The following is a 72089-nucleotide window of genomic DNA, read 5'->3' on the forward strand; positions in this document are numbered from 1 at the left end:
CATGTTGAGGTCCATGATCTCTTGTTTGCTCCATATTTTTCTTAGTGATGGGCTTATCCTCTTCAATGAGGATGTCTCCCTCTATGTCAATTCCAGCCGAATTGCAGAGGTGGCAAATGAGGTGAGGAAAGGCTAACCTTACCAAAGTGGAGGACTTGTCAGCCACCTTGTAGAGTTCTTGAGGTATAATCTCATGAACTTCCACCTCTTCTCCAATCATGATACTATGGATCATGATGGCCCGGTCTATAGTAACTTCAGACCGGTTGCTAGTAGGAATGATTGAGCGTTGAATGAACTCTAACCATCCTCTAGCCATTGGTTTGAGGTCAAGCCTTCTTAGTTGAACCGGCTTGCCTCTTGAGTCAATTCTCCATTGAGCTCTTTCCACACATATGTCCATAAGGACTTGGTCTAAGCTTTGATCAAAGTTGACCCTTCTAGTGTAGGGGCGTGCATTTTCTTCCATCATTGGCAGGTTGAACGCCAGCCTTACATTTTTCGGACTGAAATCTAAGTATTTCCCCCGAGCCATGGTAACACAATGCTTTGGATTCGGGTTCACACTTTGATCATGGTTCCTAGTGATCTATGTGTTTGCATAGAACTCTTGAACCATTAGGATCCCGACTTGTTGAATGGGGTTGGTGAGAACTTCCCAACCTCTTCTTTGAATCCCAAGTCGGATCTCCAGATACTCATTCTTCTTGAGCTTGAAAGGAACCTCAGGGATCACTTTCTTCTTGGCCACAACTTCATAGAAGTGGTCTTGATGGACCTTTGAGATGAATCTCTCTATCTCCCATGACTCAGAGGTAGAAGCAATTGCCTTCCCTTTCCTCTTTCTTGAGGTTTCTCTGGCTTAGGTGCCATTAATGGTTATGGAAAAACAAAAAGCTATGCTTTTACCACACCAAACTTAAAATGTTTGCTCGTCCCCGAGCAAAAGAAGAAAGAAAGAAAGAGAAGAGGAAGAGAAATGGAGGAAAGGGAGAGAGAGGTGTTTTCGGCCAAGGGGTGAAGATAGGGTTGTGTTATGTGAAAATGAAGAAGGAATGAGGGGTTTATATAGGAGTGGGGGGAGGGTTAAGTTTCGGCTATTAGGGTTGGGTTTGGGAGGGAAAATATTTTGAATTTGAAGGTAGGTGGGGTTTTTGGAGAAGAGAGGATGGATGTGAGTGGTGAAGAGGTGATGGGGAAGAGTGATTGAGTTGATTGGTGAGGGGTATTTGGGGAAGAGTGTTATGAAAAGGTAGGAAGAGAAGAAAGGTAGGTGGGGATCCTATGGGGTCCACAGATCCTGAAGGAATCCTGTGTGGTCCACAGATCATGTGGTGATCCTGTGGGATCCACAGATCCTGAGGTGTCAAGGATTTTTCATCCCTGCACCTTTTAGACGTGTAAAACACCCTATACATGCAATCTTGGCGTTTAAGTCCAGATTGTTGCATGTTTCTGGCGTTAAATGCCTAAATGTAGCTTGTTTCTGGCGTTTAACGCCAGGTAGATGCTTGTTTCTGGCGTTAAATGCCAGCTTGGTACCTGTTTCTGGCGTTAAACGCCAGACAGATGCTTGTTTCTGGCGTTTAAATGTCAGGCTGCTTTCCTCCAGGGTGTGCTATTTTTCATTCTATTTTTTATTCTGTTTTTGATTTTTCAGTAGTTTTTGTGACTTCACATGATAATCAACCTAAAAAAAATAATAGAAAATAAATAAATATAATTAGATAACATTGGGTTGCCTCCCAACAAGCGCTTCTTCAATGTCAATAGCTTGATAGTGAGCTCTCATGGAGCCTCACAGATGTTCAGAGCATTGTTGGAACCTCCCAACACCAAACTTAGAGTTTGACTGTGGGGGTTCAACACCAAACTTAGAGTTTGGTTGTGGCCTCCCAACATCAAACTTAGAGTTTGACTGTGGGGGCCTTGGTTGACTCTGCAGTGAGAGAAGCTTTTCATGCTTCCTCTCCATGATTACAGAAGGAGATCCTTGAGTTTTAAAACACAAGGTTGTCCTCATTCAGTTGAAGGATCAATTCTCCTCTGTCCACATCAATCACAACTCTTGCTGTGGCTAGGAAGGGTCTTCCAAGGATGATGGATTCATCCTCATCCTTCCCAGTGTCTAGGATTATGAAATCAGTAGGGATGTAAAGGCCTTCAACCCTTACTAGCACGTCCTCTACTAGTCCATAAGCCTGTTTTCTTGAGTTGTCTTCCATCTCTAATGAGATTCTAGCAGCTTGCACCCAAAGATCCCAAGTTTCTCCATTACAGAGAGTGGTATTAAGTTTATTCCTGACCCCATGTCACACAGAGCTTTCTCAAAGGTCATGGTGCCTATGTTACAGGGAATTAGGAATTTACCAGGATCCTGTTTCTTTTGAGGTAATTTCTGCCTATCCAATGCATTCAGTTTATTGGTGAGCAATGGAGGTTCATCTTTCCAAGTCTCATTACCAAATAATTTGGCATTCAGCTTCATGATTGCACCAAGGTACTTAGCAACTTGCTCTTCAGTAACATCTTTATTCTCTTCAGAAGAAGAATACTCATCAGAGCTCATGAAGGGTAGAAGAAGGTTTAATGGAATCTCTATGGTCTCTAGGTGAGCCTCAGATTCCTTCAGCTCCTCATTGAGGAACTCCTTATTGATCACTGAACGTCCCAGGAGGTCTTCCTCACTGGGATTCACGTCCTCTCCCTCCCTTGTAGGTTCGGCCATGATGGTTAAATCAATGGCCTTGCACTCTCTTTTTGGATTCTCTTCTGTATTACTTGGGAGAGTACTAGGAGGGATTTCAGTGACTCTTTTACTCAGCTGGCCCACTTGTGCCTCCAGATTTCTAATGGAGGACCTTGTTTCATTCATGAAACTTAAAGTGGCCTTAGATAGATCAGAGACTATATTTGCTAAGCTAGATGGATTCTGCTCAGAATTCTCTGTCTGTTGCTGAGTGGATGATGGAAAAGGCTAGCTATTGCTAAACCTGTTTCTTCCACCATTATTAAAGCCTTGTTGAGGCTTTTGTTGATCCTTCCATGAGAAATTTGGATGATTTCTCCATGAGGGATTATAGGTGTTTCCATAGGGTTCACCCATGTAATTCACCTCTGCTATTGCAGGGTTCACAGGATCATAAGCTTCTTCTTCAGAAGATGCCTCTTTAATACTGTTGGATAATTCCTTCAATCCATTCAGACTCTGAGAGATCATATTGACTTGCTGAGTCAATATTTTATTCTGAGCCAATATGGCATTCAGAGTATCAATTTCAAGAACTCCCTTCCGCATAGGCGTCCCATTACTCACAGGATTCCTTTTAGAAGTGTACATGAACTGGTTATTTGCAACCATGTCAATGAGTTCTTGAGCTTCTGTAGGCGTTTTCTTAAGTTGAATAGATCCACCTGCAGAATGGTCCAGTGACATCATAGAATATATCCAGGATGGTCCATTCTGAAAGCATGTCAGAAGGATACTTTTTGTTCAGCTCCTTGTATCTCTTCCAAGCTTAATAGAGGGATTCACCTTCTTTTTGTTTGAAGGTTTGAACATCCACTCTAAGCTTACTAAGCTTTTGAGGAGGAAAGAACTTGCCTAAGAAAGCCGTGACCAGCTTATCCCAAGAGTTTAGGCTATCTTTAGATTGAGAGTCTAACCATACTCTAGCTCTGTCTCTTACAGCAAATGGGAAAAGTATAAGCCTGTAGACCTCGAGATCAACCCCATTGGTCTTAACAGTATCATAGATCTGCAAGAATTCAGTCAAGAACTGAAAAGGATCTTCAGATGGAAGTCCATGAAACTTGCAGTTCTGTTGCATCAGAGAAACTAATTAAGGTTTAAGCTCAAAGTTGTTTGCTCCAATGGCAGGAATTGAGATGCTTCTTCCATGTAAATTGGAATTTGGTGCAGTAAAGTCACCAAGCATCTTCCTTGCATTGTTATTATTTTCAGCCTTATCTCCTTCTGTTTCAAAAATTTCTGTCAGATTTCCTCCAGAGTGTTGTGCTTTAGCTTCCCTTAGCTTCCTTTTCAAAGTCCTTTTAGGTTCAGGATCAGCTTCAACAAGAATATTTTTATCCTTGTTCCTGCTCATATGAAAAAGAAGAGAATACAAAAAAAATATAGAATCCTCTATGTCACAGTATAGAGATTCCTTATGCAAGTATAAGAAGAGAAGAGTGTAAGAAGGAGAAGAGGAAAAATTCGAACACAGAGAGGAAGATGGGGTTCGAATTTTAGGTGGAAGAGAAGTGTTAGTAGATAAATAAATAAATAGAAGGAGATGAAGAAGAGAAGAATTCGAAAATTAAACAAAATAGAATAAAAATATTTAAAATTAAATTTAAAATTCGAAAATTAAAATTGAAATTAAATTAAATTAAATTTTTTTAAAACAATTAATTAATTAAAAAGGAATTTTTGAAAAAGAGGGAAGGGATTTTCGAAAATTAGAGAGAGAATTAGTTAGGTAGTTTTGAAAAAGATAAGAATCAATTAAAAAGTCAAGTGGTTAATTGAAAAAGATTTGAAAATCAAATTTGAAAAGATAAGAAGTTAGAAAAGATTTTGAAATTGATTTTGAAAAGATGTGATTGAAATTTATTTTGAAAAAGATTTGAAAAAGAAATTTAAAAGATTTGATTTTGAAAATTAAAGTTGATTACTTGACTAACAAGAAACTAAAAAGATATGATTCTAGAGTTTAAAGATTGAACCTTTCTTGCCAGGCAAGTAACAAACTTAAAATTTTGAATCAATCACATTAATTGTTAGCATTAATTTTGAAAATATGAAATAGAAATAAGAAAAAGATTTTTGAAAATCATTTTGAAATTTTCGAAAATTATGAAAGGAAAAATGAAAAAGATTTGGTTTTTTTTTTTTAAAAAAGATTTGAAAAAGATAGAATTTTTTTAATTGAAAATTTGTTTGACTCATAAGAAACAACTAGATTTTTAAAATTTTTGAAAAAGTCAACTCAAATTTTCGAATTTTATGAGTGAAAAAAGGAAAGATATTTTTTTGATTTTTGAATTTTTAATGATGAAAGAGAAAAACATCAAAAAGACTCAATGCATGAAAATTTTGGATCAAAACATGTGATGCATGCAAGAACACTATGAATGTCAAGATGAACACCAAGAACACTTTGAATGTCAAGATGAACACCAAGAACTTATTTTTGAAAAATTTTCAAGAAAAGAAAATATGCAAGACACCAAACTTAAAAATTTTTATTCTTTAGACATTAATAATTCAAAAATGCATATGAAAAACAAGGAAAGACACAAAACAAGAAAATATGAAGATCAAACAAGAAGACTGGCCAAGAACGACTTGATGATCATGAAGAATGCAATGCATGAAATTTTCGAAAATAATTTTTTTAGAAAATTAAAAAGATGCAATTGACACCAAACTTAAAACTTGACTCTAGACTCAAACAAGAAATACAAAAATATTTTTGATTTTATGATTTTATAATTTTTTTTGGATTTTCGAAAATTTATTTTTAGAAAAACGGAAACAAGGAAAAAATTTTTGAAAAATTTTTGAAAACTTTTTGAAAACAAAATAAAAGTTGGAACAAGAAGAAAATTACCTAATCTGAGCAACAAGATGAACCGTCAGTTGTCCAAACTCGAACAATCCTCGGCAACGGCGCTAAAAACTTGGTATGCGAAATTGTGATCTTCAACAATAGCGCCAACAGCTTGGCGCTCTCAAACGTGAATCACACTTTGTCACAACTCCGAACAACTAACCAGCAAGTGCACTAGGTCGTCCAAGTAATATCTTACGTGAGTAAGGGTCGATCCCACGGAGATTGTCGGCTTGAAGCAAGCTATGGTCACCTTGTAAATCTCAGTCAGGCGGATTCAAATGGTTGTAGAGTTTTAATAATTAAAAGATAAATAGAACATGAACTAGGATAGAGATACTTATGTAATTCATTGGTGAGAATTTTAGATAAGCGTATAGAGATGCTTTCGTTCCTCTGAACCTCTACTTTCCTACTGTCTTCATCCAATCATTCCTACTCCTTTCCATGGCAAGCTTTATGTAGGGCATCACCGTTGTCAATGGCTACATCCCATCCTCTCTGTGAAAATGGTCCAATGCGCTGTCACTGCATGGCTAATCATATGTCGGTTCTCGATCATTTTGGAATAGGATTTACAATCCTTTTGCGTCTGTCACTATGCCCAGCACTCGCGAGTTTGAAGCTCGTCACATCAATCCCTTTCCAGATCCTACTCGGAATACCACAGACAAGGTTTAGACTTTCCGGATCTCAAGAATGGCCATCCATGGGTTCTAACTTATACCACAAAGATTCTAATATCTCGGACTCGGTCCTCTGTATTAGATATCTAAGAGATACTTATTCTAGCTTTTTTGCATGTAGAACGGAAGTGTTTGTTAGGCACGCGTTCATAAGTGAGAATGATGATGAGCGTCACATAATCATCACATTCATCATGTTCTTGGGTGCGAATGAACATCTTAGAATAGGAATAAGCTTGAATTGAATAGAAAAACAATAGTACTTTGCATTAATTCATGAGGAACAGCAAAGCTCCATACCTTAATCTATGGTGTGTAGAAACTCTACTGTTGAAAATACATAAGTGAAAATAGGGTAGACATGGCCAAGTGGCCAGCCTCCCTTGGAGGTCTAGAGATCTAAAATGATCAAAAGATTATCCAAAGATTCTCTGATATACAATAGTAAAAAGTCCTATTTATGCTAAACTAGTTACTAGGGTTTAGAGAAATGAATAAATGATGCAGAAATCCACTTCTAGGGCCCACTTGATGTGTGCTTGGGCTGAGCATTGAGCTTTACACGTGTAGAGGCTTCTCTTGGAGTTGAACGCCAGTTTGTAACCTGTTTTTGGCGTTTAACTCCACTTTGCAACCTGTTTCTGGCGTTTGACTCTAGAATGCAGCATGGAACTGGCGTTCAACGCCAGTTTGCGTCATCTAAACTTGAGAAACGTATGGACTATTATATATTGGTGGAAATCCCTGGATGTCCACTTTCCAACGCAATTAAGAGCGTGCCATTTGGAGTTCTATAGCTCCAGAAAATCCTCTTTGAGTGCAGGGAGGTCAGAATCCAACAGCATCTGCAGTCCTTCTTCAACCTCTGAATATGATTTTTGCTCAGGTCCCTCAATTTCAGCTAGAAAATACCTGAAATCAAAGAAAAACACACAAACTCATAGTAAAGTCCAGAAATGTGAATTTTAATTAAAAACTACTAAAAATATACTAAAAACTAACTAAATCATACTGAAAACTATGTAAAAACAATGCCAAAAAGCGTATAAATTATCCGCTCATCACAACACCAAACTTAAATTGTTGCTTGTCCCCAAGCAACTGAAAATCAAATAGGATAAAAAGAAGATAATATACTATAAATTCCAAAATATCAATGAAACTTAGCTCCAATCAGATGAGCGGGACTTGTAGCTTTTTGCCTCTTGAATAGTTTTGGCATCTCACTTTATCCATTGAAGTTCAGAATGATTAGCATCTATAGGAACTTAGAATTCAGATAGTGTTATTGATTCTCCTAGTTCAGTATGTTGATTCTTGAACACAGCTACTTTATGAGTCTTGGCCGTGGCCCTAAGCACTTTGTTTTCCAGTATTACCACCGGATACATAAATGCCACAGACACATAACTGGGTGAACCTTTTCAGATTGTGACTCAGCTTTGCTAAAGTCCCCAATTAGAGGTGTCCAGGGTTCTTAAGCACACTCTTCTTTTTGCTTTGGACCTTGACTTTAACCGCTCAGTCTCAAGTTTTCACTTGACACCTTCACGCCACAAGCACATGGTTAGGGATAGCTTGGTTTAGCCGGTTAGGCCAGGATTTGATTCCTTTAGGCCCTCCTATCCACTGATGCTCAAAGCCTTGGATCCTTTTTTATTACCCTTGCCTTTTGGTTTTAAGGGCTATTGGCTTTTTCTGCTTGCTTTCTCTTTTTCTTTCTCTCTCTTTTTTTTTGCCATTTTTCTTCTCCTTTTTTTTATCTGCAAGCTTTTGTATTCACTGCTTTTTCTTGCTTCAAGAATCATTTTTATGATTTTTCAGATTATCAAATAACATTTCTCCTTTTTCATCATTCTTTCAAGAGCCACATATTTAACATTCATAAACAACAACTTCAAAAGACATATGCACTGTTCAAGCATTCATTCAGAAAACAAAAAGTATTGTCACCACATCAAAATAATTAAACTAGTTTCAAGGATGAATTCAAAACTATGTACTTCTTGTTCTTTTGTAATTAAAACATTTTTTCATTCAAGAGAGGTGATGGATTCATATTTATAACTTTAAGGCATAGAATCTTAGACACTAATGATCTTGTAGTAAAGGCACAAACATAAATAACACATAAGGCTCAAAAACCGAAAAACAGAAAATAAATAGACAAGGAGATTAAGGAATGAGTCCACCTTAGTGAGGGTGGCGTCTTCCTCTTCTTGAAGAACCAATGATGCTCTTGAGCTCCTCTATGTATCTTCCTTGTCTTTCTTGCTCCTCCCTCATAGCTCTTTGATCTTCTCTAATTTCATGGAGGATGATGGAGTGCTCTTGGTACTCCATCCTTAGTTGTTCCATGTTGGAACTTAATTCTCCTAGGGAGGTGTTGATTTGCTCCCAATAATTCTGTGGAGGAAAGTGCATCCCTTGAGGCATCTCAGGGATTTCATGGTGAGGAATTTCCTCATGCTCATGTTGAGGTCCATGATCTTTTGTTTGCTCCATCCTTTTCTTAGTGATGGGCTTATCTTCTTCAATGAGGATGTCTCCCTCTATGTCAATTCCAGCCGAATTGTAAAGGTGGCAAATGAGGTGAGGAAAGACTAAGCTTGCCAAAGTGGAGGACTTGTCAGCCACCTTGTAGAGTTCTTGAGGTATAATCTCATGAACTTCCACCTCTTCTCCAATCATGATACTATGGATCATGATGGCTTGGTCTATAGTAACTTCAGACCGGTTGCTAGTAAGAATGATTGAGCGTTGAATGAACTCTAACCATCCTATAGCTACTGGTTTGAGGTCAAGCCTTCTTAGTTGAACCGGCTTGCCTCTTGAGTCAATTCTCCATTGAGCTCCTTCCACACATATGTCCATAAGGACTTGGTCCAACCTTTGATCAAAGTTGACCCTTCTAGTGTAGGGGCGTGCATTTTTTTCCATCATTGGCAGGTTGAACGCCAGCCTTACATTTTCTGGACTGAAATCTAAGTATTTCCCCCGAACCATGGTAAGCCAATGCTTTGGATTCGGGTTCACACTTTGATCATGGTTCCTAGTGATCCATGCGTTTGTATAGAACTCTTGAACCATTAGGATCCCGACTTGTTGAATGGGGTTGGTGAGAACTTCCCAACCTCTTCTTTGGATCTCAAGTCGGATCTCTAGATACTCATTCTTCTTGAGCTTGAAAGAAACCTCAGGGATCACTTTCTTCTTGGCCACAACTTCATAGAAGTGGTCTTGATGGACCTTTGAGATGAATCTTTCCATCTCCCATGACTCAGAGGTGGAAGCAATTGCCTTCCCTTTCCTCTTTCTTGAGGTTTCTCTGGCCTTAGGTGCCATTAATGGTTATGGAAAAACAAAAAGCTATGCTTTTACCACACCAAACTTAAAATGTTTGCTCATCCCCGAGCAAAAGAAGAAAGAAAGAAAGAAAAGAAGAAGAGAAATAGAGGAGAGGGAGAGAGAGGTGTTTTCGGCCAAGGGGTGAAGATAGGGTTGTGTTGTGTGAAAATGAAGAAGGAATGAGGGGTTTATATAGGAGAGGGGGGATGGTTAAGTTTCGGCCATTAGGGCTAGGTTTGGGAGGGAAAATATTTTGAATTTGAAGGTAGGTGGTGTTTTTGGGGAAGAGAGGATGGATGTGAGTGATGAAGAGGTGTTGGGGAAGAGTGATTGAATTGATTGGTGAGGGGTATTTGGGGAAGAGTGTTATGAAAAGGTGGGAAGAGAAGAAAGGTAGGTGGGGATCCTATGGGGTCCACAGATCCTGAAGGAATCCTGTGGGGTCCACAGATCCTGTGGTGATCCTGTGGGATCCACAGATCCTGAGGTGTCAAGGATTTTTCATCCTTGCACCTTTTAGACGTGTAAAACGCCCTATACATGAAATCCTGGCGTTTAACGCCAGATTATTGCATGTTTCTGGCGTTAAACGCCCAAATGTAGCTTGTTTCTGGCGTTTAACGCCATGTAGATGCTTGTTTCTGGCGTTAAACGCCAGCTTGGTGCCTGTTTCTGGCGTTAAACGCCAGACAGATGCTTGTTTCTGGCGTTTAAACGCCAGGCTGCTTTCCTCCAGGGTGTGCTGTTTTTCATTCTATTTTTTATTCTGTTTTTTATTTTTTAGTATTTTTGGTGACTTCACATGATCATCAACCTAAAAAAAATAATAGAAAATAAATAAATATAATTAGATAACATTGGGTTGCCTCCCAACAAGCGCTTCTTTAATGTCAATAGCTTGACAGTGAGCTCTCATGGAGCCTCACAGATGTTCAGAGCATTGTTGGAACCTCCCAACACCAAACTTAGAGTTTGACTGTGGGGGTTCAACACCAAACTTAGAGTTTGGTTGTGGCCTCCCAACATCAAACTTAGAGTTTGACTGTGGGGGCCTTGGTTGACTCTGCAGTGAGAGAAGCTTTTCATGCTTCCTCTCCATGGTTACAGAAGGAGATCCTTGAGTTTTAAAACACAAGGTTGTCCTCATTCAGTTGAAGGATCAATTCTCCTCTGTCCACATCAATCACAGCTCTTGCTGTGGCAAGGAAGGGTCTTCCAAGGATGATGGATTCATCCTCATCCTTCCCAGTGTCTAGGATTATGAAATCAGTAGGGATGTAAAGGCCTTCAACCCTTACTAGCACGTCCTCTACTAGTCTATAAGCCTGTTTTCTTGAGTTGTCTGCCATCTCTAATGAGATTCTAGCAGCTTGCACCTCAAAGATCCCAAGTTTCTCCATTACAGAGAGTGGCATTAAGTTTATTCCTGACCCTAGGTCATACAGAGCTTTCTCAACGGTCATGGTGCCTATGTTACAGGGAATTAGGAATTTACCAGGATCCTATTTCTTTTGAGGAAATTTCTGCCTATCCAATGCATTCAGTTCATTGGTGAGTAAGGGAGGTTCATTGGTGCATGAAATTGTGATCATCAACAATGGCGCCAAAGACTTGGAGCTCTTAAACGTGAATCATACTTTGTCACAATTCCGCACAACTAACCAGCAAGTGCACTGGGTCATCCAAGTAATACCTTACGTGAGTAAGGGTCGATCCCACGGAGACTGTCGGCTTGAAGCAAGCTATGGTCACCTTATAAATCTCAGTCAGGTGGATTCAAATGGTGATGGAGAATTGATAATTAAAAGATAAATAAAACATAAAATAAAGATAGAGATACTTAAGTAATTCTTCGGTTGGAATTTCAGATAAGCGTATGAAGATGCTTTGTTCCCCCTAAACCTCTGCTTTCTTATTGCCTTCTTCCAATCATTCATACTCCTTTCTATGGCAAGCTTTATGTTGGGCATCACCGTTGTCAATGGCTACTTTCCGTCCTCTAAGTGAAAACGTTCCAAATGCGCTGTCACCGCACGGCTAATCATCTGTCGTTTCTCGATCATGTCGGAATAGGATCCATTGATCCTTTTGCATCTGTCACACGCCCCACAATCACGAGTTTGAAGCTCGTCACAGTCATCCCTTCCCAAATCCTACTCAGAATACCACAGACAAGGTTTAGATGTTCCGGATCTCAGGAATGGCCGCCAATAATTCTAGCCTATACCACGAAGGTTCCAATCTTAGATTAGAAACCCAAGGGATACGCATTCAAGCCGTTGCTAGTAGAACAGAGGTGGTGATGAAGAACGAATGAATATCTTAGAGAAGAAGTAGGCGTGAATTGAGTAGAAAAATAGTAGTACTTTGTATTAATTCATGAAGAACAGCAGAGCTCCACACCTTAATCTATGGTGTGTAGAAACTCCACCGTTGAAAATACAAAAGTGATAATGGTGTAAGCATGGCCGAATGGCCAGCCTCCAAGGTCTAGGGACTAAACGTCCAAAGATAGCATAAGACTTCTCTAAGATTAAAAGTATAAGGTCCTATTTATAGAGAACTAATAGCCTAGGGTTTACAGAAATCAGTAATTAATGCAGAAATCTTCTTTTGGGCCCACTTGGTGTGTGCTTGGGCTGAGCATTGAAGCTTCCATGTGTAGAGACTTTTCTTGGAGTTAAACGCCAGCTTTTGTGCCAGTTTGGGCGTTTAACTCCAGCTTTTGTGCCAATTTTGGAGTTAAACGCTAGAATTCTTGAGCTGACTTGGAACGCCGGTTTGGGCCATCAAATCTTGGGCAAAGTATAAACTATTATATATTGCTGGAAAGCCCAGGATGTCTACTTTCCAACGCAATTAAAAGCGCACCAATTGGGCTTCTGTAGCTCTAGAAAATCCCCTTTGAGTGCAGGGAGGTCAGAATCCAACAGCATCTGCAGTCCTTTTTCAACCTCTGAATCAGATTTTTGCTCTGGTCCCTCAATTTCAGCCAGAAAATACCTGAAATCACAGAAAAACACACAAACTCATAGTAAAGTCCAAAAGAGTGATTTTTATTTAAAAACTAATAAAAATATAATAAAAACTAATTAAAATATACTAAAAACATATTAAAAACAATGCCAAAAAGCGTATAAATTATCCGCTCATCACAACACCAAACTTAAATTGTTGCTTGTCCCCAAGCAACTAAAAATAAAATAGGATCAAAAGAAGAGAATATACAATGAATTCCCAAAACATCTATGAAGATCAGTATTAATTAGATGAGCGGGGCTTTTGGCTTTTTGCTTCTGAACAGTTTTGGCATCTCACTTTATTCCTTGAAGTTCAGAATGATTGGCATCTATAGGAACTCAGAATCCAGATAGTGTTATTGATTCTCCTAGTTAAGTATGTTAATTCTTGGCCGTGGCCTTAAGCACTTTGTTTTCCAGTATTACGACCGGATACATAAATGCCACAGACACATAACTGGGTGAACCTTTTCAGATTGTGACTCGGCTTTGCTAGAGTCCCCAATTAGAGGTGTCCAGAGCTCTTAAGCACACTCTTTTTGATTTTGGACCACGACTTTAACCGCTCAGTCTCAGGTTTTCACTTGACACCTTCACGCCACAAGCACATGGTTAGGGATAGCTTGGTTTAGCCGCTTAGGCCAGGATTTTATTCCTGTGGGTCCTCCTATCCACTGATGCTCAAAGCCTTGGATCCTTTTTATCACCCTTGCCTTTTGGTTTAAAGGGGTATTGGCTTTTTCTGCTTGCTTTTCTTTTTCTTTCTTTTTCTTTTCCCTTTTTTTTTTCGCCTCTCTTTTTTTCGTATATATCCTTTTTTCTGCAAGCTTTTCACTGCTTTTTCTTGCTTCAAGAATCAATTTTATGATTTTTCAGATCATCAGATAACATTTCTCCTTTTTCCATCATTCTTTCAAGAGCCAACAATTTTAACATTCATAAATAATCAAATTCAAAAATATGCACTGTTCAAGCATTCATTCAGAAAAACAATAGTATTGCCACCACATCAAAATAATTAAACTGTTTTAAAATTTGAAATTCATGCACTTCTTTTTCTTTTTCAATTAAAAACATTTTTCATTTAAGAAAGGTGATGGATTCATTTTTCATAGCTTTAAGGCATAGACACTTAGACACTAATGATCATGTAATAAACAAACATAGATAAACATAAGCATAAAAATTCGAAAAATAGGAAATAAAGAACAAGGAAATTAAAGAACGGGTCTACCTTAGTGATGGCGGCTTGTTCTTCCTTTTGAAGATCTTGTGGAGTGCTTGAGCTCCTCAATGTCTCTTCCTTGCCTTTGTTGCTCCTCTCTCATGGTTCTTTGGTCTTCTCTAATTTCATGGAGGAGGATGGAATGCTCTTGGTGCTCCACCCTTAGTTGTCCCATATTGGAACTTAATTCTCCTATGGAGGTGTTGATTTGCTCCCAATAGTTTTGTGGAGGAAAATGCATCCCTTGAGGCATCTCAGGGATTTCATGATGAGGAGTTTCCTCATGCTCTTGGTGAGGTTCTCTCGCTTGCTCCATCCTTTTCTTAGTGACGGGCTTGTCCTCATCAATGAGGATGTCTTCTTCTATGTCAATTCCAGGCGAATTGCAGAGGTGACAAATGAGATGAGGGAAGGCTAACCTTGCCACAGTGGAGGACTTGTCCGCCACCTTGTAGAGTTCTTGGGATATAACCTCATGAACTTCTACTTTCTCTCTAATCATGATGCTATGAATCATGATAGCCCGGTCTATAGTAACTTCAGATCGGTTGCTATTAGGAATGATTGAGCGTTGGATGAACTCCAACCATCCCCTAGCCACGGGTTTGAGGTCATGCCTTCTTAGTTGAACCGGCTTTCCTCTTGAATCACTCTTCCATTGAGCGCCCTCTTCACAGATGTCCATGAGGACTTGGTCCAACCTTTGATCAAAGTTGACCCTTCTAGTGTATGGGTGTGCATCTCCTTGCATCTTGGGCAAGTTGAACGCCAACCTTACATTTTCCGGACTGAAATCTAAGTATTTCCCTCGGACCATTGTAAGCCAATTCTTAGGGTCTGGGTTCACACTTTGATCATGGTTCTTGGTGATCCATGCATTGGCATAGAACTCTTGAACCATTAAGATTCTGACTTGTTGAATGGGGTTGGTGAGAACTTCCCAACCTCTTCTTTGAATCTCATGTCGGATCTCCGGATATTCGCCCTTTTTGAGCTTAAAAGGGACCTCGGGGATTACCTTCTTCTTGGCCACAACTTTATAGAAGTGGTCTTGATGCACCCTTGAGAGGAATCTCTCCATCTCCCATGACTCGGAGGTGGAAGCTTTTGCCTTTCCTTTCCTCTTTCTAGAGGTTTCTCCGGCCTTTGGTGCCATTAATGGTTATGGAAAAATAAAAAGCTTTAGCTTTTACCACACCAAACTTAGAAGGTTGCTCGTCCTCGGGCAAAAGAAGAAAGAAGAGAGTAGAAGAAGAAGAAATAGAGGAGATGGATGGGGCTTTGTGTTTCGGCCAAGGGGGAGAAGTAGTGGTTAGGTTGTGTGAAAATGAAGGAGTGAAGATGGGTTTATATAGAAGTGGAGAGGGGGGTATGTTTCGACCATTATGGGTGGGTTTGGGTGGGAAAGTGGTTTGAATTTGAATGATGAGGTAGGTGGAGTGATATGAAGGATGGATGTGAATGGTGAAGAGAATGGTGGGATTTGATAGGTGAGGGGTTTTTGGGGAAGAGGTATTGAGGTGATTGGTGAATGGGTGAAGAAGAGAGAGAGAGGTGGGGTAGGTGGGGATCTTGTGGGGTCCACAGATCCTGAGGTGTCAAGGATTTCTCATCCCTGCACCATGTGGCGTGCAAAACGCCCCTTGCTACCAATCCTGGCGTTAAATGCCAGGCTGCTGCCCATTTCTAGCGTTTAATGCCAGCTTCTTGCCCATTCCTGGCGTTAAACGCCAGTCTGGTGCCCATTTCTGGCATTAAACGCCCAGAATGGTGCCAGACTGGGCGTTTAACGCCCATTCTGCTACCCTTACTGGTGTTTAAATGCCAGTAAGTTTCTCCTCCAGGGTGTTCTATTTTTCATTCTGTTTTTCCTTCTGTTTTTGCTTTTTCAATTGTTTTTGTGACTTCACATGATCATCAACTTACAGAAAACATAAAATAACAAAAGAAAAGAGAAATTTAACGTAGATAAGTAAAAATTGGGTTGCCTCCCAACAAGCGCTTCTTTAATGTCAATAGCTTGACAGTGGCTCTCATGGAGCCTCACAGATGTTCAGAGCAATGTTTGGAACCTCCCAACACCAAACTTAGAGTTTGAATGTGGGGGTTCAACACCAAACTTAAAGTTTGGTTGTGGCCTCCCAACACTAAACTTAGAGTTTGACTGTGGGGGCTCTGTTTGACTCTGTGTTGAGAGAAGCTCTTCATGCTTCCTCTCTATGGTGATAGAGAGATATCCTTGAGCTTTAAATACAAGGGAGTCTTCATCCACTTGAATGATCAATTCTCCTCTGTCAACATCAATCACAGCTTTTGCTGTGGCTAGGAAGGGTCTGCCAAGGATGCTGGATTCATCCATACACTTCCCAGTCTCTAGGATTATAAAGTCAGCAGGGATGTAGTGGCCTTCAACCTTTACCAAGACATCCTCTACAAGTCCATAAGCCTGTTTCTTTGAATTGTCTGCCATCTCCAGTGAGATTCTTGCAGCTTATACCTCAATGATCCCTAGCTTCTCCATTACAGAGAGAGGTATGAGGTTTATGCTTGATCCTAGGTCACACAGAGCCTTCTCAAAGGTCATGGTGCCTATGGTGCAAGGTATTGAGAACTTTCCAGGATCTTGTCTCTTCAGATGTAATCTCTGCCTAGTCAAGTCATCCAGTTCTTTGATGAGCAAGGGGGGTTCTTCCTCCCAAGTCTCATTACCAAACAACTTGGCATTTAGCTTCATGATTGCTCCAAGGTACATAGCAACTTGCTCTTCAGTAACATCTTCATCCTCTTCAGAGGAAGAATACTCATCAGAGCTCATGAATGGCAAAAGTAAATTGACTGGAATCTCTATGGTCTCAGTGTGAGCCTCAGATTCCCATGGTTCCTCTTTAGGGAACTCCATGGAGGTCAGTGGACGTCCATTGAGGTCTTTCTCAGTAGAGATCACTGCCTCTTCCTCCTCTCCAGGTTCGGCCGTGTGGGTTGTGGTTATGGCCTTGCACTCTCTTTTTGGATTTTCTTTTGTATTGCTTGGGAGAGTACTAGGAGGGAGTTTAGTAATTTTCTTACTCAGCTGACCCACTTGTGCCTCCAAATTTCTAATGGAGGACCTTGTTTCAGTCATGAAACTTTGAGTGGTTTTGATTAGATCAGAGACAATGGTTGCTAAGTCAGAGTGGCTTTGCTTAGAATTCTCTATCTGTTGCTGAGAAGATGATGGAAAAGGCTTGCTATTGCTAAACCTATTTCTTCCACCATTATTGTTGTTGAAATCTTGTTGAGGTCTCTGTTGATCCTTCCATGAGAGATTTGGATGATTTCTCCATGAAGGATTATAGGTGTTTCCATAGGGTTCTCCCATGTAATTCACCTCTTCCATTGTTGGGTTCTCAGGATCATAAGCTTCTTCTTCAGAGGAAGCTTCCTTAGTACTGCCTGTTGCTGCTTGCATTTCAGACAGACTCTGAGAAATCATATTGACTTGTTAGGTCAATATTTTATTCTGAGCCAATATGGCATTCAGAGTATCAATCTCAAGAACTCCTTTCTTCTAAGCTATCCCATTATTCACAGGATTCCTTTCAGAAGTGTACATGAATTGGTTATTTGCAACCATTTCAATGAGTTCCTGAGCTTCTGCAGGCGTCTTCTTCAGATGAAGAGATCCTCCAGCAGAGCTATCCAATGACATCTTGGATAGTTCAGACAGACCATCATAGAAAATACCTATGATGCTCCATTCTGAAAGCATGTCAGAAGGGCACCTTCTGATCAATTGCTTGTATCTTTCCCAAGCTTCATAGAGGGGTTCACCTTCCTTCTGTCTGAAGGTTTGGACTTCCACTCTAAGCTTGCTCAATTTTTGAGGTGGAAAGAACTTTGCCAAGAAGGCATTGACTAGCTTTTCCCAAGAGTTCAGGCTTTCTTTAGGTTGTGAATCCAACCATGTCCTAGCTCTGTCTCTTACAGCAAAAGGAAAAAGCATAAGCCTGTAGACTTCAGGGTCAACCCCATTGGTCTTGACAGTGTCACAGATTTACAAGAATTCAGCTAAGAACTGATGAGGATCTTCTAATGGAAGTCCATGAAACTTGCAATTCTGTTGCATTAGAGAAACAAATTGAGGCTTAAGCTCAAAGTCGGGAGTGGGTGCAGTAAAGTCACCAAGCACCTTCCTTGCATTGTTGGCATTGTTGTTTTCGGCTGCCATGGCTTCTTCTTCTTTGAAAAGCTCTGTTAGGCCTTCTAAAGAGAATTTTGCTTTAGCTTCTCTTAGCTTTCTCTTCAAAGTCCTTTCAGGTTCAGGATCAGCTTGAACAAGTATGCCTTTATCTTTGCTTCTGCTCATATGAAAGAGAAGAGAACAAGAAAGTAGGGAATCCTCTATGTCACAGTATAGAGATTCCTTGAGGTGTCAGAGGAAAAGAAGAATAGAAGGAGGAGGTAGATAGAAGAGAATTCAAACATATAAAGAAGGATAGAGTTCGAATTGCACCTTGAGGATGAGTGTTAGTCCCTTAAATAGAAAGATGTGAGAAGAGGCGAAAAATTTTCGAAAATTAAAGTAAAAGATTTTGAAATAATTAAAAGAAAATTTGAAAATTTGATTGAGATTTTCGAAAACTAAGATTGGAAAAGAAATAAAGTGATTTTTGAAAAATATTTTGAAATTAGAAATTAAAAAGATAAGATTGAAAAATTAATTTTGAAAAAGATGTGATTGAAAAGATATGATTGAAAAGATATGACTGAAAATCAAATAAAAAAGAAAAATTTTTAAAATTAAAGTTGATTACTTGACTAACTAGAAATTAAAAGATATGATTCTTAAAATTTAAAATTTGATCCCTTCTTAATAGGCAAGTAACAACTTGAAAATTTTGAAGTAAATCATTAATTTTAGCAAGGATTTTCAAAAATAGTAATAAATAAAAAATGGAAAGAAATTGATTTTGAAGAGATATGATTGAAAAGATATGATTTGAAAAAGATTTGATTTTGAAAAATTATGAAAATTTGAAAAAAATTTGAATTGAAAACAAAATCTTCCCTCTAGTGTCATCCTGGCGTTAAACGCCCAGAATGGCATTCATTCTGGCGTTTAACGCCCAAAACTCTACCTTTTTGGGCGTTAAACGCCCAGCCAGGTACCCTAGCTGGCGTTTAAATTCCAGTTTGCCTTCTTCACTGGGCGTTTTGAACGCCCAGCTTTTTCTGTTTCATTCCCCTGCTGAATGTTCTGGATCTTCAATTATCTGTATTATTGACTTCAAAAGACATAGTTTTAAAAATATTTTTTTGAATTTTTGATGATGAGAAACAACAAAAAAAAATGCAACTAAGATCAAATAAACAATGCATGCAGGACACCAAACTTAAAAATTTTCATATAGGAGATACTAACAAATTGAGAATGTATATGAGAAACAATAAAATACATAAAACAAGAGAATTTAAAGATCAGAGCAATGAAATCATCAAGAACAACTTGAAGATTAATGAAGAACATATTGCATATTTTCGAAAAATGCAAGAAGAATGCAATTGACACCAAACTTAAAAATTTACACTAGACTCAAACAAGAAACATAAAATATTTTTGATTTTTTTTTTATTTTATAAATTTTTTTGTGATTTTCGAAACTTATATGGAAAAGAAAATAAAGAGAATCAGAACTTTTAATAAGAATTCCAGGAATCATGCAATGTTAGTCTAAAGCTCCAGTCTAAAAAGATTAGACATGTTTGGCCAAGCTTCAGCAGGACATTACATTCAGCAGCTAAATTGATGAGAATCAATCAGCTTTTGTGATGATAAGAACATCACCTCTAAACTCTAGAATTCATTCTTAAAAATTCTAAAAAGTAAAAAGAAAAGTACCTAATCTAAGCAACAAGATGAACCGTCAGTTGTCCAAACTCAAACAATCCCCGGCAACGGTGCCAAAAACTTGGTGCACGAAATTGTGATCATCAACAATGGCGCCAAAGACTTGGAGCTCTTAAACGTGAATCACACTTTGTCACAATTCCGCACAACTAACCAGCAAGTGCACTGGGTCGTCCAGGTAATACCTTACGTGAGTAAGGGTCGATCCCACGGAGACTGTCGGCTTGAAGCAAGCTATGGTCACCTTGTAAATCTCAGTTAGGCGGATTCAAATGGTGATGGAGAATTGATAATTAAAAGATAAATAAAACATAAAATAAAGATAGAGATACTTATGTAATTCTTCGGTTGGAATTTCAGATAAGCGTATGAAGATGCTTTGTTCCCCCTGAACCTCTGCTTTCCTATTGCCTTCTTCCAATCATTCATACTCCTTTCCATAGCAAGCTTTATGTTGGGCATCACCGTTGTCAATGGCTACTTTCCGTCCTCTCAGTGAAAACGTTCCAAATGCATTGTCACCGCACGGCTAATCATCTATCGGTTCTCGATCATGTCGAAATAGGATCCATTGATCCTTTTGCGTCTGTCACACGCCCCACAATCACGAGTTTGAAGCTCGTCACAGTTATCCCTTCTCAGATCCTACTCAGAATACCACAGACAAGGTTTAGACGTTCCGGATCTCAGGAATGGCCGCCAATAATTCTAGCCTATACCACGAAGGTTCCAATCTTAGATTAGAAACCCAATAGATACGCATTCAAGCCATTGCTAGTAGAACAGAGGTGGTTGTCAGGCACATGTTCGTAGGTGAGAATGATGATGAGTGTCACGGATCATCACATTCATAAAGATGAAGAACGAATGAATATCTTAGAGAAGAAGTAGGCGTGAATTGAGTAGAAAAATAGTAGTACTTTGTATTAATTCATGAAGAACAGCAGAGCTCCACACCTTAATCTATGGTGTGTAGAAACTCCACCGTTGAAAATACAAAAGTGATAATGGTGTAAGCAAGGCCGAATGGCCAGCCTCCAAGGTCTAGGGACTAAACGTCCAAAGATAGCATAAGACTTCTCTAAGATTAAAAGTATAAGGTCCTATTTATAGAGAACTAATAGCCTAGGGTTCACAGAAATCAGTAATTAATGCAGAAATCTTCTTCCGGGCCCACTTGGTGTGTGCTTGGGCTGAGCATTGAAACTTCCATGTGTAGAGACTTTTCTTGGAGTTAAACGCCAGCTTTTGTGCCAGCTTGGGCGTTTAACTCCAGCTTTTGTGCCAGTTTTGGAGTTAAACGCCAGAATTCTTGAGCTAACTTGGAACGCCGGTTTAGGCCATCAAATCTTGGGCAAAGTATGAACTATTATATATTGCTGGAAAGCCCAGGATGTCTATTTCCAACGCAATTGAGAGCGCGCCAATTAGGCTTCTGTAGCTCCAGAAAATCCCCTTTGAGTGCAGAGAGGTCAGAATCCAATAGCATCTGCAGTCCTTTTTCAGCCTCTGAATTAGATTTTTGCTCAGGTCCCTCAATTTCAGCTAGAAAATACCTGAAATCAAAGAAAAACAAACAAACTCATAGTAAACTCTAGAAGAGTGATTTTTATTTAAAAACTAATAAAAATATAATAAAAACTAATTAAAATATACTAAAAACATACTAAAAATAATGCCAAAAAGCGTATAAATTATCCGCTCATCATTCATCTTCTCAAGTCTCATTACCAAATAATTTGGCATTCAGCTTCATGATTGCACCAAGGTACTTAGCAACTTGCTCTTTAGTAACATCTTTATTCTCTTCAGAAGAAGATCACTCATCAGAGCTCATGAAGGGCAGAAGAAGGTTTAATGGAATCTCTATGGTCTCTAGATGAGCCTCAAATTCCTTCAGGTCCTCATTGAGGAACTCCTTATTGATCATTGAACGTCCCAGGAGGTCTGGATTCACGTCCTCTCCCTCCCTTGTAGGTTCAACCATGATGGTTAAATCAATGGCCTTGCACTCTCTTTTTGGATTCTCTTCTGTATTACTTGGGAGAGTACTAAGAGGGATTTCAGTGACTCTTTTATTCAGCTGGTCCATTTGTGCCTCCAGATTTCTAATGGAGGACCTTGTTTCATTCATGAAACTTAAAGTGGCCTTAGATAGATCAGAAACTATATTTGCTAAGCTAGATGGATTCTGCTCAGAATTCTCTGTCTGTTGCTGAGTGGATGATGGAAAAGGCTTGCTATTGCTAAACCTGTTTCTTCCACCATTATTAAAGCCTTGTTGAGGCTTTTGTTGATCCTTCCATGAGAAATTTGGATGATTTCTCCATGAGGGATTATAGGTGTTTCCATAGGGTTCACCCATGTAATTCACCTCTGCTATTGCAGGGTTCTCAGGATCATAAGCTTCTTCTTCATAAGATGCCTCTTTAGTACTGTTGGATGATTCCTTCAATCTATTCAGACTCTGAGAGATCATATTGACTTGCTGAGTCAATATTTTATTCTGAGCCAATATGGCATTTAGAGTATCAATTTTAAGAACTCTCTTCCTCATAGGCGTCCTATTACTCACAGGATTCCTTTCAGAAGTGTACATGAACTGGTTATTTGCAACCATGTCAATGAGTTCTTGAGCTTCTGCAGGAATTTTCTTAAGTTGAATAGATCCACCTGCAGAATGGTCCAGCGACATCTTTGATAGCTCAGACAGACCATCATAGAATATATCCAGGATGGTCCATTCTGAAAGCATGTCAGAAGGACACTTTTTGGTCAGCTCCTTGTATCTCTCCCAAGCTTCATAGAGGGATTCACCTTCCTTTTGTTTGACGGTTTGAACATTCACTCTAAGCTTACTAAGCATTTGAGGAGGAAAGAACTTGGCTAAGAAAGCTGTGACTAGCTTATCCCAAGAGTTCAGGCTATCTTTAGGTTAAGAGTCCAACCATACTCTAGCTCTGCCTCTTACAGCAAACGGGAAAAGCATAAGCCTGTAGACCTCGAGATCAACCCCATTGGTCTTAACAGTATCACAGATCTGCAAGAATTCAGTTAAGAACTGAAAAGGATCTTCAGATGGAAGTCCATGAAACTTGCAGTTCTGTTGCATCAGAGAAACTAATTGAGGTTTAAGCTCAAAGTTGTTTGCTCCAATGGCAGGAATTGAGATGCTTCTTCCATGTAAATTGGAATTTGGTGCAGTAAAGTCACCAAGCATCTTCCTTGCATTGTTATTATTTTCGGCCATATCTCCTTCTGTTTTAAAAATTTCTGTCAGATTTCCTCCAGAGAGTTGTGCTTTAGCTTCCCTTAGCTTCCTCTTCAGAGTCCTTTCAGGTTCAGGATCAGCTTCAACAAGAATATTCTTATCCTTGTTCCTGCTCATATGAAAAAGAAGAGAACACAAAAGAAAATATGGAATCCTCTATGTCATAGTATAGAGATTCCTTATGCAAGTATAAGAAAAGAAGAGTGTAAGAAGGAGAAGAGGAAAAATTCGAACACAGAGAGGAAGATTGGGTTTGAATTTTAGGTGGAAGAGAAGTGTTAGTAGATAAATAAATAAATAGAAGGAGATGAAGAAGAGAAGAATTCAAAAATTAAACAAAATAGAATAAAAATATTTAAAATTAAATTTAAAGTTCGAAAATTAAAATTGAAATTAAATTAAATTAAATTTTTTTAAAATAATTAATTAATTAAAAAGGAATTTTTGAAAAAGAGGGAAGGGATTTTCGAAAATTAGAGAGAGAATTAGTTAGGTAGTTTTGAAAAAGATAAGAATCAATTAAAAAGTCAAGTGGTTAATTGAAAAAGATTTGAAAATCAAATTTGAAAAGATAAGAAGTTAGAAAAGATTTTGAAATTGATTTTGAAAAAGATGTGATTGAAGTTTATTTTGAAAAAGATTTGAAAAATAAATTTAAAAAGATTTGATTTTGAAAATTAAAGTTGATTACTTGACTAACAAGAAATTAAAAAGATATGATTCTAGAGTTTAAAGATTGAACCTTTCTTACTAGGCAAGTAACAAACTTAAAATTTTTGAATTAATCACATTAATTGTTAGCATTAATTTTGAAAATATGAAATAGAAATAAGAAAAATATTTTTGAAAATCATTTTGGTGTTTTCAAAAATTACGAAGGGAAAAATGAAAAACATTTGGTTTTTTTTTCTTTAAAAAAAGATTTGAAAAAGATAGAATTTTTTTAATTGAAAATTTGATTTGACTCATAAGAAACAACTAGATTTTTAAAATTTTTTAAAAAGTCAACTCAAATTTTCGAATTTTATGAGTGAAAAAAGGGAAAGATATTTTTTATTTTTGAATTTTTAATGATGAAAGAGAAAAACATCAAAAAGACTCAATGCATGAAAATTTTGGATCAAAACATGTGATGCATGCAAGAACACTATGAATGTCAAGATGAACACCAAGAACACTTTGAATGTCAAGATGAACACCAAGAACTTATTTTTGAAAAATTTTCAAGAAAAGAAAACATGCAAGACACCAAACTTAAAAATTTTTATTCTTTAGACATTAATAATTCAAGAATGCATATGAAAAACAAGGAAAGACACAAAACAAGAAAATATGAAGATCAAACAAGAAGACTGGCCAAGAACGACTTGAAGATCATAAAGAATGCAATGCATGAAATTTTCGAAAATAATTTTTTTTTGAAAATTAAAAAAGATGCAATTGACACCAAACTTAAAACCTGACTCTAGACTCAAACAAGAAATACAAAAATATTATTGATTTTATGATTTTATAATTTTTTTTTGGATTTTTGAAAATTTATTTTTAGAAAAACGAAAACAAGGAAAAAATTTTTGAAAAATTTTTGAAAACTTTTTGAAAACAAAATAAAAGTTGGAACGGAAGTGTTTGTCAGGCACGCGTTCATAAGTGAGAATGATGATGAGCGTCACATAATCATCACATTCATCATGTTCTTGGGTGCGAATGAACATCTTAGAATAGGAATAAGCTTGAATTGAATAGAAAAACAATAGTACTTTGCATTAATTCATGAGAAACAGCAGAGCTCCACACCTTAATCTATGGTGTGTAGAAACTCTACCGTTGAAAATACATAAGTGAAAATAGGGTAGACATGGCCGAATGGCCAGCCTCCCTTGGAGGTCTAGAGATCTAAAATGATCAAAAGATGATCCAAAGATTCTCTGATATACAATAGTAAAAAGTCCTATTTATGCTAAACTAGTTACAAGAGTTTACAGAAATGAAGAAATGATGAAGAAATCCACTTCTGGGGCCCACTTGATGTGTGCTTGGGCTGAGCATTGAGCTTTATATGTTTAGAGGCTTCTCTTGGAGTTGAACGCCAGTTTGTAACCTGTTTCTGGCGTTTAACTCCACTTTGCAACCTGTTTCTGGCGTTTGACTCCAGAATGCAGCATGAAACTGGCGTTCAACGCCAGTTTGCATCGTCTAAACTTGGGCAAAGTATGGACTATTATATATTTCTGGAAAGCCCTGGATGTCTACTTTCCAACGCAATTAAGAGCGCGCCATTTGGAGTTATGTATCTCCAGAAAATCCACTTGGAGTTATGTATCTCCAGAATCCAACAGCATTTGTAGTCCTTCTTCAACCTCTGAATCTGATTTTTGCTCAGGTCCCTCAATTTCAGCCAGAAAATACCTGAAATCACAGAAAAATACACAAACTCATAGTAAAGTCCAGAAATGTGAATTTTAAATAAAAAATAATAAAAATATACTAAAAACTAACTAAATCATACTGAAAACTATGTAAAAACAATACCAAAAAGCGTATAAATTATCCGCTCATCAAGGGGGCTGGCCACTCGGCCATGCCTGGACCTTCATCACTTATGTATTTTCAATGGTAGAGTTTCTACACACCATAGATTAAGGTGTGGAGCTCTGCTGTTCCTCATGAATATGATGATCCGTGACACTCATCACTATTCTCAACCTATGAACGGGTGCCTGACAACCACTTCCGTTCTACCTTGGATTAAGCGTTTATCTCTTAGCCTCCATTCCGAAAGATCGGAGTCTTCGTGGTATAAGCTAGAATTATTGGTGGCCATTCTTGAGATCCAGAAAGTCTAAACCTTGTCTGCGGTATTTCGAGTAGGATCTGGGATGGGATGACTGTGATGAGCTTCAAACTCACGAGTGTTGAACGTAGTGACAGACGCAAAAGAATCATTGGATCCTATTCTAGCATGAGTGGGAACCAACAGATGATTAGTCATGCGGTGACAGCGTATTTGGACCATTTTCACTGAGAGGACGGGAAGTAGCCATTGACAACAGTGATGCCCAACATACAGCTTGCCATGGAAAGGAGTATGAATGATTGGATGAAAGCAGTAGGAAAGTAGAGGTTCAGAAGGAACAAAAGCATCTCCATACGCTTATCTGAAATTCTCACCAATGAATTGCATAAGTATCTCTATCCTATTTTATATTTTATATCTTAATTATCAAAATCCCATAACCATTTGAATCCGCCTGACTGAGATTTACAAGGATGACCATAGCTTGCTTCAAGCCGACAATCTCCATGGGATCGACCCTTACTCACGTAAGGTTTATTACTTGGACGACCCAGTGCACTTGCTGGTTAGTTGTATCGAAGTTGTGAAAAAGAATTTGAGATTATAAACGTGCGTACCAAGTTTTTGGCGCCGTTGCTAGAGATCACAATTTCGCGCACCAAGTTTTTGGAGCCGTTGCCGGGGATTGTTCGAGTTTGGACAACTGACGGTTCATCTTGTTGCTCAGATTAGGTAATTTTATGTTAATTTTAAGCTTTTGTTTTTATTTTTTTTATTTTCTAAAAATTTTAAATATATATATATATATATATATATATATATAATATAATTTATGTTTGTTCTTCAAAATTTTTAAGAATGAACTCTAGAGTTTCAGATGATGCTTTTATCATCACAAGAACTAATGGATTCCCATCAATTTGGCTGTTGTATGTAATGTCCTGCTGAAGCTTGGCTAGCCATGTCTAATCTTTTTTAGACTGAAGCTTTAGACTAACATTGCATGATTCCTGGAATTCTTATTAAAAATTTTGAAATCCTTATTTTTATTTTTCCAATTAATTTTTGAAAAATCATAAAAAAAAATAATAAAATCATAAAAACCAAAAATTTTGTGTTTCTTGTTTGAGTCTAGTGTCAAATTTTAAGTTTGGTGTCAATTGCATATTTTTAATTTTCATTAAAATTTTTGAAAACTCATGCATGTGTTCTTCATAATCTTCAAGTTGTTCTTGATGATTTTCCTTATTTGATCTTTGCATTTTTATGTTTTGTGTCTTTTCTTGTTTTTCATATGTATTTTCAATTTGTTAGTGTCTAAACATTGAAAATTTCTAAGTTTGATGTCTTGCATGTGTGTCTTTTCTTAAAAATTTTCAAAAATAAGTTCTTGGTGTTCATCTTGACATTCAAAGTGTTCTTGGTGTTTATCTTGACATTGAAAGTGTTCTTGCATGCATCATGTGTTTTGATCTTAAATTGTCATATTTTGCATCATTTTTATGTTTTTCTCTTTCTTCATTAAAAATTCAAAAATAAAAAATATATCTTTCCTTATTTCACTCATAAATTTCGAAAATTTGAATTGATTTAGTCATAAATATTTTTAAAATTTAATTGTTTTTTATGAATCAAGTTAAATTTTCAATTTAAAAAATTCTATCTTTTTCAAATCTTTTTCAAAAATCAAATCTTTTTCCTTTTTTCTTTCATATTTTCGAAAATTTCAAATTGATTTTCAAAATCTTTTTCTTATTTTTGTTTCATATTTTTTGATTTATTGCTAGCATTCAATTTTTAGATTAAAAAATTTCCAGTTGTTACTTGCCTATTAAGAAAAGTTTCAATCTTTAAATTTTAAAATCATATCTTTTTGTTTCTTGTTAGTCAAGTAATTAACTTTAATTTTAAAAATCAAATCTTTTTAAATTTATCTTTCAAATCTTTTTCAAAATAAAGTTCAATCATATCTTTTCAACCATATCTTTTTCAAAAAAATTTCTTTCAATCATATCTTTTTCAAAACCTAATTTCAATTAACTACTTTTCTCTCTCTAATTTTTGAAAAATTCCTCACTACTTTTTCAAAATTCTTCTTAATTAACTAATTGTTTTAAATTTTAATTTAGTTTTATTTCTCTTTTTAAATTTCGAACTATAATTAATATTTAAAATAAAAACAAAAATATTTTTATTTTATTTTATTTAATTTTCAAATTCTTTCCCCTCTTCTTCTCTGTGTTCAAGTTTTTCTCTTATCCTTCTTATATTCTTCCCTTCTTCTACACACATAAAAGAATCTCTATACTGTGACATAGAGGATTCCTCTTCTTTTCTGTTCTCTTCTTTTTCATATGAGCAGGAACAGGGACCAAGACATTCTTATTGAAGCTGATCCTGAACCTGAAAGGACTCTTAAGAGGAAACTAAGAGAAGCTAAAGCATAACCCTCTGGAGAGGACCTGACAGAAATTTTTGAAAAAGAAGGAGACATGGCCGAACCCAATAATAATGGTGGAGATGCAAGGAAGATGCTTGGTGACTTTATTGCACCCTCTTCTAACTTCTATGGAAGAAGTATCTCAATTCCTGCGATTGGAGCAAACAACTTTGAGCTTAAGCCTCAATTAATTTCTCTAATGCAACAGAATTGCAAGTTTCATGGACTTCCATTGGAAGATCCTTATCAGTTCTTAGCTGAATTCTTGCAAATCTGTGACACTATCACGACCAATGTAGTTGATCCCGAGGTATACAGGCTTATGCTTTTCCCTTTTGCTATAAGAGATAGAGCTAGAACATGGTTGGATTCACAACCTAAGGAAAGCCTGAACTCTTGGGATAAGCTGGTCAGTACCTTCCTGGCCAAGTTTTTTCCACCTCAAAAGATGAGCAAGCTTAGAGTGGAAATCCAAACCTTCAGATAGAAGGAAGGAGAGTCCCTCTATGAAGCTTGGGAAAGATGTAAGCAATTGATCAAAAGGTGTCCTACTGACATGCTTCCAAAATAGAGCATCATATGTATATTCTATGATGGTCTGTCTGAGTTGTCAAAAATGTCATTGGACCATTTTGCAGGAGGATTTCTTCATCCGAAAACCCCTGCAGAAGCTCAGGAAATCATTGAAATTGTTGCAAATAACCAGTTCATGTACACCTCTGAGAGGAATCCTGTGAACAATGGGACGCCTCAGAAGAAAGGAGTTCTTGAAATTGATACTCTGAAAGCCATATTGGTTCAGAACAAAATATTGACTCAGCAAGTCAATATGATTTTTCAGAGTCTGAATGGATTGCAAGCTGCATCCAATAGTACTAAAGAAGCATCTTCTGAAGAAGAAGCTTATGATCCTGAAACCCTGCAATAGCAGAGGTGAATTACATGGGAGAACCATATGGAAACAACTATAATCCTTCATGGAGAAATCATCCAAATTTCTCATGGAAGGATCAACAGAAGCCTAATCAAGGTTTTAATAATAATGGTGGAAGAAATAGGTTTAGCAATAGCAAGCCTTTTCTATCATTTTCTCAGCAACAGACAGAGAATTCTGAACAGAGCCATTCTGGCCTGGCAACCATAGTCTCTGATCTATCCAAGACCACACTAAGTTTCATGAATGAAACAAGGTCCTCCATTAGAAATTTAGAGGCACAGGTGGGTCAGCTGAGTAAGAAGATTACTGAAACTCCTCCCAGTACTCTCCCAAGCAATACAGAAGAAAACCCCAAGAGAGAGTGCAAGGCCATAACCATGACCAATATGGCCAAACCTGGAGAGAGTGAGGAGGACATAAGTCCCAGTGAGAAAAGCCTCATGGGACGTCCTCTGAACAGAAAGAAATTTCCCTTTGAGGAACCAAAGGAATTTGAGGCTCAAACAGAGACCATAGAGATTCTATTGAACTTCCTTCTACCATTCATGAGCTCTGATGAATATTCTTCCTCTGAAGAGGATGAAGACATCACTGAAGAGTAGGTTGCTAAGTATCTAAGAGCAATCATGAAGTTGAATGCCAAGTTATTTGGTAATGAGACTTGGGAGGATGAACCCCCTTTGTTCACCAATTAACTGAGTGCATTAATGAGGTAGACATTACCTCAGAAGAAACCGGATCCCAGAAAATTCTTCATACCTTGTACCATAGGCACCATGAGCTTTGAGAAGGCTTTGTGTGACTTGGGGTCAGGGATAAACCTCATGCCACTCTCTGTAATGGAGAAACTGGGAATCTTTGAGGTACAAGCTATAAGAATCTCACTAGAGATGGCAGACAAATTAATCAAATAGGCTTATGGACTAGTAGTGGACATGCTAGTAAAGGTTGAAGGCCTTTACATCCCTGCTGATTTCATAATCCTAGACACTGGGAAGGATGAGGATGAATCCATCATCCTTGGCAGACCCTTCCTAGCCACAGCAAAAGGTGTGATTGATGTTGACAGAGGAGAGTTGGTCCTTCAGTTGAATGAGGACTACCTTGTATTCAAGACTCAAGGTTCTCCTTCTGTAACCATGGAGAGGAAGCATGAAAAGCTTCTCTCAATACAGAGTCAAACAAAACCCCCACATTCAAACTCTAAGTTTGGTGTTGAGAGGCCCCAACTCTGCTCTAATTATCTGTGAGGCTCTATGAGAGCTCACTGTCAAGCTATTAACATTAAAGAAGCGCTTGTTGGGAGGCAACCCAATGTTATTTAATTATATCTTTTTATTTTCTATTGCTATTTTATGTTTTCTTTACGTTGATGATCATGTGAAGTCACAAAAACAACTGAAAAATAAAAAACAGAATGAAAAAAAATAGCTCACCCTGGAGGAAGAGCTTACTGGCGTTTAAACGCCAGTAAGAAGCAGCAGACTGGCGTTTAACGCCAGAAAAAAGCATCAAGCTGGCATTAAACGCCAGAAACAAGCACCAAACTAGCGTTTAACGCCAGAACAGAGTATCTACTTGGTGTTTAACGCCAGAAATGGGAGAAAAGCTGGTGTTAAACGCCAAAAACAAGCAGCAACCTGGCGTTTAATGCCAGAAGTGCAATCTAAGGGCGTTTTGCACGCCCTAAATGGAGCAGGGATGTTAAGTCCTTGACCCCTCAGGATCTGTGGACCCCACAGGATCCCCACCTACCCCACCTCTTCTTCTCTCCTCTTCACACCTTTTCACAACACTCTTCCCCAAATACCCTTCACCAATCACATCCAGAACTCTTCCCCTCCATCTCCTCCATTTTTTTCTTCTTCTACTATTTTCCTTCTTCTTTTGCTCGAGAACAAGCAAACATTTTAAGTTTGGTGTGGTAAAAGTATTGCTTTTATTTTTCCATAACCATTAATGGCACCTAAGGCCAAAGAAACCTCAAGAAAGAGGAAAGGGATGGCAATTGGTTCCACCTCTAAGTCATGGGAGATGGAGAGATTCATCTCAAAGGTCCATCAAGACCACTTCTATGAAGTTGTGGCTAAGAAAAAGGTGATCCCTGAGGTCCCTTTTAAGCTCAAAAAAGAAGAATATCCAGAGATCCGACAAGAGATTAGAAGAAGAGGATGGGAAGTACTCTCCAATCCTATTCAATAAGTCAGAATCTTAATGGTTCAAGAGTTCTATGCAAACAAATGGATCACTAGGAACAATGATCAAAGTATGAACCCAAATCCAAAAAATTGGCTTACAATGGTTCGGGGTAGATACTTAGATTTCAGTCCAAAAAATGTAAGGTTGGCGTTCAACTTGCCAATGATGCAAGAAAACGCACACCCCTACACTAGAAGGGTCAACTTTGATCAAAGGTTGGACCAAGTCCTCATGGACATATGTGTGGAAGGAGCTCAATGGAAAGTTGACTCAAGAAGCAAGCCGGTTCAATTGAGAAGATCGGACCTTAAGCCTGTGGCTAGAGGATGGTTGGAGTTCATCCAACGTTCTATCATTCCTACTAGCAACCGATCCGAAGTAACTGTGGATCGGGCCATCATGATCCATAGTATCATGATTGGGGAGGAAGTAGAAGTTCATGAGATTATACCTCAAGAACTCTACAAGGTGGCTGACAAGTCCTCCACTTTGGCAAGGTTAGCCTTTCCTCACCTTATTTGTCACCTCTGTAATTCAGCTGGAATTGACATAGAGGGAGACATCCTCATTGATGAGGACAAGCCCATCACTAAAAAGAGGATGGAGCAAACAAGAGAGCCCATTTATGGACCTCAACAAGAGCATGATGAAATCCCTTATCATGAAATCCCTGAGATGCCTCAAGGGATGCACTTTCCTCCTCAAAACTATTGGGGGCAAATTAACACCTCCCTAGGGGAATTAAGTTCCAACATGGAACAACTAAGGATGGAGCACCAAGAGTACTCCATCATTCTCCATGAGATTAGAGAAGATCAAAGAGCTATGAGGAAGGAGCAACAAAGGCAAGGAAAAGACATAGAGGAGCTCAATAACACCATTGGTTCTTCAAGAGGAAGAAGACTCCACCCTCACTAAGGTGGACCCGTTCCTTAATCTCCTTGTTCTTATTTTTCTGTTTTTCGATTTTTGAGCCTTATGTTTTATTTATGTTTGTGTCCTTATTACATGATCATTCATGTATAGTGTCTATGCCTTAAAGCTATGAATGTCCTATGAATCCATCACTTTTCTTAAATGAAAAATGTTCTAAAAACAAAAGAATAAGAAGTACATGATTTCGAATTAATCCTTGAGCTTAGTTTAGTTATTTTGATGTGGTGGCAACACTTTTTGTTTTCTGAATGAATGCTTGAACAATGCATATTTTTTTTTATGAATGTTAAATTTGTTGGCTCTCGAAAGAATGATAAAAAAGAGAAATGTTATTGATAATCTGAAAAATCATAAAATTGATTCTTGAAGCAAGAAAAAGCAGTGAATACAAAAGCTTGCAGAAAAAAAAAGAAAAAAAAAGGTGGGCGAAAGAAAAGAGAAAGAAAAAAAAAAGCAAGCAGAAAAAGCCAATAACCCTTTAAACCAAAAGGCAAGGGTAAAAAGGATCCAAGGCTTTGAGCATCAGTGGATAAGAGGGCCCAAAGGAAAAAAATCCTGGCCTAAGCGGCTAAACCAAGCAGTCCCTAACCATGTGCTTGTGGCGTGAAGGTGTCAAGTGAAAAGCTTGAGACTGAGCGGTTAAAGTCGAGGTCCAAAGAAAAAAAAAAAAGAGTGTGCTTAAGAACCCTGAACACCTCTAATTGGAGAATTTAGCAAAGCTGAGTCACAATCTGAAAAGGTTCACCCAGTTTTGTGTCTGTGGCATTTATGTATCCGGTGGTAATACTGGAAAACAAAGTTCTTAGGGCCACGGCCAAGACTCAAAAAGTAGCTGTGTTCAAGAATCAACATACTGAACTAGGAGAATCAATAACACCATCTGAATTCTAAGTTCTTATAGATGCCAATCATTCTGAACTTCAAAGGATAAAGTGAGATGCCAAAACTGTTCAGAGGCAAAAAGCTACTAGCCCCGCTCATCTAAATTGGAGCTAAGTTTCATTGATATTTTGGAATTTATAGTATATTCTCTTCTTTTTATCCTAATTGATTTACAGTTGCTTGGGGACAAGCAACAATTTAAGTTTGGTGTTGTGATGAGCGGATAATTTATACGCTTTTTGGCATTGTTTTTACATAGTTTTTAGTATGATTTAGTTAGTTTTTAGTATATTTTTATTAATTTTTAAATAAAATCACATTTCTAGACTTTACTATGAGTTTGTGTGTTTTTCTGTGATTTCAGGTAATTTCTGACTGAAATTGAGGGACTTGAGCAAAAATCTGATTCAGAGGCTGAAGAAGGACTGCAGATGCTGCTGGATTCTGACCTCTCTGCACTCGAAATGGATTTTCTTGAGCTACAGAAACCCAATTGGTGCGCTCTTAATTGCGTTGGAAATTAGACATCCAGGGCTTTCTAGCAATATATAATAGTCCATACTTTTCCCGAGTTTTTCTAACGCAAACTGGCGTTCAAACGCCAACTTCCTACCTTATTCTGGAGTTAAACGCTAGAAACAGGTTGCAAACCAGAGTTAAACGCCAGAAATAGGCTATTGTTTTCTTATTCAATTCAAGCTTATTCCTATTCTAAGATATTCGCTTGCACTTCAACATGATGAATATGATGATCCGTGACACTCATCACTATTCTCAACCTATGAACGGTTGCCTGACAACCACTTCCGTTCTACCTTGGATTGAGCGTTTATCTCTTAGTCTCCATTCCAAAAGATTGGAGTCTTCGTGGTATAAGCTAGAATTATTGGTGGCCATTCTTGAGATCTGGAAAGTCTAAACCTTGTCTGTGGTATTTCGAGTAGGATCTGGGATGGGATGACTGTGACGAGCTTCAAACTCACGAGTGTTGGGCGCAATGACAGACGCAAAAGAATCATTGGATCCTATTCCAGCATGAGTGGGAACCAACAGATGATTAGTCGTGCGGTGACAGTGCATTTGGACCATTTTCACTGAGAGGACGGGAAGTAGCCATTGACAACAGTGATGCCCAACATACAGCTTGCCATGGAAAGGAGTATGAATGATTGGATGAAAGCAGTAGGAAAGTAGAGGTTCAGAAGGAACAAAAGCATCTCCATACGCTTATCTGAAATTCTCACCAATGAATTGCATAAGTATCTCTATCCTATTTTATATTTTATATCTTAATTATCAAAATCCCATAACCATTTGAATCCGCCTGACTGAGATTTACAAGGATGACCATATCTTGCTTCAAGCCGACAATCTCCGTGGGATCGACCCTTACTCACGTAAGGTTTATTACTTGGACGACCCAGTGCACTTGCTGGTTAGTTGTATCGAAGTTGTGAAAAAGAATTTGAGATTATAAACGTGCGTACCAAGTTTTTGGCGCCATTGCCGGGGATTGTTCGAGTTTGGACAACTGACGGTTCATCTTGTTGCTCAGATTAGGTAATTTTATGTTAATTTTAAGCTTTTGTTTTTATTTTTTTTATTTTCTAAAAATTTTAAATATATATATAATTTATGTTTGTTCTTCAGAATTTTTAAGAATGAATTCTAGAGTTTCAGATGATGCTTTTATCATCACAGGAGCTAATGGATTCCCATCAATTTGGCTGTTGTATGTATTGTCCTGCTGAAGCTTGGCTAGCCATGTCTAATCTTTTTTAGACTGAAGCTTTAGACTAACATTGCATGATTCCTGGAATTCTTATTAAAAATTTTGAAATCCTTATTTTTCTTTTTCCAATTAATTTTCGAAAAATCACAAAAAAAAATAATAAAATCATAAAAACCAAAAATTTTGTGTTTCTTGTTTGAGTCTAGTGTCAAATTTTAAGTTTGGTGTCAATTGCATATTTTTAATTTTCATTAAAATTTTCGAAAACTCATGCATGTGTTCTTCATAATCTTCAAGTTGTTCTTGATGATTTTCCTTATTTGATCTTTGCATTTTTATGTTTTGTGTCTTTTCTTGTTTTTCATTTATATTTTCAATTTGTTAGTGTCTAAACATTGAAAATTTCTAAGTTTGGTGTCTTGCATATGTGTTTTTTCTTAAAAATTTTCAAAAATAAGTTCTTGGTGTTCATCTTGACATTCAAAGTGTTCTTGGTGTTCATCTTGACATTGAAAGTGTTCTTGCATGCATCATGTGTTTTGATCTTAAATTGTCATATTTTGCATCATTTTTATGTTTTTCTCTTTCTTCATTAAAAATTCAAAAATCAAAAATATATCTTTCCTTATTTCACTCAAAAATTTCGAAAATTTGAATTGATTTAGACATAAATATTTTTAAAATTTAATTGTTTCTTATGAATCAAGTCAAATTTTTAATTTAAAAAATTCTATCTTTTTCAAATCTTTTTCAAAAATCAAATCTTTTTCATTTTTTCTTTCATATTTTCGAAAATTTCAAATTGATTTTCAAAATCTTTTTCTTATTTTTGTTTCATATTTTTTGATTTATTGCTAGCATTCAATTTTTAGATTCAAAAATTTCCTATTGTTGCTTGCCTATTAAGAAAAGTTTCAATCTTTAAATTTTAAAATCATATCTTTTTGTTTCTTGTTAGTCAAGTAATTAACTTTAATTTTAAAAATCAAATCTTTTTAAATTTATCTTTCAAATCTTTTTCAAAATAAAGTTCAATCATATCTTTTCAATCATATCTTTTTCAAACAAATCTCTTTCAATCATATCTTTTTCAAAACTTAATTTCAATTAACTACTTTTCTCTCTCTAATTTTCGAAAAATTCCTCACTACTTTTTCAAAATTCTTCTTAATTAACTAATTATTTTAAATTTTAATTTAGTTTTATTTCTCTTTTTAAATTTTGAACTATAATTAATATTTAAAATAAAAATAAAAATATTTTTATTTTATTTTATTTAATTTTCGAATTCTTCCCCCTCTTCTTCTCTGTGTTCGAGTTTTTCTCTTATCCTTCTTATATTCTTCCCTTCTTCTACTCACATAAAAGAATCTCTATACTGTGACATAGAGGATTCCTCTTCTTTTCTGTTCTCTTCTTTTTCATATGAGTAGGAACAGGGACAAAGACATTCTTATTGAAGCTGATCCCGAACCTGAAAGGACTCTTAAGAGGAAACTAAGAGAAGCTAAAGCACAACCCTCTGGAGAGGACCTGACAGAAATTTTTGAAAAAGAAGGAGACATGGCCGAACCCAATAACAATGGTGGAGATGCAAGGAAGATGCTTGGTGACTTTATTGCACCCTCTTCTAACTTCTATGGAAGAAGTATCTCAATTCCTGCCATTGGAGCAAACAACTTTAAGCTTAAGCCTCAATTAGTGTCTCTAATGCAACAGAATTGCAAGTTTCATGGACTTCCATTGGAAGATCCTTATCAGTTCTTAGCTGAATTCTTGCAAATCTGTGACACTGTCAAGACCAATGTAGTTGATCCCGAGGTCTACAGGCTTATGCTTTTCCCTTTTGCTATAAGAGACAGAGCTAGAACATGGTTGGATTCACAACCTAAGGAAAGCCTGAACTCTTGGGATAAGCTGGTCAGTGCCTTCCTGGCCAAGTTCTTTCCACCTCAAAAGATGAGCAAGCTTAGAGTGGAAATCCAAACCTTCAGACAGAAGGAAGGAGAGTCCCTCTATGAAGCTTGGGAAAGATATAAGCAATTGATCAAAAGGTGTCCTACTGACATGCTTCCAAATGGAGCATCTTATGTATATTCTATGATGGTCTGTCTGAGTTGTCAAAAATGTCATTGGACCATTCTGCAGGAGGATTTCTTCATCTGAAAACCCCTGCAGAAGCTCAGGAACTCATTAAAATGGTTGCAAATAACCAGTTCATGTACACCTCTGAGAGGAATCCTGTGAACAATGGGACGCCTTAGAAGAAAGGAGTTCTTGAAATTGATACTTTGAAAGCCATATTGGTTCAGAACAAAATATTGACTCAGCAAGTCAATATGATTTCTCAGAGTCTGAATGGATTGCAAGCTGCATCCAACAGTACTAAAGAAGCATCTTCTGAAGAAGAAGCTTATGATCCTGAAACCCTGCAATAGCAGAGGTGAATTACATGGGAGAACCATATGGAAACAACTATAATCCTTCATGGAGAAATCATCCAAATTTCTCATGGAAGGATCAACAGAAGCCTAATCAAGGTTTTAATAATAATGGTGGAAGAAATAGGTTTAGCAATAGCAAGCCTTTTCCATCATTTTCTCAGCAACAGACAGAGAATTCTGAACAGAGCCGTTCTGGCCTGGCAACCATAGTCTTTGATCTATCCAAGACCACACTAAGTTTCATGAATGAAGCAAGGTCCTCCATTAGAAATTTAGAGGAACAAGTGGGTCAGCTGAGTAAGAAGATTACTGAAACTCCTCCCAGTACTCTCCCAAGCAATACAGAAAAAAACCCCAAGAGAGAGTGCAAAGCCATAACCATGACCAATATGGCCGAACCTGGAGAGAGTGAGGAGGACGTAAGTCCCATTGAGAAAAGCCTCATGGGACGTCCTCTGGACAGAAAGAAATTTCCCTTTGAGGAACCAAAGGAATTTGAGGCTCAAACAGAGACCATAGAGATTCCATTGAACTTCCTTCTACCATTCATGAGCTCTGATGAATATTCTTTCTCTGAAGAGGATGAAGACATCACTGAAGAGTAGGTTGCTAAGTATCTAAGAGCAATCATGAAGCTGAATGCCAAGTTATTTGGTAATGAGACTTGGGAGGATGAACCCCCCTTGTTCACCAATGAACTGAGTGCATTAATGAGGTAGACATTACCTCAGAAGAAACCGGATCCCGGAAAAATCTTCATACCTTGTACCACAGGCACCATGACCTTTGAGAAGGCTCTGTGTGACCTGGGGTCAGGGATAAACCTCATGCCACTCTCTGTAATGGAGAAACTAGGAATCTTTGAGGTACAAGCTACAAGAATCTCACTAGAGATGGCAGACAAATTAATGAAACAGGCTTATGGACTAGTAGTGGACATGCTAGTAAAGGTTGAAGGCCTTTACATCCCTGCTGATTTCATAATCCTAGACACTGGGAAGGATGAGGATGAATCCATCATCCTTGGCAGACCCTTCCTAGCCACAGCAAAATGTGTAATTGATGTTGATAGAGGAGAGTTGGTCCTTTAGTTGAATGAGGACTACCTTGTATTCAAGACTCAAGGTTCTCCTTCTATAACCATGGAGAGGAAGCATGAAAAGCTTCTCACAATACAGAGTCAAACAAAACCCCCACATTCAAACTCTAAGTTTGGTGTTGAGAGGCCCCAACCCTGCTCTGATTATCTCTGAGGCTCCATGAGAGCTCACTGTCAAGCTATTGACATTAAAGAAGCGCTTGTTGAGAGGCAACCTAATGTTATTTAATTATATCTATTTATTTTCCATTGCTATTTTATGTTTTCTTTACGTTGATGATCATGTGAAGTCACAAAAACAACTGAAAAATCAAAAACAGAATAAAAAAAATAGCTCACCCTGGAGGAAGAGCTTACTGGCGTTTAAACGCCAGTAAGAAGCAGCTGACTGGCGTTTAACACCAGAAAGAAGCATCAAGCTGGCATTAAACGCCAGAAACAAGCACCAAACTGGCGTTTAACACCAGAACAGAGCATCTACTTGGCGTTTAACGCCAGAAATGGGAGAAAAGCTGGCGTTAAACGCCAAAAACAAGCAGCAACCTGGCGTTTAATGCCAGAAGTGCAATCTAAGGGCGTTTTGCACGCCCTAAATGGAGCAGGGATGCTAAGTCCTTGACCCCTCAGGATCTGTGGACCCCACAGGATCCCCACCTACCCCACCTCTTCTTCTCTCCTCTTCACACCTTTTCACAACACTCTTCCCCAAATACCCTTCACTAATCACATCTATAACTCTTCCCCTCAATCTCCTCCATTTTTTTCTTCTTCTACTATTTTCCTTCTTCTTTTGCTTGAGAACAAGCAAACATTTTAAGTTTGGTGTGGTAAAAGCATTGCTTTGTTTTTCCATAACCATTAATGGCACCTAAGGCCAAAGAAACCTCAAGAAAGAGGAAAGGGATGGCAATTGGTTCCACCTCTGAGTCATGGGAGATGGAGAGATTCATCTCAAAGGTTCATCAAGACCACTTCTATAAAGTTGTGGCCAAGAAAAAGGTGATCCCTGAGGTCCCTTTTAAGCTCAAAAAGGGCGAATATCCGGAGATCCGACAAGAGATTAGAAGAAGAGGATGGAAAGTACTCTCCAATCCTATTCAATAAGTCGAAATCTTAATGGTTCATGAGTTCTATGCAAACACATGGATCACTAGGAACCATGATCATAGTGTGAACCCAAATCCAAAGAATTGGCTTACAATGGTTCGGGGTAGATACTTAGATTTCAGTCCGGAAAATGTAAGGTTGGCGTTCAACTTGCCAATGATGCAAGAAAACGCATGCCCCTACACTAGAAGGGTCAACTTTGATCAAAGGTTGGACAAAGTCCTCATGGACATATGTGTGGAAGGAGCTTAATGCAAACTTTACTCAAGAGGCAAGCTGGTTCAATTGAGAAGACCGGACCTTAAGCCTGTGGCTAGAGGATGGTTGGAGTTCATCCAACATTCTATCATTCCTACTAGCAACCGATCCGAAGTAACTGTGGATCGGGCCATCATGATCCATAGTATCATGATTGGGGAGGAAGTAGAAGTTCATGAGATTATACCTCAAGAACTCTACAAGGTGGCTGACAAGTCCTCCACTTTAGCAAGGTTAGCCTTTCCTCACCTCATTTGTCCCCTCTGTAATTCAGCTGGAATTGACATAGAGGGAGACATCCTCATTGATGAGGACAAGCCCATCACTAAAAAGAGGATGGAGCAAACAAGAGAGCCCACTTATGGACCTCAACAAGAGCATGAGGAAATCCCTCATCATGAAATCCCTGAGATGCCTCAAGGGATGCACTTTCCTCGACAAAACTATTTGGAGCAAATTAACACCTCCCTAGGGCATTTAAGTTCCAACATGGAACAACTAAGGATGGAGCACCAAGAGTACTCCATCATTCTCCATGAGATTAGAGAAGATCAAAGAGCTATGAGGGAGGAGCAACAAAGGCAAGGAAGAGACATAGAGGAGCTCAAGAACACCATTGGTTCTTCAAGAGGAAGAAGACGCCACCCTCACTAAGGTGGACCCGTTCCTTAATCTCCTTGTTCTTATTTTTCTATTTTTCGGTTTTTGAGCCTTATGTTTTATTTATGTTTGTGTCCTTATTACATGATCATTAATGTGTAGTGTCTATGCCTTAAAGCTATGAATGTCCTATGAATCCATGACCTTTCTTAAATGAAAAATGTTCTAAAAACAAAAGAATAAGAAGTACATGATTTCGAATTAATCCTTGAGCTTAGTTTAGTTATTTTGATGTGGTGGCAACACTTTTTGTTTTCTGAATGAATGCTTGAACAGTGCATATTTTTTTGAATTTGTTGTTTATGAATGTTAAATTTGTTGGCTCTTGAAAGAATGATGAAAAGGAGAAATATTATTGATAATCTGAAAAATCATAAAATTGATTCTTGAAGCAAGAAAAAGCAGTGAATACAAAAGCTTGCAGAAAAAAAAAAGAAAAAAAAAAGGTGGGCAAAAAAAAAGAGAAAGAAAAAGAAAAAGCAAGCAGAAAAAGCCAATAACCCTTTAAACCAAAAGGCAAGGGTAAAAAGGATCCAAGGCTTTGAGCATCAGTGGATAGGAGGGCCCAAAGGAAAAAAATCCTGGCCAAATCGGCTAAACCAAGCTGTCCCTAACCATGTGCTTGTGGCGTGAAGGTGTCAAGTGAAAAGCTTGAGACTGAGCGGTTAAAGTCGAGGTTCAAAGCATAAAAAAAAAAGAGTGTGCTTAAGAACACTGGACACCTCTAATTGGAGAATTTAGCAAAGCTGAGTCACAATCTGAAAAGGTTCACCCAGTTATGTGTCTGTGGCATTTATGTATCTGGTGGTAATACTGGAAAACAAAGTGCTTAGGGCCATGGCCAAGACTCAAAAAGTAGTTGTGTTCAAGAATCAACATACTGAACTAGGAGAATCAATAACACTATCTGAATTCTAAGTTCTTATAGATGCCAATCATTCTGAACTTCAAAGGATAAAGTGAGATGCCAAAACTGTTCAGAGACAAAAAGCTACTAGCCCCGCTCATCTAAATTGGAGCTAAGTTTCATTGATATTTTGGAATTTATAGTATATTCGCTTCTTTTTATCCTAATTGATTTACAGTTGCTTGGGGACAAGCAACAATTTAAGTTTGGTGTTGTGATGAGCGGATAATTTATACGCTTTTTGGCATTGTTTTTACATAGTTTTTAGTATGATTTAGTTAGTTTTTAGTATATTTTTATTAATTTTTAAATAAAATCACATTTCTGGGCTTTACTATGAGCTTGTGTGTTTTTCTGTGATTTCAGGTAATTTCTGGCTGAAATTGAGAGACTTGAGCAAAAATCTGATTCAGAGGCTGAAGAAGGACTATAGATGTTGTTGGATTCTAACCTCCCTGCACTCGAAATAGATTTTCTGGAGCTACAGAAACCCAATTGGTGCGCTCTCAATTGCGTTGGAAATTAGACATCCAGGGCTTTCCAGCAATATATAATAGTCCATACTTTTTCTCGAGTTTTGCTGACGCAAACTGGCGTTCAAACGCCAACTTCCTACCTTATTCTGGAGTTAAACGCCAGAAACAGGTTGCAAACCAGAGTTAAATGCCAGAAACAGGCTACAACCTGGTGTTTAACTCCAAAAAGAGTTTCTACACATGAAAGCTCAATACTCAACCCAAGCACACACCAAGTGGGTCTGGAAGTGGATTTCAACATCATTTACTTATCTTATGTAACCCTAGCTACTAGTTTAGTATAAAAACTACTTTTAGTGATTTATTATATATCTCTGGTTAGTCTTTGAATAATTTTATGTTCAGAGATCACGTTTAGGGGGCTGGCCACTCGGCCATGCCTAGACCTTCATCACTTATGTATTTTTAACGGTAGAGTTTCTACACACCATAGATTAAGGTGTGGAGCTCTGCTGTTCCTCATGAATTAATTCAAAGTACTATTGTTTTCTTATTAAATTCAAGATTATTCCTATTCTAAGGTATTCGCTTGCACTTCAACATGATGAATATGATGATCCGTGACACTCATCACTATTCTCAGCCTATGAACACGTGCCTGACAACCACTTCCGTTCTACCTTGGATTGAGCGTTTATCTCTTAGCCTCTATTCCGAAAGATCAGAGTCTTCGTGGTATAAGCTAGAATTATTGGTGGCCATTCTTGAGATCTGGAAAGTCTAAACCTTGTCTGTGTATTCCGAGTAGGATCTGGGATGGGATGACTGTGACGAGCTTCAAACTAACGAGTGTTGGGCGTAGTGACAAACGCAAAAGAATCACTGGATCCTATTCCAGCATGAGTGGGAACCGAAAGATGATTAGCCGTGCGGTGACAGCGCATTTGGACCATTTTCACTGAGAGAACGGGAAGTAGCCATTGACAACGGTGATGCCCAACATACAGCTTGCCATGGAAAGGAGTATGAATGATTGGATGAAAGCACTAGGAAAGCAGAGGTTCAGAAGGAACAAAAGCATCTCCATACGCTTATCTGAAATTCTCACCAATGAATTGCATAAGTATCTCTATCCTATTTTATATTTTATATCTTAATTATCAAAATCCCATAACCATTTGAATCTGCCTGACTGAGATTTACAAGGATGACCATAGCTTGCTTCAAGCCGACAATCTCCGTGGGATCGACCCTTACTCACCTAAGGTTTATTACTTGGATGACCCAGTGCACTTGCTGGTTAGTTGTATCGGAGTTGTGAAAAAGAATTTGAGATTATAAACGTGCGTACCAAGTTTTTGGCGCCGTTGCTAGAGATCACAATTTCGTGCACCAGGCATGGGGATTATTCCTGACCCCAGGTCACACAGAGCCTTCTCAAAGGTCATGGTGCCTATGGTACAAGGTATGAAGAATTTTCTGGGATCCGGTTTCTTCTGAGGTAATGTCTACCTCATTAATGCATTCAGTTCATTGGTGAACAAGGGGGGTTCATCCTCCCTAGTCTCAGTACCAAATAACTTGGCCTTCAGCTTCATGATTGCTCCTAGATATTTACCAACTTGCTCTTCAGTGATGTCTTCATCCTCTTCAGAGGAAGAATATTCATCAGAGCTCATGAATGGCAGAAGGAAGTTCAATGGAATCTCTATGGTCTCTGTATGAGCCTCTGATTCCTTTGGTTCCTCAAAGGGAAACTCCTTTCTATCTAGAGGACGTCCCAGGAGGCTTTTCTCACTAGGACTCATGTCCTCCTCACTCTCTCTAGGTTTGGCCATGTTGGTCATGGTTATGGCCTTGCACTCTCTCTTGGGATTTTCTTCTGTATTGCTTGGGAGAGTACTAGGAGGAGTTTCAGTAATCTTTTTTCTCAGCTGACCTACCTGTGCCTCCAAATTTCTAATGGAGGACCTTGTTTCATTCATGAAACTTAGTGTGGTCTTAGATAGATCAGAGACTATGGTTGCCAGGCTAGAATGGCTCTGTTCAGAATTCTCTGTCTGTTGCTGAGAAGATGATGGAAAACGCTTGCTATTGCTAAACCTATTTCTTCCACCATTATTGTTGAAGCCTTGTTGAGGCTTCTGTTGGTCCTTCCATGAGAAATTTGGATGATTTCTTTATGAAGGATTATAGGTGTTTCCATAGGGTTCTCCCATGTAATTCACCTCTGCTATTGCAGGGTTTCAGGATCTTAAGCTTCTTCTTCAGAAGATGCTTCTTTAGTACTGTTGGATGCAGCTTGCAATCCATTCAGACTCTGAGAAATCATATTGACTTGCTGAGTCAATATTTTGTTCTGAACCAATATGGCTTTCAGAGTATCAAATTCAAGAACTCCTTTCTTCTGAGGCGTCCCATAGTTCACAGGATTCCTCTCAGAGGTGTACATGAACTGGTTATTTGCAACCATTTCAATGAGTTCCTGAGCTTCTGCAGGGGTTTTCAGATGAAGAGATCCTCCTGCAGAATGGTCCAATGACATTTTTGACAACTCAGACAGACCATCATAGAATATACATATGATGCTCCATTCTGGAAGCATGTCAGTAGGACACCTTTTGATCATTTGCTTATATCTTTCCCAAGCTTCATATAGGGACTCCCCTTCCTTCTGTCTGAAGGTTTGGATTTCCACTCTAAGCTTGCTCATCTTTTGAGGTGGAAAGAATTTGGCCAGGAAAGCATTGACCAGCTTATCCCAAGAGTTCAGGCTTTCCTTAGGTTGTGAATCCAACCATGTTCTAGCTCTGTCTCTTACAGCAAAAGGGAAAAGCATAAGCCTATAGACCTCGGGATCAACTCCATTGGTCTTGACAGTGTCACAGATTTGCAAGCATTCAGCTAAGAACTGATGGGGATCTTCCAATAGAAGTCCATAAAACTTGCAATTCTGTTGCATTAGAGAAACTAATTGAGGCTTAAGCACAAAGTTGTTTGCTCTAATGGCAGGAATTGAGATGCTTCTTCCATAGAAGTTAGAAGAGGGTGCAATAAAGTCACCAAGTATCTTCCTTGCATCTCCACCATTGTTATTGGGTTCGGCCATGTCTCCTTCTTTTTCGAAAATTTCTGTCAGGTCCTCTCCAGAGGGTTGTGCTTTAGCTTCTCTTAGTTTCCTCTTAAGAGTCCTTTCAGGTTCAGGATCAGCTTCAATAAGAATGTCTTTATCCTTGTTTCTGCTCATATGAAAAAGAAGAGAACAAAAAAGAAGAGGAATCCTCTATGTCACAGTATAGATATTCCTTTAAGTGATTAGAAGAAGAGAAGAATAGAAGAAGGAGAAGATAAAAATTCGAACACAGAGAAGAAGAGGGGGTTCGAATTATGAGTAGAAGAGAAGTGTTAGTAGATAAATAAATAAATAAATAGAAAGAGATGAGAGGGGGAAGAATTCGAAAATTAAATAAAATAAACATATTTTTGTTTTTATTTTAAATGTTAATTAAAATTCGAAAATTAAGAAGGAAAATAAAATTAAATTGAAATTTAAAACAATTAGTTAATGAAAAAAATTTTGAAAAAGAGGTTAGTGATTTTCGAAAATAAGAGAGAGAAAAGTAGTTAGGTGGTTTTGAAAAAGATAAGAAATAGTAAAACAAACAAAAACACAAGTAGTTAATTGAAAAAGATTTGAAAATCAATTTTAAAAAGATAAGAAGTTAGAAAAGATTTTGAAATTGATTTTTGAAAAAGATATGATTGATATGATTGAAATTTATTTTGAAAAGGATTTGAAAAGGAAGTTTAAAAAGATTTGATTTTGAAAATTAAAGTTGATTACTTGACTAACAAGAAATTAAAAGATATGATTTTAGAAGTTAAAGATTGAACCTTTCTTAATAGGCAAGTAACAACTTGAAATTTTTTAATCAATTACATTAATTGTTAGCATTAATTTCGAAAATATGAAATAAAAATAAGAAAAAGATTTTGAAAATCAAGTTTAAAATTTTCGAAAATATGAAAGAAAAAATGAAAAAGATTTGATTTTTGAAAAAGATTTGAAAAAGATAGAATTTTTAAATTGAAAATTTGATTTGACTCATAAGAAACAACTAGATTTTTAAAAATTTTTGACTAAGTCAATCCAAATTTTCGAAATTTATGAGAAGAATAAGGGAAAGATATTTTTTTTTATTTTTGAATTTTTAATGAGGAGAGAGAAAAACATCAAAATGACTCAAGACATGAAAATTCAAGATCAAAACACATGATGCATGCAAGAACACTTTCAATGTCAAGATGAACACCAATAACACTTTGAAGATCAAGATGAACATCAAGACTTATTTTTGAAAATTTTTTTAAGAAAAAAAAACACATGCAAGACACCAAACTTAGAAATTTTTAATGTTTAGACACTAACAAATTGAAAATGCATATGAAAAACAAGAAAAGACACCAAACAAGAAAATGCAAAGATCAAACAAGGAAAATATACAAGAACAACTTGAAGATTATGAAGAACTCAATGCATGTATTTTTCAAAAATTTTAAGAAAATTAAAAAGCTGCAATTGACACCAAACTTAAAACTTGACACAAGACTCATACAAGAAACACAAAATATTTTTGGTTTTTATGATTTAAAAATTTTTTGTATTATTTTTCAAAAATTAATTGGAAAAAGAAAAATAAGGTTTTCAAAATTTTTAATAAGAATTTCAGGAATCATGCAATGTTAGTCTAAAACTCCGGTCCAGGAATTAGACATGGCTTACTAGCCAGGCAAGCTTTCAGTTAAAGCTTCGGTCCAAAACACTAGACATGGCCATTGGCCAGCCAAGCTTTAGCAGATCATTACATACAACAGCTAAATTGCTGAGAAAGACAAAGAAGCTCTTCTAAGGATAGTTGAAACCTCGGTCCAAAAGATTAGACATGGCTTAACAGCCAGCCAGGATTCAACATATCTCATGAAACTCTAGAATTCATTCTTAAAAATTCTGAAGAACATAGAATAATTTATTTTTTTGAATATTTTTCGAAAATAAAATAAAAAAACAAAAAGCTTAAAATTAAAATAAAATTACCTAATCTGAGCAATAAGATGAACCGTCAGTTGTCCAAACTCGAACAATCCCCGACAACAGCGCCAAAAACTTGGTGCACGAAATTGTGATCTCAATGGCGCCAAAAACTTGGTATGCACTATCATAATCTCAATTCTTCTTCACAACTTTGCACAACTAACCAGCAAGTGCACTGGGTCGTCCAAGTAATAAACCTTACGTGAGTAAGGGTCGATCCCACGGAGATTGTCGGCTTGAAGCAAGCCATGGTCATCCTTGTAAATCTCAGTCAGACGGATTCAAATGGTTATGGGATTTTGATAATTAAAATATAAATAAAATATAAAATAAGATAGAAATACTTATGTAATTCATTGGTGGGATTTCAGATAAGCGTATGAAGATGCTTATTGCTTCTGAACCTCTGCTTTCTTATTGCTTTCATCCAATCATTCATACTCCTTTCCATGGCAAGCTGTATGTTGGGCATCACCGTCGTCAATGGCTACTCCCCGTCCTCTCAGTGAAAATGGTCCAAATGTGCTGTCACCACACGGCTAATCATCGGTCGGTTCTCATTCATGTTGGAATAGAATCCGTTGATCCTTTTGCGTCTGTCACTACGCCCAGCACTTGTGAGTTTGAAGCTCGTCACAGTCATCCCATCCCGGATCCTACTCGGAATACCACAGACAAGGTTTAGACTTTTCGGATCTCAAGAATGACCGCCAATAATTCTAGCTTATACCACAAAGACTCTGATATGAACGAGGAGCCCAAGAGATAAACACTCAAGCTATTATAGATAGAACGGAAGTGGTTGTCAGGCACACGTTCATAGGCGAGAATGATGATGAATGTCACAGATCATCACATTCATCAAGTTGAAATACGAGTGAATATCTTGGAATGAGAATAAGCTTGAATTGAATAGAAAAACAATAGTACTTTGCATTACTTCATGAGGAACAGCAGAGCTCCACACCTTAATCTATGGGGTGTAGAAACTCCACCGTTGAAAAATACATAAGTGAAAGTGGTCCAGGCATGGCCGAATGGCCAGCCTCGTAAACGTGTACAATATGATCTAAAGATGAACTAAAGATGAACTCTAGATTGAAATACAATAGTAAAAAGTCCTATTTATACTAAACTAGTTACTAGGATTTAAAGAGATGAGTAAATGATGCAGAAATCCACTTCTCGGCCCACCTGGTGTGTGCTTGGGCTGAGCATTGAGCTTTCATGTGTAGAGACTCTTTTTGGAGTTAAACGCCAGGTTGTAGCCTGTTTAAGGCGTTTATCTCTGATTTGCAACCTGTTTCTGGCGTTTAACTCCAGAATAGGGCAGGAAGTTGGCGTTTCAACACCAGTTTGCGTCGTCAAAACTCGGGCAAAGTATGGACTATTATATATTGATGGAAAGCGCTGGATGTCTACTTTCCAACGCAATTGAGAGCGCACCAATTGGGTTTTTGTAGCTCCAGAAAATCCATTTCGAGTTCAGGGGGGTCAGAATCCAACAGCATCTGCAGTCCTTCTTCAGCCTCTGAATCAGATTTTTGCTCAAGTCCCTAAATTTCAGCCAGAAATTACCTGAAATCACAGAAAAACACACAAACTCATAGTAAAGTCCAGAAATGTGATTTTTATTTAAAAACTAATAAAAATATACTAAAAACTAACTAAATCATACTAAAAACTATATAAAAACAATGCCAAAAAGCGTATAAATTATCCGCTCATCAGGGATCATGAGATTCTTAGCTTAGATTTGTCTTTCTAAAGCTTTTAGAAAAAACTTGCCTGTTTACCACTCTCTGTTTTATTTTCATAATACATACAATAATATAATAATATCTTGATAAATAATAATTTGTAATAATAATTTACTCTAATGTAAATGAGTAATTTTAAACAAATATTTAAAATAATATTTATAATACCCTTAAAACTTATTTTATAAAACCTTATTTTCAAACTTTTATTAATTACTTTCTAAACCACGAATTCTTTTTATATATAAAATTATATTTAAACCTTCACTTTATTTCATATTTATATAAATAACCCTGAGCTTTTATAAAATGCCCGTTTTACCTCTAAACTTTATTTATTACCCAAAATACCCGAAATACTTATATAATTATAATATTAAACTCAATCTTTTTCTTTTAAAAAAAATTTTGAATAAATTCTTAAGACTTAAAACAAAATTTCGGCGGCATTCTCCCTAAAACCCGGACTTTGCCACCCTTCTCGGGTTGCATCCAAACCATTTTCCACACTCTTTTCAAACTATTTCCAATAGATCAAACCAGAAAAATTTCAACATTTTCAAATTATCCTATCATAATCCAGAAATCAAATTCATCAGAATAACTCAGTTTCTGACTGCACTAAAACCCTCTGAACTTCAAACTTATCACAAATATCAATATATCACAAAATTCAATATAAATTCAATCAAATTCAATCAACAAGTAATCATGACATTAATTCAATTGTCCAATATCAATTGAACCGGTGAGAATTTATCAAAACCCTACCTTTGTACGAAATCAAAATATGCAAAGCTCCGGAGGAGCCTTCTGACCGAGCCGTCGAAGAAAAAAATGTCCGGAATCATCTATGCCTCTGATGAGCGGATAATTTATACCCTTTTTGGCATTGTTTTCATATAGTTTTTAGTATGTTTTAGTAACTTTTTATTATATTTTTAGTATTTTTTATGCAAAAATCATATTTTTAGACTTTACTATGAGTTTGTGTGTTTTTCTGTAATTTCAGGTATTTTCTGGCTGAAATTGAGGGACCTGAGCAAAAATTTGATTCAGAGGCTGAAAAAGGACTGCAGATGCTGTTGGATTCTGACCCTTCTGCACTCGAAGTGGATTTTCTGAAGCTACAGAAGCCCCATTGGCACGCTCTCAATTGCGTTAGAAAGTAGACATCATGGGCTTTCCAGAAATATATAATAGTTCATACTTTGCCCGAGATTTGATGGCCCAAACTGGCGTCCAAAACCAGCCTAAAACTTCCTGGCGTAAAACGCCCAAACTGGCACCAGAATTGGAGTTAAACGCCCAAACTGGCACCCAGGCTGGCGTTTAACTCCGAAAACAGCTTATGCACGTGTAAAGCTCAATGCTCAGCCCAAGCACACACCAAGTGGGCCCCGAAAGTGGATTTCTACACTATCTGCACTTAGTTACTCATTTTTTGTAAACCTAAGTTACTAGTTTAGTATAAATAGCAATTTTTACTATTGTATTCATATCTCTAGACGTTTAGTCCTTAGACATTTGAGGCTGGCCACACGGCCATGCTTAGACTACTTTCACTTTTGTATTTTCTACTGTGGAGTTTTTACACCCCGTAGATTAAGGTGTGGAGTGATGCGAGCGGAAATTGACGAGTTAAGAATGATTATAAAATATGCGTTGCAATTATAGTTCTCAACCAACCAGAAATCCGCTTATCAATTTAGAAGGGTGTCACGGAAATTAAAATTAAAATACTGGGAGTATGAATCCCAGGTCGTCTCCCAACGAGTTGCAAAAAAGTGTGCTATTTTATTAATCAGATGGTTTCAAAAAGGTTTGAGTTGAATGGCAGAAAATTAGATTAGAGAATTTATATAAATTTAAATAAAAGCCTTGACTGGGAGTTGATTAGCTGGAAGCCCTATTCTTGTTGCAGTACTCTCAAGATTAATTTGATAATTGCGGGTTATTCTGTTTAGTTGTCCCTTACTAAGTAAGGGGAAGTCAAACAAGTTGGAATGTTATTCTATCCACAAGTTCCAATCCGCTCTTGGGAGGATTGGTGTTAGTGACTAGAGAGTAATCCAACAATAAACCCAATTACAATCATTCTCTTGAGCATCCCAACTCAAGGGTTTCTTTCAATCAACTCCCCATCAAGTTAGGGAACTACTCGCTCATTGTAAATGAAGAATTCATAACATAAGAAAGGGAATTAAAGAAAGACATGATAAATAATGATCAAAGGATTAATTGAAAATAAAAAGTAATTCTTGTATTTAATAAATGCTAAAATAATCCAATAGTAAAATTAAGTAAATTAAGGAACATGGAAGAGTAAGAGACAAGTAAAGAAAACGAACTAGAATGTCGAAGTCTTGATGAGGCAATAACTCTTCTCAATATCCCAATGCAAAAACAATGAAAAATAATGAATCCTAAAAACCATGAATGTGTAGAGAGAAAACCTAGAAGAGAGGAAAAAACTAGATCTGAAAACTAAAACTATGCGGAATGAATGTTGTTGTTGGTTTCTGCATGTTCTCTGGCTCTACTCTGCTTTTTTGGGCCGAAAACTGGGTCAAAATAAGGCCCGAAATTGCCCCCAGCGATTCTACAGATTATGCAGATCGCGTATGTCACGCGGTCGCGTCATCCATGCGGCCGCGTCATTCGGCTTTCTGCTTTGCCACGCGGTCGCGTCATCCATGCAGCTTTCATCTATGCGGCCGCGTCACTTCTCGCTGGTCATCTCCTCAATTTCCTGTGTTCCTTCCATTTTTGCAAGCTTCCTTTCCAATCTCCAACTCATTCATGCCCTATGAAGCCTGAAACACTTAACACGCAAATCACAGCATCAAATGGAATAAAGGAGAAATAAAATACATAATTAAAAGTCTCTAGGAAGCAAGTTTTCAATCATGCAATAACTTTAGGAAGGAATTATAAATGCATGCTTATTTAATGAATAAGTGGGTAAAGATCATGATAAAACCACACAATTAAACACAATATAAACCATAAAATAGTGGTTTATCAACCTCCCCGTACTTAAACATTAGCATGTCCTCATGCTTAGTTGAAGGAGATAAAATGAATGAGTAAGAACATGTAAAACCTATGAAATGCAATGCAACCTATATATATGAATGCAACTATATGATTTTTGTCCACTTGATCTAAAGTAAATAAGCTCTTCAAAATAATTACAAATCAAATCTCACTAACTCAATTCTTATATAGTAAGAACAGATAAAAATGCAAGAAGATAGCTCATGAAAGCAGGGAACATAGAAATTCAAGCATGGAACCCTCACTGATGATGTATGTACACTCTAGTCTCTCTAGTGTATAGGGTCATCACTCTATCCTTTTCTAATCATGCTCTCTAATTTTTGTTCTTCTCCTAATCAATCAACAACATTTAATATACCAATGCAAACATCATGAGGTCTTTTCAAGGTTGTAATGGGGCCAAGGTAAGGGTGAGGATATATATATATGGCTAAGTAAGCTTATAAATTGAATCTCTAATTAACCCAAGCTTTAACATAACCTATATATATATTCTATATAACTTTAGAGTTCATACCTAGCGACCCAGAAATTTCCTTTCACATCCATACTCATGTATCAATCTTTTAATTTGATTTTATCATACATGCATTGATCTTTGAATGTTTGACTTAGCATTGGGGTAATTTTGTCCCCTTATTTATTTATTGAGTATTTTTGGATTTTTTTTTCATAAACATAGAAACATAAAAATAACATACCTTATCAATGCACATAGATTTTTTTATTCTTATAGTTTCACATGAGTAGGTATCCAAATTCCCAAAATATTATCATGACTCATTCCCTTATTATCCTTTGTTCCCACAATTTCCCATACTTAAATAACATACATAATTCTATCTTAAGCTAACTATAGATTCAATTTAGGATATATAATTGTTTTTCTGCTTAAGGCTAGTAATGTGGTAAAATATAGAACAAATGGGATTTAAAGGCTCAAGGTGGCTAACAAAGGTAATTGAAAGGGTAGGCTTAATTTGGATAAGTAAGCTCAACAAATAATGGCCTCAATCATGTGTAAACATATAAATATAATAAACATTGGACATATAGGATGAAACAAAATGTAGATTACAATCATAGAGAAGTAAACACACAAGAATAAAATAATTATGGTTAAATAATGTAACCATTCATAAAGGCTCAATTCTCACAGGTTGTGTGTTCTTTAGCTCAAAAATCATGTTCCAAATACAACTTCAAGCAAATTTAACATAAAAATTTTAATTAAAATTAGTGAAATTTTGTTCCAAAGATAGGGTCTTAGAAGAAACTTATTGTCTTTTCAATCAAGCAGAACATGCATGCAACTAACCTATTCCTATGCAATTTATCCTATTCTACAAAAGAAAAATCTAACTAAATATCCTAATTTGTTGGTGCTAGGGAAGAGAAATTACCTCCAGAAGTCAGGTACTGACCGACCTCCCCACACTTAAGGCTTTGCACCGTCCTCGGTGCCATCTGTCAAGAACATAGGTGGGCTGGTAGCAGTATCTCCACAGTCGGGACCATCATGGCTCCCTGTGCTGGTAAAAGAAGTGGAGTTCGGGGTATCTGAGTCCTTGAATTTTCCCATGATCAGCTCCTTGAGGTATGTGAATCGGCGCTTGTTATGGCACTCTCTCATCTTAGCTTTGTGTTCTTGCCGATCCAACTTTTCAAGTATCTGTTGGAGCAGTTGGGCAGTTGTAGGTGCTTGTGGTGTTGAAGAAGGAATATCTTCAACTGGTTCAGTAGGCTGGCTGACAGTGGCTGCTGGAAGTCTAAGGTATTTCCCGTTGGGGACAAACTGATCATCCCGGGGAAGCATGGCTTTGGTGTCCCCAGCTCTGTAGGAGACTCCGGCTGCTGAGACAAGATCTGAGACCAGGGCAGGAAAAGGTAAGTTGCCCGCAATTTGTACGTGTCCCATGGCATTTCGGATATGTCTTGGTAGATTCAGAGGTTGGTCTGTAAGGATGCACCATAGTAGAACGGCCATGTCCGCAGTGAAGGAGGACTCGTGAGTGCTTGGAAAGACGTAATGGGACATAATCTGTGCCCATACGCGAGCCTCCAAGGTAAGTGCTGAAGCCAAAATTCCCTTAGGGTGGGTACGATGGTATCCGTAGATCCATCGGCTGCCAGGTAGTGCGATAACTCTGAGAACGGTGTCCCAGTCAAATTGGTACATCTGGCGCTTGAGTGCGGCTTCTTGAAAGGCATCCAATCCTTCTGGAATAGGGGGGAAGACTTAGAATTTTTGAATGGCCTCTTCTGTAATGGGGACTTGTTTCTGACGGACAAAGACAGACTGCAGGGTTGGTAGGTGGAAGTTGGAGTAGAACTCGACTACCCAAGAAAGATTGACCTGCCTTGGCTGTCTTTGTAGAAAACCCCATTGTCTTCGTGTGATTTGCGGCTCAACAAAGGTAACAATATTGGGCGGGAGGAGAAGAAGGTATTCATTGTTGTAACTCCTTTCAGCCAGGATGGGGAACATCTGCTCACAGTAGCGATTGGGGAATCGCGCAGTGTCCTTTGCTGGGAAGGCTCTTTCTTTACCATCAACCTTTATGATCCTCTTAATTTTCCTTGTTAAGGGCTCAACCGCAGTTGAAGAAGGCTCTGCCACTAATGCTCTTTTTGTACCTCTTCTTGCTGGTTGTTTGGGAGTAGCTTTCTCTTTTCCTTTTTTGGTGGCCATCCTGAAAAAGGGAAGAGAAAGTAAATTAAATTCAAAGGTGTAGAGCAAGGAAGAGAAGGGGAAAGGATGGTTAAAAATGCACATTAAAAGGTAAAAGATGTTAACACAAACTCATGAGTACATGTGAAAACTCATTAATGGAAAATAGCTAGTGCATATGATGACAAGTGAATGCAAGGTGTTTATTGGCATGCCAGCAAAGGGCATGAGTAGCATAGATCAAGCATCACTCGTAACAAACCATCATGTTTGTATTGAAAATTAATTTCAATGAATAAAATAGTAAAGGGAATTTGTGAAAAGCAAGCATTGAATATTAGAGTAGAAAAATGTAGAGAAGAAAATAGGATTTGGGGGGAAAAGATATGATAATTGGCAAATCAGGAAAACTGTGCGGCGCAAGCGACGTGGTCGCGTGGGGCACGCAGTCACGCGACTTGCGCTTAAACTTAATGACACGATCGCGTCGGTCACGTTGTCGCGTGACCCGTTTTAGGCTAATGGCGCGAGGGTAGCCTCGCACTCGCACAACTCTCTGTTCAAAATCATATTAGTGCCAAATTTTGGGTGACGCGATCACATGGGGCATGCGATCGTGTGAGTGGTCAAATATTAGGATGTGACGCGGTCATGTGGGGCACGCGATCGCGTGAGAGGGACTGCGCGTCCAGCGCCAGTCCAGCACCATTCTAGCATAACTTTCGGCTGTGCACCCTTGTTACGTCAAAATCCAGGTCACGCGGCCGCGTGGGGCACGCGGTCGCGTGGGACGGTTTGTGCCATTGGCTCGCCTCCAGCCCTGCTCCTGCGTAACTCTCTGTTCATATTATTATTGTCTCCCAGCTCCCTGCGACGCGGACGCGTCGATGAGGCGGTCGCGTCGCGTGATTTTTTTTTAATTAAAAATATGTGAAAATGCAGATGCACGAAATGTACTAATGAAGAGAAGAGTTATTGAATAAGAAAATTAAAAATAAGGAAAGGAACGATCATACCATGGTTGGTTGTCTCCCACCTAGCACTTTGCTTTAATGTCCATAAGTTGGACGCTCCACTAGCTCAGTCTTCAGCTATGTGGGGATCTTCCAAGAGGAAGATCTCGAGCTCCTTGTTTTTCTTCAGCTTCTCACCATGGTATAGCTTTAAACGATGTCCATTAACTTTGATAGGTTCAGAGCTTGAAGGATGGCTTAGGTGATAAACTCCGTACGGTTCGGCCTTCTCTACTTTGTATGGACCTTCCCATCTTGATCTTAACTTTCCTGGCATGAGCCTCAGTCGAGACTTGTAAAGGAGGACTAAGTCCCCAGGTTGGAACTCTTTCCTCTTGATGTGCTGATCATGTACAGCCTTCATCTTCTCCTTGTATAGTCTTGAGTTCTCATAAGCTTCTAGGCGAAGGCTTTCCAGTTCCTGCAGTTGCAACTTCCTTTCAGCTCCGGCTCTCTCAATTTCCATGTTACATTCCTTTACTACCCAAAAGGCTTTATGCTCTATTTCAACAGGGAGATGACAAGCTTTTCCATAAACTAAGAGGAAACGACTCATCCCAATGGGTGTTTTGTATGCTGTTCTGTATGCCCAGAGTGCATCTTGTAGCCTGGTGCTCTAGTCTTTTCTATGAGGTTTGACTATTTTCTGCAAGATACGCTTTATCTCTCTATTTGACACCTCGGCTTGCCCATTAGTCTGAGGATGGTAGGCTGTTGCAACTTTATGAATTATCCCATGCTTCTTCATTAGTCCTGTTAGTCTCCTGTTACAAAAATGGGTGCCTTGATCGCTCACGATTGCTCGTGGTGATCCAAAGCGACAAATAATATGGTTTCTCACAAAGGAAACAACAGTGTTAGCATCATCATTGCGGGTAGGAATTGCTTCCACCCATTTGGAAACGTAATCTACAGCTAACAATATATAGAAATAACCATTAGAATTTGGAAATGGACCCATGAAGTCAATGCCCCAAACATAAAAAATTTCACAAAAAAGCATAATCTGTTGAGGCATCTCATCCCTCCTGGATATATTACCAAATTTCTGGCATGGGAAACAAGATTTACAAAATTCAGCAGCGTCCCTAAAAAGAGTAGGCCACCAGAATCCACAGTCTAAGATTTTTCTAGCAGTTCTTTGAGGGCCAAAATGTCCTCCACTCTCAGATGAGTGACAGGCCTCTAAGATGGACTGAAATTCTGATTGAGGCACACACCATCTAATTACCTGGTCAGCGCCACATCTCCATAAATATGGGTCATCCCATAAATAATATTTAGACTCGCTTTTCAGCTTGTCTCTTTAATGCTTAGAAAAGTTCGGAGGAAAAGTGCGGCTAACTAGATAATTAGCTACAAGTGCATACCAAGGGACTATCTCAGATACTGCTTGCAGGTTATCAAATGGGAAATTATCAGCTATAGGAGTGGAGTCATCTATAATGTGCTCAAGGCGACTCAAGTGGTCTGCCACTAAATTCTGGTTACCACTCCTATCCTTAATTTCTAAATCAAATTCTTGTAATAGCAGTATCCAATGTATAAGCCTTGGTTTAGACTCCTTTTTAGATAATAAATACTTTAGAGCTGCGTGGTCTGAATACACTACTACTTTAGTACCAAGTAAATAGGCTCAGAATTTATCCAAAGCAAAAACAATAGCAAGAAGCTCTTTCTCAGTAGTAGTGTAATTCGACTGAGCGGCATCTAAAGTTTTAGACGCGTAAGCAATAACAAAAGGATCCTTACCTTCACACTGAGCCAGTGCTGCTCCTACAGCATGGTTGGAAGCATCGCACATTATTTCAAATGGTTGGCTCCAGTCTGGTTCTCTTACAATTGGAGCTTGGGTCTGTACGGTCTTCAGCTTATCAAACGCTTGTTTGCAATTTTCACTGAACTCGAACTCAATATCTTTATGCAGTAGCCTGGATAAGGGAAGTGCACCTTACTGAAGTCCTTAATGAGCCTCCTGTAAAAACCTGCATGGCCAAGGAAAGAACAGACCTCCCTCACAGAAGAGGGGTAAGGTAAACTAGAAATAACATCCACCTTTGCTGGATCTACAGAAATGCCAGTATTAGACACAACATGTCCTAGTACAATCCCTTGTTTAACCATAAAGTGGCATTTTTCAAAATTTAATACCAGGTTTGTACTGACACATCTATCTAACACTCTAGATAATCCATCTAAGCAAAGGCTAAAGGAATCGCCATAAACACTAAAATCATCCATAAAAACCTCCATACAGTCCTCAATAAGATCAGAGAAAAGACTCATCATGCACCTCTGGAAAGTAGCTGGTGCATTGCACAAACCAAAGGGCATTCTCTTGTAAGCATAAGTCCCAAAAGGACATGTAAAAGTGGTCTTTTCCTGATCCTCAGGAGCTATATGAATCTGGAAATAACCTGTGTAACCATCTAGAAAACAATAATGCGATTTACCTGACAGGCGATCCAGCATTTGATCAATGAATGGAAGAGGATAGTGATCCTTACGGGTTGCTTGGTTGAGGCATCTGTAATCAATGCAGACCCTCCAAGCGTTTCGAACTCTGGTTGTCAGGAGCTCTCTATGCTCATTCTTCACTGTAGTGACTCCAGACTTCTTTGGCACCACTTGTACTGGGCTTACCCATTCACTGTCTGAGATGGGATAGATGATGTCTGCCTCTAGTAGTCTGGTCACTTCCTTTTTGACAACCTCTAGTATAGTAGGGTTCAGTCTTCTCTGGGGTTGACAAACAGGTCTTGCTCCCTCTTCTAGAAATATTCTATGCTCACAGACTTGAGGGTTGATGCCTACTATGTCTGCCAAACTCCACCCAATTGCCTTCTTGTGCCTCCTCAGCACACCGAGTAGCTGTTCTTCCTGTTGAGAAGTGAGTTCCCTTGCAATGATAACCGAAAACTTCTGCCCGTCTTCAAGGTAAGCATATTTGAGGTGTGGAGGAAGGGTGATGAGCGGATATTTTATACGCTTTTTGGGGTTAATTTCATATAGTTTTTAGTATGTTTTAGTTAGTTTTTAGTTTATTTTCATTAGTTTTTAGGAAAAATTCATATTTCTGGACTTTACTATGAGTTGTGTGTTTTTCTGTAATTTCAGGTATTTTTCTGACTGAAATTGAGGGAGCTGAGCAAAAATCTGATTCAGGCTGAAAAAGGACTGCTGATGCTATTGGATTCTGACCTCCCTGCACTCAAAGTAGATTTTCTGGAGCTACAGAACTCGAAATGGCGTGCTTCCAATTGCGTTGGAAAGTAGACATCCAGGGATTTCCAGCAATATATAATAGTACATACTTTTCTCAAGGATAGATGACGTAAACTGGCGTTCAACGCCAGTTCTCTGCCCAATTCTGGCGTCCAGCGCCAGAAAAGGATTAAAAGTTGGAGTTCAACGCCAGAAATGGATCCAAACCTGGCGTTGAACGCCCAAAATGGCCTTATGCACGTGAATTGCTTAAGTCTCAGCCCCAGCACACACCAAGTGGGCCCCAGAAGTGGATCTCTGCACCATCTGTCATAGTCTACTCACTTTTTGTAAACCTAGGCTACTAGTTTAGTATTTAAACAACTTTTAGAGACTTATTTTGTATCTCATGACATTTTAGATCTAAACTTTGTACTCTTTGATGGCATGAGTCTCTAAACTCCATTGTTGGAGGTGAGGAGCTCTACCGTGTCTCGATGAATTAATGCAAGTATTTCTGTTTTCTATTCAAACATGCGTGTTCCTATCTAAGATATCCATTTGCGCTTAACTATGGAGAAGGTGATGATCAGTGACACTCATCACCTTCCTCAATCCATGAACGTGTGTCTGACAACCACCTCCGTTCTACATCAGATTGAATGAATATCTCTTAGATTCCTTAATCAGGATCTCCGTGGTATAAGCTAGATTGATGGCGGCATTCATGAGAATCCGGAAAGTCTAAACCTTGTCTGTGGTATTCCGAGTAGGATTCAAGGATTGAATGACTGTGACGAGCTTCAAACTCGCGAGTGCTGGGCGTAGTGACAGACGCAAAAGGAGGGTGAATCCTATTCCAGCATGATCGGGAACCTCAGATGATTAGCCGTGCTGTGACAGAGCATTTGGACCATTTTCACAAGAGGAGGGGATGTAACCATTGACAACGGTGATGTCCCAACACACAGCTTGCCATAGAAGGACGTGCGTGCGTGAATTAGAGAACAGAGGAAAGCAGAGATTCAGAAGACAAAGCATCTCCAAAACTCCAACATATTCTCCATTACTGCATAACAAGTAACTTTTAACCCATGCTCTCTTGTTCATTCGCAATTCAACTGATAAATATAATTGACTTCCTGACTAAGAATTGCAAGATAATCATAGATTGCTTCAAACCAACAATCTCCGTGGGATTCGACCCTTACTCACGTAAGGTATTACTTGGACGACCCAGTGCATTTGCTGGTTAGTGGTACGAGTTGTGAAAAGTGTGATTCACAATTCGTGCACCAAGCTTTTGGCGCCGTTGCCGGGGATTGTTCGTGTTTGGACAACTAACGGTTTATTTTGTTGCTTAGATTAGGAAAAAATTTCTCTTTTTGTTTAGAGTCTCGTATTATTGTCGTGTTAAAACTTTAGAATCCTTATTTTCTTATTAAAATCTTTTTCAAAAATAATTTTTCTATTAAATCCTGTGCCAAACTTTAAGTTTGGTGTTTTCTTGTTGATTTCTCTGTGTTTTTCGAAAATTTTAGTTTAGTTTTCTAAAAATTTTAAGTTTGGTGTTCTTCCTTCGTGTTCTTGTGTTCTTGTGAATCTTCAAAGTGTTCTTGAGTTTTCCTTGTGTCTTGATCTTAAAATTTTTAAGTTTGGTGTTCCTTAGTGTTTTTCTCTTAAAAATTTTCGAAAACAAGGAGCATCAAATCTAAAAATTTTAAATCTTGTGCTATCTTATTATTTTTCTCTCTCCTCTTTAAATTCAAAAATATCTTTTCTCTCTGTTTTAAAAGCAAATTTTCGAAATCTATTTCTAAAATTCAGATTTTTATTTCAAAATTTAAAACCTTTTTCAAAAAAAAATCATCATATCCTTGTCAAAATTTCCTAACCACTTTCTCTCTCCTCAGTTTTTCGAAATTCTTCACTCATTTTTTATTTATTTTATTTTAATTTATTTCATTTTCGAAATAAATAAATAAATAAATAAATAAAAATATTTTCTCTATTTTATATCATCTCCCCTTCTCCATCATGGACCTAAGCGGAAATGAACAGTCCAGGAGGACTCTGGGGTCATATTCTAACCCCTCTACTGCTTCATATGGGAGTAGTATCTGCATACCCTCCATTGGAGTCAGTAGCTTTGGGTTGAATCCTCAGCTCATTATCATGGTGCAGCAAAGTTGCCAGTATTCCGGTCTTCCACAGGAAGAACCTACAGAGTTTCTGGCACAGTTTCTACAGATTGCTGACACAGTACATGATAAAGAAATAGATCAGGATGTCTACAGACTATTACTGTTTCCATTTGCTGTAAAAGATCAAGCTAAGAGGTGGTTGAATAACCAACCTAAGGCCAGCATAAGGACATGGAAACAGCTAACAGAAAAATTTCTGAATCAATACTTTCCCCCAAAACGGATGACACAACTAAGGCTGGACATCCAAGGCTTCAAACAAGGAGATAATGAATCTCTTTATGATGCCTGGGAGAGATACAGAGAGATGCTACGAAAATGCCCCTCTGAAATATTTTCAGAGTGGGTTCAGTTAGACATCTTCTATTATGGGCTTGCAGAAGGAGCTCAGATGTCTTTGGACTACTCAGCTGGTGGATCTATCCACATGAGAAAGACAATTGAAGAAGCTCAAGAGCTCATTGATACAGTTGCCAGGAATCAGCATCTGTACCTAAGCAGTGACCCTTCCATGAAAGAAGAGGTTAAAACAGCAACTGCTGAACTCAGTCCTGTAAAACAAGCTGCTGAATTCAATCAGCAATTGGACTTTCTAACAAAGCAGTTAGCCGAATTCAAAGATAGACTACAGGAGACAAGGATGGCTAATATACACATAGACGAACAGTTTAAGCAAACAAAGCAGCAGCTGTCAAGGCAAATAACAGAAGAATGCCAAGCAGTTCAACTAAGAAGTGGGAAAACATTAAATACCCCACCTCAAGGCAGCAAAAAGCTAAGAAATGAGCAAACCACCCAAAATTCACCTGAGGATAGTAAGAGCCCAGGGAAAAGTAATTCTGGAACCAAAACGCCAGAAATTTGGTGGAAGGCTGGCGCTGAACGCCCAGACCATACTCAGGACTGGCGTTCAACGCCAGAAACAAGGCAGGACTGGCGTTCAACGCCAGAAATAGGCAAGGATCTGGCGTTGAACGCCCAAATGGGCAAGATCTGGCGCTGAACGCCCAAAATGGGCACAGTTCTGGCGTTCAGACGCCAGGAACAGACAAGGAGTTGGCATCTAACGTCACTCCAGTCTCTAACTTTGGCACTCAATTGCCAGTGAGGGATCAGACACACACACATGCTGATGACAACCCCTCTAAAAAGGCTTCTTCAACCACTTCTGTAGGCAATAAACCTACAGCAACTAAGGTTGAAGAATATAAAGCCAAGATACCTTATCCTCAAAAACTCCGGAAATAGGAGCAGGATAAGCAATTCGCTCGCTTTGCAGATTACCTCAGGACTCTTGAAATAAAGATTCCATTTGCAGAAGCACTTGAGCAAATACCTTCTTATGCCAAGTTCATGAAAGAGATCTTGAGTCATAAAAAGGATTGGAGAGAAACAGAAAGAGTTCTCCTCACTGAAGAATGCAGTGCAGTCATTCTGAAAAGCTTTCCTGAGAAGCTCAAAGATCCTGGGAGTTTTCTGATACGATGCATATTAGAAGGTCAATGCACCAAGACAGCTTTATGCGATCTTGGGGCAAGCATCAACCTAATACCTGCATCCACTATCAGAAAGCTTGGCTTAACTGAAGAAGTTAAACCAACCAGGATATGTCTCCAACTTGCTGATGGCTCCACTAAATACCCATCAGGCGTGATTGAAGACATGATTGTCAGAGTTGGGCCATTCGCCTTTCCCACTGACTTTGTTGTGTTGGAAATGGAGGAGCACAAGAGTGCTACTCTCATTCTAGGAAGACCCTTCCTAGCAACTGGACGATCCCTCATTGACGTCCAACAGGGGGAAATAACCCTGAGAGTCAATGATGATGAGTTTAAGTTGAACGCTGTCAAAGCCATGCAGTATCCAGACACATCAAAAGACTGCATGAAAGTTGATCTTATTGACTCTTTGGTAGATGAGATCAACATGGCTGAGAGTCTTGAATCAGAGTTGGAAAACATCCTTAAAGATGTTCAGCCTGATTTAGAGGATTCAGAGGACATGAAAGAGCCTCTGAAATTTCTTCTGGAAGAGGAAAAACCTCCTAAACCCGAGCTCAAGCCATTACCACCATCCTAGAAATATGCATTTCTGGGAGAAGGTGACACTCTTCCAGTGATCATAAGCTCTGCTTTAAATTCACAGGAAGAGGAAGCACTTATTCAAGTGCTAAGGACACACAAGACAGCTCTTGGGTGGTCCATAGGTGACCTTAAGGGCATAAGCCCAGCTAGATGCATGCACAAAATCTTATTGGAGGATAATGCCAAACCAGTGGTTCAACCACAGAGGCAGCTAAATCCAGCCATGAAAGAAGTGGTGCAGAAAGAGGTCACCAAATTACTAGAGGCTGGGATTATTTATCCTATTTCTGATAGCCCCTGGGTGAGCCCTGTCCAAGTCGTCCCAAAAAAAGGAGGCATGACAGTGATTCATAATGAAAAAAATGAACTGGTTCCTACAAGAACAGTTACAGGGTGACGCATGTGTATTGACTACAGAAGGCTCAATACAGCCACCAGAAAGGATCATTTTCCTTTACCATTCATAGACCAGATGCTAGAAAGACTAGCAGGTCATGATTATTACTGCTTTTTGGACGGCTACTCAGGCTATAATCAGATTGCAGTAGATCCTCAAGATCAAGAGAAAACAGCATTCACATGTCCATCTGGAGTGTTTGCTTATAGAAGGATGCCATTTGGGCTGTGTAATGCGCCTGCAACCTTCCAGAGATGCATGCTCTCTATTTTCTCTGATATGGTGGAAAAATTTCTGGAAGTCTTCATGGATGACTTCTCAGTATATGGAGACTCATTCAGCTCCTGTCTTGATCACCTGAAACTTGTTCTGAAAAGATGCCAAGAAACCAACCTAGTTTTAAACTGGGAAAAATGTCACTTCATGGTGACTGAAGGGATTGTTCTTGGGCATAAAATTTCAAACAAGGGAATAGAGGTGGATCAAGCAAAAATAGAGGTAATTGAAAAATTACCACCACCTACCAATGTTAAGGCAATCAGAAGCTTTCTGGGGCACGCAGGATTCTATAGGAGGTTTATAAAGGATTTTTCAAAAATCGCAAAACCTCTAAGCAATTTGCTAGCTGCCGACACGCCATTTGTGTTTGACACAGAGTGCCTGCAGGCGTTCGAAACGCTGAAAGCTAAGCTGGTCACAGCACCAGTCATCTCTGCACCAGACTGGACGTTACCATTTGAGCTAATGTGTGATGCCAGTGATCACGTCATTGGTGCAGTATTGGGACAGAGGCATGACAAGCTTCTGCATGTCATTTATTATGCTAGTCACGTTTTAAATGATGCCCAAAAAAATTACACAACCACAGAAAAAGAATTACTTGCAGTGGTTTACGCCATTGACAAGTTCAGATCATACTTAGTAGGATCAAAAGTGATTGTGTATACTGATCATGCTGCTCTTAAATATCTACTCACAAAGCAAGATTCAAAACCCAGGCTCATCAGATGGGTGTTGCTTCTGCAAGAGTTTGATATAGAAATAAGAGACAGAAAAGGGACAGAGAACCAAGTAGCTGATCATCTGTCCCGGATAGAGCTAGCAGAAGGGATGCCCCTCCCCTCTCTTGAGATCTCTGAGACTTTTCCGGATGAGCATTTATTTGCCATTCAAGAAACACCATGGTTTGCCGATATTGCAAACTATAAAGCTGCAAGGTTCATACCCAAGGATTACAACAGGATACAAAAGAAGAAATTAATTACTGATGCAAAGTACTACTTGTGGGATGAACCCTATCTCTTTAAGAGATGTGCAGACGGAATAATCCGTAGGTGTGTGCCTAGAGAAGAAGCACAGAGGATCCTATGGCACTGCCATAGATCACAATATGGAGGCCATTTCGGAGGTGAGCGAACAGCCACCAAGGTCCTCCAATGTGGCTTCTATTGGCCCACACTCTATAAAGATTCCCGAGAGTTTGTACGTAACTGTGACAGTTGCCAAAGAGCTGGCAATCTGCCTCATGGTTACGCCATGCCTCAACAAAGAATCTTGGAGATTGAGTTGTTTGACGTTTGGGGAATTGACTTCATGGGACCTTTCCCACCATTATACTCAAACATTTATATTCTGGTGGCAGTTGATTATGTATCAAAATGGGTTGAGGCCATTGCCACACCCACCAATGATACTAAAACGGTGCTGAAGTTCCTCCAGAAACATATCTTTAGCAGGTTCGGTGTCCCTAGAGTACTAATCAGTGATGGGGGCACCTTCTGCAATAAACAGCTTTACTCTGCCATGGTTCGGTATGGGATTCACCACAAGGTGGCTACTCCATATCATCCACAAACTAATGTGCAAGCTGAAGTCTCTAACAGAGAATTAAAGAGAATCCTGGAACGGACAGTAAATACCCGTAGAAAGGATTGGGCACGGAGCTTGGATTATGCTCTGTGGGCTTACAGAACAGCATTCAAGACCCCTATAGGGACCTCTCCATACCAACTCGTGTATGGTAAGGCATGTCACCTGCCCGTGGAACTGGAACATAAGGCCTACTGGACAACCAGATTCCTAAACTTTGATGCCAAATTAGCAGGAGAAAAACGATTGCTCCAGCTAAATGAGATAGAGGAATTCAGATTCACAGCTTTCGAAAATGCCAAGCTTTATAAAGAGAAATAAAAAAAGTGGCATGACAGAAAGCTGTCATCTAGAATCTTTGAACCAGGACAGAAGGTTCTGTTGTTTAACTCTAGACTCAGGCTATTCCCTGGGAAACTGAAATCCCGATGGAGGGGACCATACGTGATTACAAGTGTATCACCATATGGTTATGTGGAGCTTTAAGATATTGATTCTGATAAGAAGTTCATTGTCAATGGACAGAGAATCAAGCACTATCTTGAGGGCAACATTGAGCAAGAGTGCTCAAGGCTGAAGCTAGATTAAAAGCTCAGCAAGGTCCAGCTAAAGACAATAAAGAAGCGCTTGCTGGGAGGTAACCCAGTCATGGGACAACAATCCTCTAAGCATTTTGCACTATTTTTATTTTTATTTGTTTATATAAAGTTCACTGACACTAAGGTGAGGAATCATTTGTATAAGTCCACAGAGTTACAGAAGGACTCAGCGCACAAAACAGAGAAAAAGAGCTCACTGGCAAGAAAACGCCAGTAATGGTAGCAATCTGGGCGTTCAACGCCAGAAATGGGCACCCACTGGGCGTTGAACGCCAATAATGGCAGCAGCTGGGCGTTGAACGCCCAGGAGAGCAGTATTTGGGCGTTGAACACCCAAAACAGGTAGTGTTTGGGCGTTCAAACGCCAGGATGGCAGGGAGGAGACAAAACTCATTTTTATTCAAATTTTTTCATTCTAAATCTTGATTTTCATACTTCAATACATGATTTCTTACATAAACATGTTAAGAACCCTGATTTTTAAAATCCCTAATTTCTAAAAACCCTTCCGTAAAAATATCAAATGTATTTTAATCCATAAGCACCAGGCCTCTTTGCAAATTCAATCCAACTCTTTTCAAAACTTTTTTTTTTACAAATCTATCTTTTCAACTCATCAATATCTTTTTTCAAAACCTCCACCTTATCTTTTTCAAAAACTAAATCTATCTTTTTCAAAAATCTTTCATATCCTCTCAATTTTAAACTATATCTTCTCTTATCATATCTTCTATCTTATCTTTTCCAAATAAATCTTTTTATCATATCTTTATCTCTTTTTCGAAAACCTACCCTCCCTCCCTATAAATTTGAGTTCGGCCTCCCTCCCCTCCCATCAATAATTGCACCTAGCTCTCCTTCTATCCCTCTCCTTTCTTTTCTTTTGCTTGAGGACAAGCAAACCTCTAAGTTTGGTGTGTTTATCTGCGATCACTAAGATCATGGCTCCCAAAGGAAAACAACCCACTCCAAGAGGCAAGAAAGAGAGCGTTCCAAAACCACTTTGGAATCAAGGGAAGTTCTTATCTAAAGAACATTCTGACCATTATAACAAAATAATGGGTCTGAGATCAGTGATCCCGGAAGTTAGATTCGATCTGAAAGAAGATGAATATCCGGAGATCCAGGAGCAAATTCGAATCAGGAACTGGAAAGTCCTAGCTAATCCTGAAACGAAAGTGGGAAGGAATATGGTCCAGGAGTTCTATGCTAATATGTGGCAGACTGACAAGCAAAAACTATCTGGAACTGCTTTCTATGAATATCGGACCATGGTCAGAGGAAAGATTGTTCATACCATACCTGATAAGATCAGAGAGATCTTAAAGCTACCTCAGCTGAAAGACGATCCAGACTCCTTTAACAGGAGAATAATGAGAACAGACAAGGGCCTGGATAAGATTCTAGAGGACATATGTATCCCTGGAGCCAGGTGGACCACCAACACAAAGGGTGTCCCAAATCAACTTAAGAGAGAGGATCTCAACCCAGTCGCCAGAGGATGGCTGGACTTCATTGGGCATTCTCTGTTGCCTACTAGCAACTGTTCTGAAGTCACAGTTAAAAGAGCAGTGATGATCCATTGCATCATGATGAAAAAGGAAGTGGAGGTTCATCAGCTGATCTCAGCTGAATTCTACAAAATTGCTAACAAAAATTCTAAAGAGGCCAGGTTGGCTTATCCAAGCGTGATTTCTCTGCTCTGCAAGGACGCCGAAGTAAGAATGGGAATAACTGAGTATATCTCAGTTGAGAAACCAATCACCAAAGCATCAATGGAAAAACAACAAGCGCAGGAGGATCCCACCAAAAAAAAAACACAGGAATTTCTCCCAGAATTCCCTCAATCTAAATACTGGGAGTATCTTGAGACATCTGTCACCAAGATCTGGGAGGCTATGGAGCAAATAATAAAAGAACAGAAGGAACACAATCAAATGCTGACCTATATGTTTAAAGAACAAGACGAGCAAGGGCGTGACTTAAGGGAATTGAAGCGCCAGAAGTTTTCTCTTGAAGAATCAAGCACCCCACGGATCAGAGGAACACCCATTTCCCAGAACAAAGGTTGTTAAATTCCAATTTCTGCTTTAACTCTGTGATAGTGTCGTTATAGAAGTTCACCTTAGGAGTCATATAGTAGTAATTAGTATCTATTTTGATTTTATCTCCAATTAAGTCATAGTTTATTTTTCTCATCATTAGCAAACATGAATAAAATAGTAGATCTTTTGAATAAGAGGCAACAAAATTTCGAGTTTTAATAAGAGAAATTCTCATTAGTTACATGTGGTGGCAATACTTTCTGTCTTCTGAATGAATGCTTGAACAGTGCATATGTCTTTTGAATTTGTTGTTTAAGACTGTTAAATATGTTGGCTCTTAAAAGAATGGTGAACATGAGAGATGTTATTGATAATCTGAAAAATCATAAAAATGATTCTTGAAGCAAGAAAAAGCAGCAAAAAAAAAAAAGAAAAGAAAAGAGAGAGAGAAAAGCAGAAAAAGCCAATAGCCCTTAAAATCAAAAGGTAAGGGTAATAAAAAGGATCCCAAGGCTTTGAGCATCAATGGATAGGAGGGCCTAAGGGAATAAAATCCTGGCCTAAGCGGCTAAATCAAGCTGTCCCTAACCATGTGCTTGTGGCGTGAAGGTGTCAAGTGAAAACTTGAGACTGAGCGGTTAAAGTCAAGGTCCAAAGCAGAAAGAAGAGTGTGCTTAAGAACTTTGGACACCTCTAATTGGGGACTTTAGCAAAGCTGAGTTACAATCCAAAGGGTTCACCCAATTATGTGTCTGTGGCATTTATGTATCCGGTGGCAATACTGGAAAACAAAGTGCTTAGGGCCACGGCCAAGACTCATGAAATAGCTGTGTTCAAGAATCATCATACTAAAATAGGAGAATCAATAACACTATCTGAATTCTAAGTTCTCATAGATGCCAATCACTCTGAGCTTCAATGGATAAAGTGAGATGCCAAAACTGTTCGGAAGCAAAAAGCTACTAGTCCCGCTCATCTAATTGGAATCTGAGCTTCACTCAAAAACTCTGAGATATTATTGCTTCTCAACCTATTAGTCTTCTATTTTATTTGTCTAGTTGCTTGAGGACAAGCAACAGTTTAAGTTTGGTGTTGTGATGAGCGGATATTTTTTACGCTTTTTGGGGTTAATTTCATATAGTTTTTAGTATTTTTTAGTTAGTTTTTAGTTTATTTTCATTAGTTTTTAGGAAAAATTCATATTTCTGGACTTTAATATGAGTTGTGTGTTTTTCTGTAATTTCAGGTATTTTTCTGGCTGAAATTGAGGGAGCTGAGCAAAAATCTGATTCAGGCTGAAAAAGGACTACTGATGCTGTTGGTATTTTTCTAATGCAAGTATTTCTGTTTTCTATTCAAACATGCGTGTTCCTATCTAAGATATCCATTCGCGCTTAACTATGGAGAAGGTGATGATCAGTGACACTCATCACCTTCCTCAATCCATGAACGTGTGTCTGACAACTACCTCCATTCTACATCAGATTGAATGAATATCTCTTAGATTCCTTAATCAGGATCTCCGTGGTATAAGCTAGATTGATGGCGGCATTCATGAGAATCCGGAAAGTCTAAACTTTGTCTGTGGTATTCCGAGTAGGATTCAGGGATTGAATGACTGTGACGAGCTTCAAACTCGCGAGTGCTGGGCGTAGTGACAGACGCAAAAGGAGGGTGAATCCTATTCCAGCATGATCGGGAACCTCAGATGATTAGCCGTGCTGTGACAGAGCATTTGGACCATTTTCACAAGAGGAGGGGATGTAACCATTGACAACGGTGATGCCCCAACACACAGCTTGCCATAGAAGGACGTGCGTGCGTGAATCAGAGAACAGAAGAAAGCAGAGATTCAGAAGACAAAGCATCTCCAAAACTCCAACATATTCTCCATTACTGCATAACAAGTAACTTTTAACCCATGCTCTCTTGTTCATTCACAATTCAACTGATAAATATAATTGACTTCCTGACTAAGAATTGCAAGATAACCATAGATTGCTTCAAACCAACAATCTCCGTGGGATTCGACCCTTACTCACGTAAGGTATTACTTGGACGACCCAGTGCACTTGCTGGTTAGTGGTACGAGTTGTGAAAAGTGTGATTCACAATTCGTGCACCAAAGGGTTTTTAATTCTAACTTCTAATCATGTTCAGGCTCGGGGTTGTCTAGAGCTGGTAACAGTGGTAAGGCACCGTCATTGTCCTCTGAGAATGTCCCCACACTTGGACCTTGTCTTGTGTGCTTCTCTTCAAATTCCTCCTGGTGAACTTCAGCCACGGTTTCATCTATAATATCACACTTGAGGATAGAGTGATCCTCTGGAGGATGTTTCATAACTCCATTCAGATTGAAGATCACTACTCGGCCATCTATTTCAAAAGAGTATGTTCCTGAGAAAGCATCTAATTTAAACTTTGAGGTCTTCAAGAATGGCCTTCCGAGTAGGATTGATGATGGCTTGTCTGAGTCATTTTGGGGCATTTTCAGGATATAAAAATCAGTGGGGAATGTGAGTCCCTTAATGCCCACTAATACATCTTCAGCAACTCCAACCACTATAATAATGCTTTTATCTGCTAACACAAAATGAGCTGCCGACCTCTTTAAGGGAGGAAGCCTCAAAACATCATATATAGACAAAGACATTATACTCACACATGCTCCTAAATCACACATGCATTCAAAAATTATCACACCACCAATAGTACAATTAACTATACAAGGACCTGGGTCACTACATTTTTCAGGTAAACCTCCCATTAAAGCAGATATGGAACTTCCTAAAGGAATAGTTTCTAATTTATTAATTTTGTCTTTATGTATACATAAATCTTTTAGAAACTTTGCATATTTAGGTACCTGTTGAATAACATCAAAAAGGGGAACAGTTACCTCAACCTTTTTGAATATCTCTACCATTTTGGGATCAGGTTCCAGCTGCTTCCTGGGCTTCCTTGCAAGTTGTGGAAATGGGATGGGAGTGGCATTTTCTGCAGTGTCTGCGCCTTTTAGTGCTTCCTCCTGTGGTTGCACCTCTTCTTCTTCAGCCACGTCCTGTATGTCCTCTTCTTCTTCAACATCTTCTATTTCCACTACCTCTTCAGCTGAGGCATGTTCTGGTTGGTTTGGCTCCTCTTGATTCCTCTCCTGCAGTGTGGTTCCAGACCTCAGGGTGATGGTATTAATACCACCCTTGGGATTGGGTAATGGTTGAGAAGGAATCCCACTGGAGCTCAAAGGTTGATTATTGGAGTTATTCATTGAACCAATCTGTGAGACAAGAGCTTGCAAAGTAGCGTTCAGACCATTTAGAGTAGCATTAATGTTATTTTCCATGGTCTGCTGTCTCCGATCAATAGATTGTAGTAAGTCATCATTGGCATATGCAGAAGGATGGGTAAATTGAGAGGTCTGCTATTGGGTATTCTGTGGTCCTTGGGATTGCCTTAGGTGAGGTGTTCTGTAAGGCTGATTCTGATTCTGCTGCCTGTTGTTGTTGTTATTCCACCTCTGATTTCCCTGAATATCTCTGCCTCCTCTGTTGTTGTTGTTGTCCCTCCAATTCTGGTTAGAATTGTCTTGCCATCCGTGGTTGTAATTGCCACCTTGATTGTATCCTGGGTTGGGGCGGTCATAGAAGTTATGTGTAGCTGCCACGGTGTTGTCTTCCTGCTGGAGCTGCGGACATTCGTCAGTATAATGGCTATAATCAGTACAGATTCCGCAAACTCTTTGTGGGACTAACTGTTGGTTTTGCTGTGCTGGAGAAGGTTGAGCTTGCTGAACTTGTTGTTGATTCAATTGCATTTGCTTCAGCAAGTTGGTCATTTCACAGATACTTTGAGTTAAAGCGGCAGTCTCTATGCTAGAGGATACTTCTGCCACGGCTTTTGCATGGCCTTGTTTCTGCCTGTGATTCCTAGTAGATTCAGCTAAGTCGCTGATCAATTGCCATGCCTCATCAGTGGTCTTGTACTTTTTCATAGACCCATTGCTAGCACTTTCCAATGTGGTCTAATCTTAGGGCCTCATTCCCTGTGTGATATAACCGAGTAACACTATCTTGTCAATCATATGGTGGGGGCAAGCTTCCAGAAGATTATTGAAGCACTCCCAATATTCATAAAGCGTCTCGGATTCATCCTGAACAATCAT

At 38.4% G+C, this 72089-nt stretch overlaps 3 non-coding genes across 3 annotated transcripts; 2 read left to right on the top strand and 1 right to left on the bottom strand.

Moving 5' to 3' along the window:
* Positions 1-17636: 17636 nt before the first annotated feature.
* On the top strand, positions 17637-17744 carry LOC112774136 (small nucleolar RNA R71). The gene has a single exon (XR_003188638.1). It is a non-coding gene; the product is annotated as a small nucleolar RNA R71 (small nucleolar RNA).
* A 4786-nt stretch (positions 17745-22530) lies between these two features.
* On the top strand, positions 22531-22638 carry LOC112773884 (small nucleolar RNA R71). Its single transcript, XR_003188408.1, has one exon. It is a non-coding gene; the product is annotated as a small nucleolar RNA R71 (small nucleolar RNA).
* A 14302-nt stretch (positions 22639-36940) lies between these two features.
* Positions 36941-37048, bottom strand: LOC112774234 (small nucleolar RNA R71). The gene has a single exon (XR_003188732.1). It is a non-coding gene; the product is annotated as a small nucleolar RNA R71 (small nucleolar RNA).
* Between the last annotated feature and the right edge of the window lie 35041 nt (positions 37049-72089).

Source organism: Arachis hypogaea, chromosome 18, assembly GCF_003086295.3.
Source record: "Arachis hypogaea cultivar Tifrunner chromosome 18, arahy.Tifrunner.gnm2.J5K5, whole genome shotgun sequence".
Classification (NCBI taxonomy): Eukaryota; Viridiplantae; Streptophyta; class Magnoliopsida; order Fabales; family Fabaceae; genus Arachis; species Arachis hypogaea.